This window comes from Megalobrama amblycephala, linkage group LG22 (genome assembly GCF_018812025.1).
Source record: "Megalobrama amblycephala isolate DHTTF-2021 linkage group LG22, ASM1881202v1, whole genome shotgun sequence".
NCBI classification, from domain to species: Eukaryota; Metazoa; Chordata; class Actinopteri; order Cypriniformes; family Xenocyprididae; genus Megalobrama; species Megalobrama amblycephala.
In genome coordinates this window covers 2,331,266-2,403,354 of record NC_063065.1, presented here as the reverse complement: position 1 = coordinate 2,403,354, position 72,089 = coordinate 2,331,266, and the positions used below count along the sequence as shown (strand labels likewise).

The window sequence follows — 72,089 nt, the reverse complement described above, 5'->3', positions numbered from 1 at the left end:
CCATGTGATCAGCCTTGTACAACGAAGACTAAGCCGAAGTTTCATCAAAATCAATTAATGTATGCAGAAGTTATAACACTTTGTTTCCCTTTTCTTGCCATAAATTCGTTGCCTCGCCACGGCCAAACCGTTTGAGATATCCAAAATCCGTTTGCAATTAAACAACTTCAATGTGTTAGCAACAAGTTAAAAAAAGCTTGGTGTAAATTGGATAAACCCTGTAGGAGTAGTAGTATAAAATTCATAGCCTGTTTTTTCAAAAAATTAACATTCAAACCAAAATAGCTGACTTCCTGTTGGTCGGAGCTAATGAATGTAAATTAGAAAATTGTCCGGCTTGATGAGAACAATATGTGTACCAAGTTTGGTGACTGTAGGAAAAACAAACCCCCCCACTTTTGTCAAAAGGTGGCGCTACTGAGCCCCTCCACCACGCCCATTTCTATGGCTTTGTCCATGTCTACTGGTTGACAATATTGATGTGTGTGTCGAGTTTCATGCAATTTGAAGCATGTTAAGAGCCTCAAAAACACTCAAGAATATTATTACAGTTTGACCTGTTGCCATGGCAACAATATTTCAAATATCAAAAATCCTGTCATAGGTCTACATCTGCTGTGTATTGACATTACACTGATGAAGTTTGAAGCAAATCAGGTAAAAATAAGAGGGTGATCTCAAAACATTTCAAAAAGTGATACACTTCCTGCTGCCAGTTGGTGGCGCTATAACTTTGACTCACAATAGTCACATACATGTGATCAGACTCCTATAACGAACACACTTGTGAAGTTTCATAAAGATCAATATATGTATGCAGACGTTATAACACATTTCCTGTTTCCTTTTTCTCGCCATAAATTCGTTGCCTCGCCACGGACAAACCGTTCGAGATATCAAAAATCCCCTGGCAATTTTTAATCATCAGTGTCTTGACTTCATGCTGACCGAGTTTGGTGGCGATCGGATTAATCGTCTAGGAGGAGTATATCAAATTCCAGAGCATGCGTTTTTCAAACAACCCTTAATAGCTGACTTCCTGTTGGCGTGACGTTTAACTTAGAGCACGAAAGTTGTTCGGCCCGATGAGGTCTATATGTGTACCGAGTTTCAGACTAATACGTGCAAGCGTGTTTAATATATGGACCAAATTTTCAGACCTTTTTCAAGGGGGCGCTGTTGAGCCCCCCTGCCACGCCCGGGTACCAGCTTCTGCCCGGCCCTGTTGGCCGCGGATTCCAATGTGTGTGCCAATTTTCAAGAGTTTTTGAGCATGTTAAGGCCCCCAAAAAGCCCCGGAAGACGGAAAAAAAAAAAAAAAAAAAAAAAAAAAAAAAAAAAAAAAAAATAATAATCCTTAGAAAAACAAGAGGGCCCTGCGCGAATTTTCGCTTGGGCCCTAATAATATATTCCAATATCCAAAGATCGTGACACATCCCTAATCTGTGATGGTCTGTTTAAAGGAGTCATATGTAAGATTGTGGCCAGAACTGATACTACAATCATGTTTAATTGAGCAATATCAGGGTTTTTCCTTGGCCAAAAAAGGAGAGTGGCGGTAACCCCTCGCGGAGCACGCGGCATGGTGCGATCATAGCTACAACGGTGGGGGGGTGCTAGCGTAACTGTAAGATCCAGAAATAGCATGGGTCGCGCAGAATAAGAAAAACCAGCGCACCCGACAGACAGCGCTTGAAGTATTTATTTTTGGATTTCCTCATCGTGAGGCGGTGGCGGCAAGAAATAACGTGGTGGCGGCCGCCACCGAAATCTCTATGGAGGAAAAACCCTTCGTGTAAGAAATTGATAAAAATGGGCAAAATGGGTTAAATAAAATATCCACCCAAATTCTGAATACTTTAGAGCCCTCCTCTCCCTGATTGGGAACTTTCATCAAATATCAAATGTAACATCAGTTGTGGGCTGCACCTCTGCTTTTGAAATGAGAATATCCTGGTTAAACTACTGTGATATAAGTCATAAGCATTTGAAATTAACATAATTTGTCAACGTCTTGTAACATATCAGGAGCATTTAAAGGAAACTTTAAGGTCGATGTATGGAAACTTACGCCATATTTATGAACAACAGGGTACACCTCCTCCTGTCTGGCTGGCTCCTGTCTGGTTGGCTCCTGTCTTCTGGCTGGCAAGACCTTAATGAAATTAGACAAAAATTGAGCAAATCAGTGTTCAACAGGAGCTTTCAATAAAAAGATAAGTAACCATTTAACATCAAATAACCAGCTTACATGACACTAAGTGTGTGTGTGTGCGTGTGTCTGTGTGCATGTGTATGCGTGCAGAGCACACAGGGACATTAGTGTGTGCAAGCGTCCACGATAAGCAAGGCTCACGTGTCACTCAGCAATATGCGTATTATTCAAATGCGTATATTCAAACCCATGCCCACTTGGCCCATAAAATTTCTATGCAGGACCCATATGTGCATTCCCAGTTCAAATCCATGTCAACTTGGCCCATAAATATGCCATTCAAGACCCATATATGTGTTCCCAGATCAAACCCATGCCCACTTGGCCCATAAAAATTATATGCAGGACCCATATGTGCATTCCCAGTTCAAACCCATGTCCATTTGGCCCATAAATATGCCATGCAAGACCCATATATGTGTTCCCAGATCAAACCCATGCCCACTTGGCCCATAAAAATTATATGCAGGACCCATATGTGCATTCCCAGTTCAAACCCATGCCCATTTGGCCCATAAATATGCCATTCAAGACCCATATATGTGTTCCCAGATCAAACCCATGCCCACTTGGCCCATAGAAATTCTATGCAGGACCCATATGTGCATTCCCAGTTCAAACCCATGCCCATTTGGCCCATAAATATGCCATGCAAGACCCATATATGTGTTCCCAGATCAAACCCATGCCCACTTGGCCCATGCCTGTCCCTTATGGGGCCCATGTAATCAGCTCATATGGGCTTCCTATGTGGGACTCATACTACAAAACCTACATGGGACCCGCTGATTTCACCCAGCCAAAGCCCATGCCCACACAGTACCCATGGAACCCGTAGTTAACCCATCTGGGCCCCACGTGTCATTGCTGGCTGGGTGAAGAGCTCTGAGCTGATCTTTCTCTGAAGTGGACTTCATTGTTTTGTAAATGTAACTAATAATACTTTCCTCAAATGGCACAATTATAGAATATATCCTAAAATCTGTTCCTCTGATGCTGCTGATAAATTCATCCATGGTTCCCAAACCTGTCCTGGAGGACCCTCACTACTGCACATTTTGTATGTCGCCCTTATCTGACACACCTACTTCAGGTCTTGCAGTCTCTACTAATGAGCTGATGAGTTGAATCAGGTGTGTTAGACATCCAAAATGTGCAGTGCTGGGGGTCCTCCAGGACAGGTTTTGGAACCACTGAATTCATGTATCTCTGAGTTTTTCTCCTCGATCATTTTCTCATAGTCTTCTATCTCTTCACTGATGTGAAGAAGTTTGTTCCAGACCATCAATAATCTTCTGAAGTTCCTTCATCTCACTGGTTTGTTGCTGCTTCTTCTCAGTCTCTTTCTTTTCAGTGATGATGTCACTGTTCATGTCGCATACATCATTGTATGGATACAGTTGAATTAATTTTTGTTTCATGTGAACTTTTGATCATTACCATTAAATGAACAAGGGTGAGCAGGACATTTTACAGAATTTATTTCCAAAACTGTAGAAAAACACAGGGTTAAATAATTTGTGATGTCCACTTTAGTGAATTGATGCCACTGGTTATACACAACACAAGCACTCAGAAATCACTCCCTCGTGCCGTTCCAACACCCGTAAGACTTTCGTTCATCTTCAGAATATAAATTAAGATATTTTTGATGAAATCTGAGAGGTTTCTGATCTCCCATTATACACAGCAATGTCAATCCAAATTTCAAGTTTCAAATGTCACGCCAGAGACGCTCAATTCTCTGGTTGTGTACGCTTCTGCCAGTGATAAAACTGGTATTTTCTAGAAAAAAAAAAAAAATACAATTACTACATTACAAACATACATTACCAGCCAGCGAGGTGACAACAAATGAAGGCAAACAGAAGGATGGAATCAACACAAGACTTCAATGGTGTTTCTTCAATAGAACACAACTACAGAACATGGGTAAAACATGGTATTGTTGAGGTAAATTGAGCAGGTATGTGACGTCAATTAGCTGACGTGATATAGTAAATAGTCCAGTGTATCTGGGACTCTGCATGCAGCAGAGTAGTCAGAGGTTAATGCCCTTGGTTGAGAGAGACCTTTTGTCCCAGGTGGTATATTATTGTCTACTCTACTGACGTCAGCCTGGCTCTTGTGCTTCCTAAGAGCCCTCTGCAGATGGAGATGATCAGAGTCCCAGACCTTCTTGCTCTGCTTGAACCAGTGGTCTACAGCTGGAACATCTAAAGGCTCTTCTGACCAAGGAAACAGGGGCAATTGTAAACGGAGCACGTTTTGGAATGGTTATAAACCAGACCAATATAGGGTAGCAGACATAACTGATACTATAGTGTGTTTTAATAATGATATGTGTGGTTGAATTTGGACTGCACCAGATGTCTTGGAGATGAGCATTTTTCACACAGTAGATGGATAGGTGGTTCTTAATGCCCTTCTGTCTCTCTGAGGGTGATAGTGAAAAATGTGTCCACTTGCAATGGTTAGGTGCTGGAGGAGAGGCAACCTGGGCTACTGGTGGGGAATGCAAGGACAAGACATTCTGTTTGCAAGCACAATATTTTGATATGTGGATTAAACATTGGATGAGGTTACCAGACCGTTGATGACATCTGAGATGGAGAACTGCAACCACAGCGGGGGTGAGAGACCTAGGCGATATGCAGCGATTAGAACTGCAACCAGAGTGTGAAACTGCAAAGATTTTCAGTTATAAAAGACTTTCCTTGATGTAGCCTAGTAATGTATAGACAGATCACTAGCAGACTGGCCAAATGGCACCTTAAAATGGTTGAAGAAAGTATCCTGCAATCTTGTGATCGAACCAGGTTGATCACAAATAGATTTTGCCGATTGCAGCACATGGCCGGTGAGCAGCGAGATGATGTACACTATCTTGGCACTATCAGTTGGAAACCGCTGAAGCTACATCTTGAAGAGCAGACATCATTGTAATGAGAAGCTGCTGCAATCCTACGCCGCACAAGAGAAAGTCGCTGGGTGGGCCATGGGACTTGCACATGGTAGTGCAGTGGAAGTGATGAAAATCCTTAATTAGTGCAACGGGTGCAGGTGATTAGAATGCAGGTTTGTTAAGCCAATGTGCACACTTTTGAGAAAGTTCAGCCAGTTAGTGAATTCAATTCACATGTATTATTTTACCAATGTCCTTGCTATGTTTCTGGACCTTGATCATTTAAGGATCCATGCTGTCTATGGAGGGTCAGAAAGCTCTTAGACTCCATCAAAAATATATTAATTTGTGTTCCTAAGATGAATGAAGGTCTTACAAGTTTGGAATGACATGAGGGTGATTAATTAAGGACAGAATTTTCATTTTGGGGTGAACTATCGCTTTATATGATTTTGGCTTCTGGTAAGCAACAACCAAGTAATTAATAATATTACTAATATTAGGAATAATATTATAAAAAGAAAATCGTAAGATAAAAATTGATCTAAAACAACACATCCACTTATGATCTATTCTTCATAATTACCTGGTCCACGAAGAGGGTGTTCCAGCATAAACCGGGCAACCTCAACATTCTCTCCACCCTTGTCGCTTCTTACCCTCACAGGTAAACCAAAATTTTCAACAGCAGCAAGAAAGCAACTCAACACAGTTGTTGCCCGATTGTTGTTGCTGGCTCTGAGAAACATTATTTTGCGGCTGTACCCATCAATACCACCATGAATTACAATTCGCCAACTGTACAAGAACAGATAAAAAATATATGCCTTCAAGTGTAATGTGTAAGTTTGCTAGAAACTTTTTATGGCCAAGTTTGATATACTACATAAAAAGCTGTGGTACAAATAATACTACAAATTTGTAAGAACACCTATAAACAGAGTCTCACTTGATCAGTTTGTGATTTCCATCAATGTGCCACAGTGCCAATGGTGCTCCTACACAATATGATCTTCTTTGTATGATGTTGAGCTGAACCCCTCGTAGAGCTGTCCCAAGTGGATCCACTGCTTTAAGCATTGCCAACAGCCGTGATCGTTGTACTCTAGAGATAATGAAAGTGTTTTGAAATAAGTAAAGCATACATAAAAGATAATCTGTTGTAGAGTACACCTGACATGCAATTAGAGTACAATTAGAAGCTTCAATTGGTATGAGAAGTAAACAAATATTAATAAATATTTTGAAAAGCAATCATTACTTTAAAGATTTTTATGAAAACATGAATGTGGTGTCTGTATTTGGTGACAGGATCATTAAATCCCTTCCAGCTGTAATGATTGCTTTGCATCTGTTAATAACACTATATAGAAACAAACATTGCTCATAAGCGCTTACCTAACACCACGTGCTCGCAAAAAACCACTAGCAACTCTGTAGCCAGAGTTTGGGAATTGTGTAATGAAGTCTTCAAGATGTTTCTTGAGGTCCTCGTCAGAGATAACACTGTAGGCCTGCCTAACAGACAGACTGTACTCCCTGAGTCTTCTCTTGACAGTCGATTTACTCACACCCAGTAATCTGGCCATGTCTGGAACTGAGAAATGCAGCTCAAGCAGAAACTCCAGCTGGTCATAGGTGACTATTAAAGTTGGGCGTCCTCTTTCACCAGAACATAGCGCTGGAATTCTAAATCGTGTAGTTGCATCATTCATGTTAGCTTGTAAAAGACCACAAGCTCTGGATATTTTCTCAATTGCCTGGTCAATACACTCAAGAGGCAAATCAACACATTGCAGTAAAAATTCCATAATGTTTTCTGCCTGGCGGAGAATAATTTCAGTTTGTTCTGGCAAATTTTTTTCAAGATTTTCACTGAGGAGGCTTAGGAACCCCCCCAGCAATTGTTTGATGTCATCAGGAAGTCTATAAAAAAATAATCAGAGAGAGAAAGTAAGAGAAAGCACCCAACATCATGGTTATATAGTAGTGAGGTAGATCTACTTACGAAATGGTTTGGTGTAACTCCTGCCTGACTTAATAAACTATCAGTTCTGTGTTTTTTTTAGGTTTAGAACATGCCTAATTATTCAGTATATGTGCTCATTTATCTGGTACACTTTACAGGCACAAAACTTATTAATCGCACTTAATATTTTGACTTGGACTAGTCTGGCCACCAGAACCTGGAATTTGCAGATAAAGCAAGATTCAGTCTCAAAACATTACAATAACAATTATAGATCCTATAAACTTTACTGTTTCCAAACTTGCTTTGACTAATTATTTACATTTCTGAATTAACGTTTTCCATTATCACAAACAAAAATGTCAGTGTATAATTTGCAACACCTGACAACATGTGACATTTTTAATCATAATATTTTTTACGTTAAACGAAAAAAACTAGAACAAAATACTTGTCAAGACATTATGAATGAAGTTCAGTATGAAGGTCTGAACCAGTAGGTGGCAGTCTAGCTTGAAATTTCTAGAAATAGATAACGTTAGACATTTTAATTTAATAATTACAATAACCTTAAATAACATTGCTGTTTGTTGGTTCTCAAGCAACATCGGGAGAGTTGTTTTAAGTTCTCTAAACCTAAGCACCCTGCTGAAAAAACCAGCTTAAACCAGCCTAAGCTGGTTGGCTGGTTTTAGCTGGTTTAAGCTGGTTTAAGCTGGAAATAGCTGGAAATAGCTGGTTTTAGCTGGTCTCCCAGCCTGGCCAGACTGGTTTTGGCTGGTTAGTCAGCTGGCCTTCCAGCCTGGCCAGGCTGGTCAAGCTGGTCTCCGAACCTGGCCAAGCTGGTGTCTATGGCTGCCTTTACACTTGGCATTAACATGTGATCACCGGGATCTGATAAAGCAGATCAGATCATCAGTCAATCAGAACACAGCACGTTTACACTTGGCAACATCAACTGAATTTTCTATCTAGGTAACCGATCGGATTGGTCTTTCCTGCACAATATTTAAATAAGTCTGCAGAGAATGGCCCGGTGCAATGTCAACCTGAAATAATGGGTTTTCTTTTGAAAAGCATTTTCAGTCGAGGGACAATTTACAAATCAAAGATAAGGGTAGAAGTCTCAATAGTCTCCATACGGTGGTTCTCCGTCTTTTTTTCTGACCGTTCGCGAGAGAGGGTGCGACCTGCGAATGCAGACACGATGGCTGGATTGCGTTTACATTACACTGAAATTCGATCACAATGCGTCCTCAACTACCTCTGGACCAGGACACACTGATCGGATAACATTCCAATCAGACGTGCATTTACACTTGTCTTTTCAATGTGTATGTGGACAACATCCATATACAGGTTGCATGTTAATGCCAAGTGTAAACGCAGCCTATTTTACCAAATTACAAATTAATCAGATTGTTCCACTTACTGACAAGGTTCAATTCAAGGGTAGTTTAGTATCACTGTCAAGCAGGCTAGATGGTACAGCTTAAATTATTCTAGTTGCTAATGATATAATATATCTGAGAGGAGTCTAAAACAAAATGATAAAACTGGTTTCACAAATAAATTATAGCATAAAATAAAGCATGAATCTGTAGCATGCTCTGACTAAAATGAGATAAAATTATTGTCTGAAGAAATACATTCACCATAGTTGTATGACCATATATAATCAACTTTCATTTTTAACAAGTGTTTGGGTTATGAATAGACTTAAATACAAATAAAACAAACACCAGATTTCTATAATAAATAATTTTAATGTCATCAGTAATGAAAAAATACTAGAAAAAAAATCAAAATATCTTAATAATCTGATACACAAGTTTATATTCATTTAATTCCCATTCAGAAAAGTTACACATACATAAATATAACTTCTGGAATGTTTGAGTCATTGAGCACTGATTGATGTCATTTAGTATGTACAGATTATGATTTTATTTGCTTTCTTTAACACTTTGTACTATTTTACATATACTTCAGTTGTTTCCAAGGATGGAATTCTTTTAAAACTATAAACACAAGCACCAAAGCTACAAAATTAATAATGTGATGCTGGAGTTTGGAAAATAATTAAACACTACTTGTTATAGAGAATGTAAACTTACATTTGTTTTTCATTAACATCTTTTATCGGTTCTGACAATTTTACAGTTAAGGCAAGACATGCTGTTGTCGACTCCTGGCAAATTTCCAGGCTAAAGTAATCACAAGTCAACTACCTAAATTGCTCAAAACTCGGTTTCCCACTTACTGTTAAATACAATTCTCAAAAGCATGGGTGACTATAGGCAAGATCTGAAAGTGTAGCTTTTTTGTGTTGGAGTAGGGGTTGTGGGTGACTGAGGGGACAGAACAGATTGACAGTCGCACAGAAACACAGCATCACTATATGAAAAGAGCTGCACTGTGACACACCTACATCTCCTACGACTCCTACACACCCCCCCTTCCTCAATGACACCCCCTCACCCAAACCTCCCACAGCCATACACCTACATCCCACAAACCCACTCTTGCCACCACACTTTCCTCACCCAAACCACACCCATACACCCTCTACAAGAATGGACAATATGTATGCCATTGGAGTAGTAAAACAAGAAATAGTTTTTTAAAATCTAATGTTTTCCTAATAGAAAAAAAAAGTTCATAGTTGTCTGCTTTTGTTGTTGGTGGCTATAAGACTCAAATGATGTAGGCTTTGTGATGTCATTTAAAGGAACAGTGCATTATTTATAGATAAAACAAGTTAGTGTGACGGGGTGGTAAGTCAAACTGAGGGACGTGCACAAATCATAAAATATTTACAAAAAAATAAGGTTTATTGTGAATAAATATATTTTGTTTAAACAGGGACACAGATATAATCCTGAAAATAGTATATGTTTGAAAATGGTATATGTTTTATTTGGTGATATTTTAGATGCAAATGTCATGTTGGTTAACACGGACATGTGAAATTGGCTATGTAATAATGAAAAATTATTTAAAATAGTATGCTAATCTTCAAAAAAACCATTTGATCATATATTATGTCAAAAAGAACACCTTCAGTTATTTGTTGATATAGCTATTCTAACAAATATTTACAAGATTATAGGAATGATTAAAATGCTAAAAAAAAAACTATGTTTTTTAAGTGCCTGCCAGATTAAATAAAAAAAAATGTTAAAGTGGTTGTGCTTGTGGTCCTGCAGATTATTTAAAGTAAAATTGGAATGATTTAAATTGTCACAACACTCACTGACAGGAAAACTGGGTCAAACACAATCCCAGCAGGCAAATGACCGACCTTCAATGTTGAAATGTGGTTGAAATAAGGTCAGTTGATGTTTCAACGGTGAAACAACGTTGATACAACGTTGAATGCTAAATGGTTGAAGCCCAGTCAACACCGAAATTCAATGTTGAAATATGGTTGAAGTAACGTCAGTTGATGTTTCAGTGAAACAATTATTAAATGTAAAATGGTTGATATAGGTTAAGAAAATCACTTATAAATAAATGCTGAAATAAGCTCATATACTAAAAAAAAAACAAGTGTTTAATAATAATAATAATAATAAAAAAGGTTAACAATATAATGTATATGAAATAAAAATGTGCCCTATTAGGCCTATTTTGCCACTTCTGTGTCAGTTTGTTGGTACGTCAATATTTCAGAAAATAGAAATTATATGCTCATTTTCATTTTTTGCGGTCTGAAGAGATATCGCGAGATTACACGAGACTATAAGATATCAAACACCAGAGCCTAGAGCGGATCTGAGTTACCATGGAAACGGGGAAACGTCAGGCAGCAAGACCCCGTCTTGCTGTTGTTTTCACTGATTTTAGGTATGTTTAGTCCATAAAATCACACAAATAATATATATAACTGTTCCTGATACCTTTCTTACGTGTAGTCGACACACTTCTGTTGAATATTTACTTCAAAGAAATGATTTAGTGTCTTTGAAAAAGTCCGTTAGCATCTCAACCGTTTTCAGAGGCAGTTGGCTAACTAACTATATTTTGAGCTCTTGTTTAATTAAAGTTTGGCTTTTAATCGCATCTTTATGTGTAGATGAGATGTTATAATAGTTTTGTAAAGGTTTTGCTGGCAAATTGTTAATGGATGATAGTAAACTAATTTATTTAACCTAAAAGTTGCTGTACCGTTAATCGGTGACGTCACTTGCATGAGTGCGAAAATGAACTGTAACTATTTCAAACATCTTTTGATCTCTAATGGTAAACAGATATGGATAAATAATGTCCTGCAATTTCAGGGTCGACAGAAAACCCCCTCTACAACAAATGGGAAGCTGACAGAGGAGGAGGAAACACAGGTGAACTGAGAAAGCTCACTAAATACATAAAAAAATTTCTTAAAAGTTTTCTTTTGCAAAATTATTATTATATTTTTAATTTATTAGTTAAGAAGTCTTTCGCATCCAAATGTAAGTGACACTACATGTACAATACTGAATTCTAAATCTAAAAATATACATTTTGTTATCGTAAGTAATATATTTTTTTTTTAATATGTATATTATTCTTTCCACCTCTGCTCTAGCTTGGTTCCTTGTAATAAACCTGGCATTTTATACTAAATATTGTTGGCTCTGTGACAAATTGCATGTTATGTTCGTAGATCCTTCCATGCTGATGGCCTCCTGCATCCCAGCAGAGCTGAGTGACCTCCTGTCAAAGGCCATGAACCAGATGAACCTCAATCATTCAGCACACTACTGTTGAAAAGTTGTGGGTCTGTAAGATTTTTACATGTTTTTGAAAGAAGTCTCACATTTTAAAATCATTAACCCCGGGTTGTTTTAGTGAGATTGTCCTTGAAAGGCCTGTAGGCTAAATAATCATCTAAATGAGGTAACATAGGTGACAAGTATAATGTTATAATGCTTGTAGTTATAATCATTTATTTAACTATTATAATAACAGGATATCATGGTCATTAATCTATTTTATTGTATTTCTCTATGTCTGTTTGTAGTTATGTTTGCCAGTGAACAGATACCATACTGTTCCACTAAAAGGTATTTATTTATTTGTTTGTACACATGTATGTATTTTTATTTTTATTTTTAACTTAAATACTTTTTACTTATAAAGGCTGACTGTGGTTCAGGGGGTCGACAACTTTAAGCATGCAAGTTATTTTCGACAGAAATTTGGCCAGCTTACTCATTGCTCATACTCTGTGCCTCTAATATGTTTGAATTATATCACCAGGGTAAAGATATCGTTAGAGTTCTTACAGTTATGTTTACTTTTGTTACCAGATGAGATGTAATCTCTAGCGTTTGGTGCTGAGATTCTTCAGGACAACGCCTTGATGCCATTCACACTCAGTACATGAAGAAGGTGAGTTTCACAATAGCTGCCACAGCCACAAATCTGAAAAGGCGCCAAAGCAACTGTGTGCGCAACTGCGCATGCGCAAGCAACCAACTTAATTTTTTTTAACTGACTTTAATGAATTTACACAGCTTGGTTCAAAACACTTGTAATTCCCATAAAACCAATTAAATTTAACTAAATTTAAAAACTAAATTCAAAAACTAAATTTAAATGATTTAAACAAGCAAAATGTAATTATGCTTAATTTAAGCATGGCCAAAATAATTTTTTTCAGTGAATATGATTTCCTGTAGCAGCTATGGGAGTGACGGTAAATCGGTTATCAATCTCTCTCTATTTTTTTTCATCTTTTTGAAAGTTGTTTCTTTTACTATTTGAGAAAATGGGAATACAAAAAATATATTTAATTTATTCTCTCATTCACTGCCATAGACATAGACCCAACTATGACGACTTCCGCTTCTGAGAAACCCAAAAATACGAATAGGTCTGTAGTAAAAATTAAATTCCTCATTTTAAGGACTTTTCAGTGAACCATTTCTTTCCTTTTTGTAGATTCACCAAACATCTGGCTGATTACTGGCAATTTGGTAAGAGATTGTTGTCTATATCACTGTCACTTCTTTTTCTAGTTGATTTATTAACATTTTGTGATTTTCGATTACTTAATTGAATATAAATGCACTTAGGTTGATTTTAATTTATTTACAAAGTATAGATAGGATTCTGTTGTGTAATGTTTCTCCATATAATTAGTAATATATCGAGCCCCCAGGGGAAACAATATAAGTATTAAGATTAATAGAAGTATTAAATGATAATGTTTGTTTGTTTTTAATATACACAGCAGTAATGACAGTGGACAAGTGAAGAGAGTGGAGGGGAGGGCATCAGAAAGGACCTTGAGCTGCTGCGACTGTCTTGGATAACCCAAAGCACAACTACACTGTGTGTCCAAGTACTAAACAAGGCTTTTCTCCTTACATATTATATGTATTTAATTTAAGGCAGGGTTTTTTTTTTTCCTGCATAGTGAATTACTAGGTGGCTCCCTGTCAAATTTGATGCTGTCTCCAGCTATTAACAAAACTCAGACAGGCAGTCACATGGTCCGATTCCCCTTTTCCACCAACACGGTTCTGTTGCAGGATCCTAGCCTGTGTCCATTCTCAAACTGTTCCACGAACCTCCACTGCACAAAAGGCAGTTCCAGGACAGAAATATCGGTACCCTCACTCTTCACCAGTCATCACATTCACAACCACCACAGTCAACGAAGTCAAGGTCCCTGGTCCACAGCATCAACCATCTTTGTAGGAAGATGATTACTGCATTTCTTTAAAATTGACAGATTTCTTATGGAGTGCAATCCCTCTCTAGATGGACTGAGGCCTATCGGTCTTACAAAATACTGTCAGACACTGCATATGATGTTCTCAAAATAATAAATTAATTAATAAAATACTTAAGAATTTTTTTTTTGTTTGTTTGTTTTTATCTAGTTGAAGGTATAGTACACATGAATGTTCTGCGTCATTTTGAGCTAGAAAAGCCTTGATTTAAGGTTTGTGCTGTAATTGTAGAAAAAAAACCTTGCATTTTCATAATATGAAATTATTATTACACATATATATTACACATTATTACACATATTATTGTATGCTACAGGTTTTTAATATTACCTCTAAACATTGCAAAGTTGAGATGTTTTGTTTTATAAAGTGTTTTTAGTGCATGTACAGTAATTATGTAGTATTGTCATGTTCGTACAAACACAAACTAGATTGAAATTTAATGTAAAATAGTGTATTTATCCGTGTTGAGGGTAACAGGGTGAAACAACGTCACAATATTAACGTTGATCCAATTTGCAAAACCGAAAGGTAATCCAACGTTGATCCAACCATGGTACCTGACGTTGTTTCAACGTTGAAATGCCGGCTGGGATGTGATCAATCAAATCAAACAGTCAATCAAAATCAATCAATTTGAACAGCTAAAACCAGCCAGCCTGGCCAGCTAAAATCAGCCTGACCAGCTAAAACCAGCTAAGACCAGCCTGACCAGCTAAAACCAGCTAAGACCAGCCATACTGACCAGCTAAAACCAGCTAAGACCAGCCTGACCAGCTAAGACCAGCTAAAACCAGCCTGACCAGCTAAAAAAGTGGTCAAAACCCCTCTTAAACCAGCATGAGAAACCAGCTATGACCAGGCTGGGAGACCAGCTAAAACCAGCTTGACCAGCTTAAGCTGGTTTTAGCTGGTTTTTTCAGCAGGGCAACGACGACGATTTAGTAGGTGGGCTTACGTGACCCTGGTAGCTAAAAAATTATAACAACAAATTAACTGAAACATTTCAAAAAACTTTTTTATAGTGTAATGTTACAGAAAATATGTGTAAAGATACTTACGTGAAACCTTCATCCATTCCTGCAACTGACCATCAAGGGCGGTTTAAGGAAGTTACGTATTTTTTCCTTGGACGTTTCCGGTTTGGATTCGGATTGGCATATTTATTTAATCCTGCTTTATAGACCTTATTTTCCAGAGAAACATGCGCGCTGCCATCTTTAGAATATTGTCTTTGAACTTCCAGTTTTGCTGTAGCCCTGTATATTTCTATGGCATCGCTGTTGAAGAATAATTAGCTGGTGAAGTGGATTTACGTGTTGTAGGGTTAATGAAAGTTATCATGAGCATTGTTTTTTTTTTAAAGCAGATGTCTTAACAAATAGACCGGTAAGATTTTAAAATGAGCAGTTCATTCATAAATACATAAGATCGCTGTGGAAATACAAGCCGGAAGTCAAAAGACAAACGAGCGCAGCGCTGAAAAGGGGCGGGGCTACATAAGGTCTATTCAATGTCAAAATGAAAGGAGGATTTAAAAAGTTATCACCGAAGAGCTTGCTAAATGGTAATTTTACAGTGACTAAAGCATTATAAGAATAAACTAAAGCAATCTAGTTTAATTAGAACAAAATAGATGTCTTTTTTGTACTTGTATTAATTCCTGCTCGTTGTTGTTTTTCCCTCATTGTTGCTGTTATTGTTGTGAGTATAATTATTATGTTGATTATTTGTATTAGTTATATTGGATGTGCCTTATGTTCCTTGTCTTGTTGCGTACAATTTCCAATAAAAAAGTATCCTATTTTAATTTGGACATTTTCCTCCTCTTCCCCCTGTGTGTTTTTTTTAAAGTTGCATTCTGTGTGCATCGCCACCTAATGTGTTGTTATCACAGAAAAACATGCATGCATTTTCTTTTCTTTTTTTAATTCTTCTTTTTTGGCTTTAACACTAGAACCGCCAGAGGTCGCTGTATTCCTAAAACTGCCAGCGGGTAAATTTTACATTACAACTATATTTATATGGCCAAATAACATATTATTTCACTGTATTATGCCACTGTCTTCACAAAGAAGTTTATTTATGTTATAAATGCTTGGAAATAATATTTAACGTTTTCAATCAAGTCCATTCATTATTTGTAGCATGCAAGCCACCCATGCAGCTTTGTTACTACAAAGTGCCTACTTTCAATTTTATGATAAAATATATAGGCCTAGAATAAAAGTGTTTTTACGCTCTTTAATTTGAGACAATTCGCCAGGATGAATCAATGACGTTTTCTTCTAATATTTTCAGCAAAAAATAAACATGAATATCTGAATGCATGTTAAAAAAAATCAGAACAATTTAATACGAACCACTGTCTCATGCAATTGATCAGTCACTTTCAAAAAACGTGGCACTAATGCTGCTGTGTGATATTTGTACTGAATGAAAACAAGGGGATATTTGAATTATTTGTTAATAAACTAGTGTTTTCTGATTGTCACAAAGATGAATTTGACGATCTTGACTCATCTCCTCAACTGGACGTCCTTTAGATAAAAATGCTTCTTTACGGATTACATAGGCTAGGCTAATAAGAGTTTGTTTTCGATTTGAATTATTTCGTTTTAAAGTAGTAATTTAGAGCATTTATTTTTATCATCTATGAGGCAACTATTCGCTTAGTCTCGGTTCATTTTTGTGAAGACTTCCTTCTTAAGCCAGAGACGCGAAATGCGCATTCTGTTTGTTTTTTTTTATATTTATTTATTTATTTATTTTAATCAGTAGTGCACATTTATCTAGGGTAATTTTTTTTTTAATTAGTATGGTAAAATGCATGACATGTTTTTTTTTTTCCTTTTTTCTTTTTCTCATCCATAAATATTATTTTATGCAAGTCGTGTTGATTTGTGAAGAAGGCTAAATTGATCAAACATATGCTCATTGCGCTTCCTGCGGCTGGCCGCTCGGTTGTTCCTTAAAAAAAAAACCTTGATTTTAACAAACATAGAATGTTCCCAAAATATTTCTAAATTAACTAAAGAAACGAAAAGAAATTGACCACCTTGCCATTAAAAACAAAACTGAAATATTGTAATGGCTGCACATCAGCTGTGTTTGGGAAAGAGAGAGAGAAAGACAGACTCAGCTAAAATATAGTCTGATTATGGTTATGGCTAAAAATCCCAGAAAATATCGAGATATCATTTTTGTCTCTATCGCACACCTTTATATAGCCTATTCAATTAATCTTTTCTTGTTTGGTACACAATCCACTGATCATAAAGCTTAAAAAAACGTATCTTTTCTCAACGATATCTGGTTGTCCTGCATCTTCAATAAACAAGTTAAAGTTAGTCCATAATGCAGCTGCTAGAATTCTTTCCAGTAGTTTTTACTTCTATTCATGACTTCTTTGTTAACTTATCTGTTTTCTTTTCTTCTTGTGGCTACTGAAACTATTTATTTATTTACATACTTGTATGAGCACCCAATCATTTATTTCTGTTGTCGGATAAAATGAATTAAACATGGGCCAACGACGCCATCTATTGGTGAGCGAGTGCCAGCGTCGTTGTTTAGCTCTATTTTCATTTCACGCAACGATAAGGATCGAGGACACGACAAATAAATAAATAAACAAACAAATAAAATTGGTGAATCATTTATATAAGGTTTTATTTATTTATATATTGAAGAGGCGGGGTCTGGTTTATAGTGTTATTATAATATTGTTACAATTTAAAATAATGGTTTTCTATTTTAATATACTTTATATTTATTTCTGAGATGCAAAGCTGAGTTCTCAGCATCATACTCCAGTCGTCTTTGACGCATGATCCTTCAATGTCAACGTCGGAAAAAATCGTGCTGCTTAATATTTTTCTGTGATATTTTTACAGGATTGATTGATGAATACTGGCAGATTATTATTCAAAATATAGAAATCTTATCAATTTAACATTATTGCTGAATAAAAGCTAACATTTTCTTTTTAAAAAAGAAAGGAAAACATGATAAAATAATATTAGAATCCTAATTTATATTTTAAATGTAAAATATAAGAAGAGAGGTGCTTGAAAAACTGAACATTAATCAGGCATAATGCATTTTTCCATGTATTTTATTATTATTTACAGCAACAGTCTCAGATCTAGCAGCTGATTGCGATCGATGGGTTGGCCATCAAGCATGTAGGCTATATTAAAAATGTAAAAAGATAAAAAAAACAATAACCCCCAAATGTAAAAAATTTCAAAACGGATTTCATTAAACTAAACGACATGAGTATACCTAAGAGCAACACAAACTTCGCTGTTAGGCTTTATACTTTTTATGTTATCTTTATACTTTTACAATTTAAAAAAGTAAAAAAAAAAAAAAAAAGTCTAAATTGTTATATATTAATATATGTATATTTAATATGCACGTAATTAATGTATATTGAGTTTGCCGGGGAAAAGTTGCACTAAAAACTGACAAAAAAAATTTAAAAAAAGTCAGACGCAGACGTCACGTTACAATTCAGACTGAGATGTCACGTCCATTGAGAGCAGTGAATGAAGTGCAGGTAAATACTGCATTGGCTCACACACTGCACTGAGCCGTGTGAGGACCGTGTTCTGATACGTGTTAGCGAAAAAATAAATAAATAACTTCACTGCTACACGTGAATCACGCGTGAACGTCTGACTCGACACTTCACTGCCACACGTGATTTACGTGACGTCTGCGTGACGTCTACGCCTCGTCTGCGTCTTAAAATGAATGGATTTAATAGCAAAAAATTAAGACGTCAGTGAGACGTTCAGTGAGACGAGTGCAAGTTGCAACGTCATATTTTTGACCTCGTCCGAACGCCATACGCGGCGGCGATGGCGGCGACGTAGTTGAGAAAGTATATTTTTTTTACTTTGCGTCTGGATAACGTACGTGTGGACTAACGTCTGGATTTGTATGTGTGGATAACACTAATGATATTTTAGCTTTATTCCTATTTTGCCCAAAGGAAGCTTTAAGGTGTAAATGTTCATAAGTTGGAGGAAGCATTACAAATCTGTCTCCCTGATTGAAGCTTGGCCATTCCTCCGGCCACCTCTGTTGAGCAAGCACCGAATTAACAGCTGACTTTTCTCCGTTTAAAGGACACACCGGCCATTCCAGCTGAACTAAGGCCTTCACCTCTTAATATGGAAAATAATAATAACAAGCCCAGAAATGCATATAAGTGGCCATGGTAACACTGCAAGTGCGCGCTTGGCTTGAAGCAGCTAAACAAATAAAACACAACAGAGTCGAGCTCGACGGTCAAACGTGTTTATTTTTTAATTTTTTTTAAGCGCATGTTTACTTAGAAAAATAATGGAAAAGTGCTGCAATGGCATAAACAACCTTAAGGTTAGAACAACGAAATAAACAAATATATTGCATGGTTATACACGCTCGTTTGAGATGTGTTGCATTAATTATTATTAGAAGACTTATTTATTTGTTCTCATGTGCTTGTATTCGATTTGTCTAATAAATTGAATTACTAAGCTTTAGTTATATTTTAGGTGATGTTGCTGGGCAAGTGAATTAAGAACAGTGCTCAGTCATAAAAAAATAATGTGTGTGCGTGTGAGGCGCCGGCGCGATCACTTATATTTTCTTATAAAAGCGGGAAAAAAATAAAATACTCAGACATTTATGGTCACCTTTATGTAACACATTTCGAATCTGTGAAGGGTTAAATAGGCCTATTATTTTTGTACACTCACAATAAAAATAAAAAATTGCCTGTAAAACAAAGAATATAAAAATAATTATATTTTGTTAATATGTTTATTAGGTAAAATAAATTTGCGCATAGGTTATTTATTCCTTTAGGATTTAATCCTGTTTTTCTCCATTCAGAAGCGCTGCAGGTGCCTGAAGATGATGATGATGATGATGATGATGATGATGATGATGATGATGAATCCTCACATTCTGTTGTTTATTCTGCTATTTCTTCATGTATGCTAAAACGAATTAAACCCCTGGGATTTTATTAATAGGTCACAGACACGTATCCATTGTAATTTCGTTGAATTCTAATTTTATTTTACTTTGTCGGTTAATGAAAAGATAATGATCTCGTCGGTTGAAAGTCAGAGGGGAAAAACGAAATGACATCCACAAGGCAACATTTCTAGTTTTCGTTTAGTTTAAGTTTGTTTTACTAATATATATATATATTTTTTTCTTATATTCAGGTTTATTTCGATTAGCATAAATGTTTTAATAGTTTTAGTTTTTGTTAGTTTATAACCCTGCCTGGGAAAAAACATCCACAGAACTGCAGTCAATTTTCCAGCTGTTTAAGCCATGAATATTTACAAATATTCACGAACTAATTATTGCCGTCTGGGACACAATCTCAGGCCGGGAGTCTCAGACTTGTCGAAGCCAAATACAGTTATTGATGCTTGGGAAGCTAACCGCAATTTCTTAACGATCAGCATTTTATCTGAAAGAGGTTCACCTGAAAATGTTGTCCAGTAGAGGGAGCCACAGGATAAGGAATATTTTAAGCTTATATTCCTTATTTTTAAGCTTATTTGTTTCCATACTTTTGAATGTATAACCATTAAATTTCTTTAACCATGTTCTGACAATATAGTTTTACTGTACATTTAAATATGTGAAATGCTTATCCCATGAATAATTATTTTTATTTATTCTAATATGCTGCCTTAACTAATATGACAGTTTGTTCTGCATGTGTATTTATTTTTTCCAGTATTATATAGGCTATAGCTTAAATTAAAACTTCTATTAAAATATTACATGATTGAAGTGTTTGATAATAGGCCATAGCTTGCTCTCTGAATTAATCTTTTAATTTCGAATTTGGTCTTTTAATTTAACTGTCTTTAATGCTTCATGCATTTTTTTTTTATAAAGGATTTCTATGGGGGACAAAACTCTGAAACAACATGTTTTACTTAGATAATGCAGTAATGTCATTATCTTAGCAGTAGTGTTTATGACAGGAGAAATGTGTTGATTAGTTGTCTCTGGTTGTCATTGACATTAAGCGCAGGCATTTTCAAGTTAAGCAATAGCACATCTTTTAATGTCAGTTATTGATTGGCTAATAGTGTCGGTCATGTTTTCGTCAACATATCTAAACAAAATTAGGAATGGAGAAATATTCAGTGATTTTGAGGTGCTTAAATGTTAAATGTGTTTTTTTTCTTTTTTCTCAAAACAAACCAAATAATTTACAGAACTTCAGACAATTTACAAAATAACAACTGGCAAAAGTTACTTCAGACGTCACGGCGCAGACGTCACGTAGCTTCTCACGCGGCTTCTCAGGCGAGAAAGGGGGCGACGAAAGTGTCACGTTCCTTATCACACGTCATTGGTCGCGGCTTCTGCTCACGGCAAGGTACGCGACGATCGACACGACTGATTGCTTAGTTAGCATCGTAAATAGCAAAACGACACCTTATAGAATGGAACATTTGGAGCGCCATAATATCTGGGCGCCGCGGACAGGCGCCGAATGTCGCCGCCGGTGTGCGTACACTCATAGAAAACAATGCGTTCGAATTTTAAAGACGTATGTATGGTGGCGCTGCGCGGCGCTGATCTTCGCGTCCGGTGTGCGAGCCCCAAGCGGCAGCATTGGTTTTCAGCGTGAATGTCGCGAAAAACACACAAAACACATCCAAACCGGAAAAGAGCTTTGTGACTGACTGAACAAGCTTTGACACAAAATCTGAGGTATATATTTAAAAACTGCAGAAAGCAACAGGGAAAGAAGCAAATGGATCACTGCAATTCACAGAAACAACTCGACTCCAGCAGAGAAACATGGATTTGCAGTTATCATTTTGTGTCAAATTGTTGGATTTTGAGGTAAAATCATACCGTATATATTGTTTTGTTATATATTATGTTGACAACTCATCAATTAAATATTTTCCATCTTATATTCTTCTGCATAATTTGGTGTTTTTCAATAAACAACACTGACAAAAACTATAAAACAAGGGCTGGACAATATGACGATATAACATTGATATAAGTGATTACGCGGATTTAAACCTACCGATATTGTAGTTATATTAAATATTCACAGGCAGATTTGCTTTATGTATTTCCCCGCCATCGAAATCAGGCATATAAATGTCAGGAAACATATGGAGTCAATATAATGCCGCATATATACGCAAAAAAAAAACAAACAAACAAAAAAAAAAATGCTTAAAAGCAGAAGAAAAAAAAAATCTTACTAGGCTAAAAGGGAAATCATACTAAATACCAAAACTGTATATTATATACTATTACTGTATTTAATTTCTCCCGTTTTTGTCTCCTTTTATCTTGCTTTCAATACAAGCACAAGGGGATTCAGATCCTGAAGACTCCATGCAATGTCGCTGTACCCTCACCACCAATCTCTGCTCCTTGGATTTTGCAAGCTTTTCCTTGCTCCTTATTTTTAATAAACCTTTAATAAACATAAAGGTTCCCAGTGTTGGTTTTTGTGAAAAAGGGCAGATACACCTGTATATGATTAACACACAATTTAGCACACAAACTTTAGTTCTAGATTGTTCCTGCTGACTTGAACATAACTTTCTCCTTTCCATGTCAGTGGGGAAACCATGCATTCATACTGCTTTCTCTGAGCGACTGGATCAACCTCATGCAGCACTGCAAACCATAGCGTAGACTACAAGAACATGTAGGAAAGGACAGACGAAATGCTTGACATGCAGTTTATTAGAAATGTATAAATCCATTGTACTAAATCAGTGCAAAAGTCAATGTTTGTGTGTATAATCATGTTTTGTTTTAGAATTGAATATACTGTGTATGAATTTATATAGTAATAAGTGCATAATAACTGTAAACATTAAGTTTAATTAAATTTCACTTAATTAAATTTTACATTTCACTTGTTTGCAATGGGTTTTTTAAGGCAATCACCTGTCACCTGCAGGTCTCATGTGAAACCATAGTGAATATGACATGATTGCCCTTCACTAACATACAAGTTTAAAAACATAAAAAAACTTGAAAACAACTGCAACACGATCTTTAACCAAGGTAATGTTAGCCAGAAATATGTTAACAAGGCAGGCAACGCTGGTTGACAACACTAATCCTTAAATATTAGCAGGTTTTTATCTTTTAAAAACATTGCTGTAACTACAAACACATACTACATTCACATGTCAGAGTATTACATAAATATTGTAAACCAATGCATTTATTGACTACAAATTACCAAAAATCACGGTTCTGTCTCTCTAACCCTACACTCAAAAAAATGATTCTAGCTGCTTGTTCAGTTTATTTAAATAAAATAAGCTGAACCAACACAAATCTTTAGTTTTTTACTTAATTGGCATTTGCACTCAATTGTATTATGTTAAATGAAATTAAATTTGCAAAATGTTAGGTTAACCTAAACCATTTGTGTTGGGACGACATGAATCATTTATGTTGCATTGATTGAAACTGGGCAGTGGATTTCTAGTTCCCAGCATGCTTTGCGTAGGGAAAGATCAGGACAGTAAATGATGAACTTAAGTGCTGTTTAATGTGTTTTTAGTAAAGGGAAATACCTTTTAAAGTTTGATGTTCAGTTATATTTGACATTTAAAAGAGTTTGTTATGTCGATTTTTTTGAGGTTACCATTATGCTGAAGTGTAGACCTTGTGGTTAGGCTATGGGTGGCTGCATGAAATAAATCTATGTTGTTCTCAACAAGCTTTAACTGTGCTAAAGCCAGTGATGAGAAGTTCTTTACCTGATCATTACTTGCATGCTATAAATGTTACTTAGCATATGAAAAAGTGATATTTTAGTTTAGTTTTTATAGAAATATAAATAAATTAGTTTGAGGACCAGCACATAATTTACACAGTCTACATATGGTCATCAGCTTTATCCCTCTCAATGGTCATGAAACATGTATGTCTGTGTACAACAGCTATTCACAACCTAAGCACAAGCGCACATCTTCACCATGATGGTAACAAAAAATGTTTTATATATATACGCTACAAACTCTTTTAAATGTTCAAAATAACTAAACATTAAACACTTAAACACTAACAGGTCTTTCCATTTCCTTAAAAGTGCAGAAAACTTGAGCAACACTGCACAAGGGCACCAGTCTGAATTGCAATAGCACTGGTTGGATCAACAAGAATGAATTATGTTCAGGAAACATTCACAGAATATGTCAAATGAAACTGGTGTGATCTCATTCAATTAGCATGAATTTTACTCATCAGTACAATTAACCTATCTTAAGTTCAAATAAATCAGTTCAACTGTGTGGAAATAGGTGTCATAATTGAATTAAGTTAGACCAACAAGTTATTTTTTTGAGTGTATCATTTTGAATTGCCGCTGAAGCACTTCCTGAAAGTATCTGAAAGCTACGCGAATCACGCGTTTTGAACTTCCGTTGTTGCAACTCTCTCTCTCTATGGCTCTGGCTACACCGTAGCTATGGACCTAATAAATCTAATTATATTGTTAACCAAATTTCACATTCATAAGTGCAAATTTACCAATAAGAAGCCAAACATTATGATTTTATTGACTGAAATATCTATGTATATATATATATATTGACAGTATCAGAGACTCTTTAAACAAGAAAGCTTTAAGAACTTTGAAAACTTGTGAACTTCATAATAGCCTACATTTATTTGATTTGTATTGATTTGAACTTTTATATCTCCCCCTGGCACCCTGTTTTATTTGTTGTAATTTGTTCTTTTCCTTTTTTCTTTCTTTTCTTTTCTTCCTTTTAATATTGTTTCATGACATACTGTATGTTATTGTTCTTTGAATTAAAAAAAAAAACAAACAAAAAAAACACCATAGCTATGGTGTACACTTGACCCGGAAGTATAAATCGGCCTTAAGTTGGTAAAAAAATTGTGTTGAAACAGCCAATAATAAAATGTGACATTCTGTACTTCTGCTTCATATTAATCTTTTAATCACCAATTGTATTGCATAGCACTGTTTCAAGTCGAACCTACTGATTCACTCATTATGACAGTCACTAGCCACCCCCTACTGGCAGTTTAATTTAAAAGTATTGTTATGTTTTTTTATTTGTATATGTACAGATGCATGTTACCTCACTTTACCTCAAGTGTAATCCTTTACAATGTGTTATGAACTTTTACATTGTATAAAATTTGGAAGCTACCTTTGAATCTTGTGTTATTTAGTACTTAAATAGCCTACCCTAAATAATTTAGGGGTTAACTTTTATGGAGTAGCCACACTGTTACACACTGTCTTTAGCCTTTGAGAGGGTGGGCTAGTCTTTGTTTAGTAGGATGTGTGTTGTTTTAATGAAGTGTTTCTTGATTGTACAGCACTTTGGTCTGCAGGTGCAGTTGTAAAGTGCTCTATAAATAAAGTGAATGAATGTATGTTATTATTAAATGCTTATGAAATAATAAATAACCATTAGTAACATCAGTCAATCTGTTCACTTTACAGATGGAGCATGAAGAGACTGGACCTGCTAGTTTGGCAAACCCGCCCCCACCCCTCAGACACCCCACACACACACATTCTTACTGATTAAGCTTCATTTATATATGAACAAGTTTCTTAAGTGTGCAGTTATATAATTACCTTTTTTAATTCACATTGGGTTCTTGGAATGGTTGTACCTTGTGTTAATAAAAAAATAACATTGAAAGAAACGTTTTTAGAACATTTCAAATAATGTTCCCACAACCAAAAGAGAACGTTTGGAAAATGTTCGGTACGTATTTTTAAAATTCCACTGTTGATTCGAATAGCAAACATCTCTTACTGCACACTCCACAACAGATGTTTAACAATGGTGGTTGAAATAAAATGCTGTTTGGAGTCAACCAATCAGCATATTCAAAATTTTTACCCAGAACTTCATTTAGACCCTGGTTTGAGTATCACCCCAAAGTCCCTAGTTCCTGGGGAATGTTACTGTGGTGTAGGACAGACAGCTTTTGGTTTTATATTCTGTAGTTTCTCTTTCACACTCTCGTACTCTTTCTGCCACTCTTCTTTAGACAGAGATGAAGGACTGATCTCCAGAAATCTGTAGGCTTCATTTGCCTGAACACTGAAGATGTTGTTGGCCTTCAAGCAGCTGATGCCAAACTTTGTCCATTCCTGTTCAAATTAAATTAGACATCAGAGGTTTGAACAACAGCAGAACTTTAGAAACATCATTATCATCATGTTTACCTCTTTAGCAGCATCTATGGACTCCAGGAACTCTTCCTTCAGATCGTCAAGCTCCTCAATCCAAATATCCCCAGCAAGGGTGCTTTCCTTCAGAGTGTCCAGCAAATAACCCACTTTCTCCCAGAACTTCTGAAGCCGAACCAGGATGTTCTGGATTTGAGACAGATGCATTTGGACCTCATAAAGGCTTCTGATGCTTGACAACTGACCTGTGATGTCAGATACAGAAGTAAACAGATGAGCAAACCTAAAATCCACATGAATATATATATATATATAAGATTATTTATTAAATATAAGACAACACTGAAGTGTCTCACCATTTTCAGTTTGTAATTTGTCCAGCTTCAGCTGATTGTCCAGCACCTTCTTCTGGATGTCCCACTCTTCTTCTTTCAGTCTTTTCTGTGCTGCTTCAATGGTCTTGGATAAATCAGCATGAAGAGCTCTGAGCTGAACTTTCTCTGAAGTAGACTCCAAAATGTGACTAATAATACTTTCCACATATGGCGCAATCATAGAATATATAAAATCTGTTCCTGTAATTCTGCTGATCATTGTATGTATGTCTGAGTTTTCCTCGTCTTTTTTTTTCTCATAGTCATCTATCTTTTTACTGATGTGAAGAAGTTTTTCTTCCAGACCATCAATAATCTTCTGAAGTGCCTTCATCTCACTGGTTTGTTGCTGATGCTTCTCGGTCTCTACCTTTTCAGTGATGATGTCACTGGTCGTTGCGGCTACATCACGGTTATGTTTCTCATACCTGGATTTTATTCATCAGCTGGTTTTTGTACATTATGCAAGTATTTAATTTGATAATGTTTTCCAATTCATATTCTTACCTCTTCACAATTTCTTTAACAGCCATTATGATGTCACTGATCCATTCTTTTGCTTTTTCTAGGAATTTCAGTGCTAATTCTGGTTTGTTTTTCTCTGCAGCCACCTTCAGATTGGGCAGCAGCAATTTGACAAAGTTGTCACTGGTTCCTTCACACTGTAAAGAGAGAAATAAGAGAGAAGACAGGACATTTCACTGTTTGTATCATGAACCAAAGACAGGATTTAATAAAGCTGCTGGAAATTGAACATGGATGAACACCTTCAGCAGAAGAGCTTTAGAGGATCCGAACAGCAGTTGTGTTTCAACAGCTCTCTTTCTGATCAGACGCTCCATCTCTGGGAAGTTTCCCAAACACAGGTAAGAGAGATGATAGAGGAGAGCCGTTCGCTCCGCAGATGGGAGAAGCTCTTTGATGAACTCTGGACATGATGTGGAGTCACTGGAAACAAACTCTGGGATTCAAAACAAAACTAGTTAGTGCTTTAGGTTAGCAACACTAAACAAGTAAAAGTAGTTTTTTTGGTATTTACTTCAGGACATTAAACAGAATAATGTTACGATTATGCTCAAACTGGAAATGCACTCTGAGAAGAAATGTGTAGAAAAATAACATATTATGTGTAGCAATATTGCATAAAAATATGTTGGAAGAATTCAATTATTTTACACATATTATGTGTAGTTTTAAAATGAACACAATCTGTGTATTTGTTCACAGCATCAACACAATCTGTGCAGCCAAGAACAGCTGTAATGTGTTAATATTACACATTTACACATCTTTGTGTTCATTTCAGAGGTGAAGATCAGACCTCCAAAACCAAGACCATTCAAGACCAGAGGTGTGAACGAGACCAGACCTTCCATGACCAAAACAAGACCATTCAATCAAGATAATTCATTAATCGTGTGACTATTGAACATTAATGATGAGCACCTGCTGTCAATAAGCAGAATCACCAAAGGAGAAAATCACAATTTAAAGTCACCATCGTGGAGATGAGTGTTTGCTCTAGTTGAGCTCTTGACCCTTGACTTTGTAATGTTAGGTTTTGTGTGGGCTGTTGTAATTTTAATTATAATTGCCAGAAAAGCAAAGTTACAAGATGATCAGGTGGTGTTGGTTATGTTTTCACATAATCATTATTTGATCTGAATCATTGAACTCATTTAGAGCCCAATCTCTGAGTTAGATTTACATTATTGATTACAGCAGAACTGTGATTCTACAGCACAAGATCAGCTCTATCAATATAATCTGAAGGATTTCTCAAAAGGTGATCTGATCAAAAAAAAAACATATGTTTCAACTAGGGCAGGACTGGGCAAACTCAGTCCTGGAGGGCCACCGTCCCTGCAGAGTTTAACTACAACCCTGTTAAAACTTACCTGCATGTAATCCTGAAGACCTTGATTAGCTGGTTCAGGTGTGTTTGATTAGGGTTGGAGCAAAACTCTGCAGGGACAGCGGTCCTCCAGGACCGAGTTTGCCCAGCCCTGAATTAGAGACTCCGACATCAAAAATCAGTCTGTGAATCTCATCAACGGTGACAAGCAACATATTCTGATCAACAGATCAACTCTGAACATTAGAAAACAAGCTACTAAAAAGTCACAGAAAAACAGAAAAATTTAAATAGTGAGAATAAAGAAAATTACTAAGACAATTCAGCTCATAATTTATTCATGCAGCAATGCATTATGGGAGCCATGGATGAATTTTGATTGGTGACACCCAGAATGCACTGCATCATGCTTTATGATGGCCACCACTGTTGAGATTCACAGACTGATTCTTGATGTCTGTGTCTCTAAATGAATGGTTTTTTTTTTTGTTTGTTTGTTTTTTTTTTTTTTTAAATCAGAACACCTTTTGAGAAATCCTTTGGATTATATGGAAAAAGCTGATTTTCAATAATGTAAATCTAACTCAGAGATTGGGCTCTAAATGAGTTTTTCTTATCTTTTCTCTTTGTTTGTCTGGTTGTTATAATTAAAATCACAACAGCCCAAACAAAATCTAATATTAAAAAGTCAAGAGCCCAATTAAAGCAAACTTGTGATTTTCTCTTTGGTGATTCTGCTTGTTAACAGATCACCTTCCTGACACATTTATTGTGTTTACTGTGTGTTTAAATCAACACACAATGAATGTGTCAAAACACAAGCTCTGATGTGTAAGACTTTTTTTTGACTGTACTTGACAAAGAGACCAAATTTGGTCTTCATGATCAGAAGTAGCACGTTTTTTATTTTGTTGTTGTTTTCCTCTTTCCTTCAGTGATTCTGCCTGTTAACAGCAGGTGTTCATCACTAGTGCTTGATTAATGACTTAATTATCTCATTATCTTCCCTCTTGAATGGTCTTGGTCTCGCTCTTGGAGGGTTTGGTCTTGACTACACATTCACTGTGTTAAAATCATTGACTCAGTGAATGTGTCAGAATTATAACACAATGCGCATGCGCACGCTGCGACCGGCAGTGGGAGTGAGAGTGAGAGTGTGTGAAAGTTTGGCGTGGAAGTTTTAGAGCATTTGTGTTTGTGTTCTCTTTTATTTTATTGGAAAAGTTCTTACGGGTCCGGTTTATAGCGTTGTTTATGTATGCGCGTATACACAATGGACATTAGAACTCTTTCTGTCCTTTGGACGCTCTTCCTTGGATTAATTATCTTCGACTTCGTTAAAGGAGCTGTTAGCCATGGAAAGTTACAGTACGCCAGAACCACACTGCTGCAATTGAACTGTGGGAGAATGTGTGGGACAGACACCATGCTACAACTGCCTGATTGTATCCTAAAAAACCCAGGGGGGAAAACAGCGGCAACAAAGAGAAAGCGAGGCAAGCGGGGAGGCGTCAGGCAACGCTTCCGAAAACAGCGGCTTTCTCGCATTCCTCTACCCTCCATGATCCTAGGGAACGTCCAGTCCCTGAGGAATAAAATGGATGAGCTCCAGGGGAACGTCAGTTTTCTGAAGGACTTCAGAGAGTGTTGTGTCCTGGCTTTCACAGAGACCTGGTTGACGGAGAATGATCAGGACACCGACTTATCAATTGATGGATTCGGGGGACCTTATCGACTTGATCGGGAGAGAGAGGCAACGGGGAAATCTCAAGGTGGCGGGGTATGTTTATATTTTAACAAACGATACTGTACTTCTGTGACTGATCAGATGTCGAACTTTTATCAGTATCACTACGACCTTTCTACCTACCCCGTGAATTTCCACAAGTTTTTATTACGACAGTCTATATTCACCCAAGGGCGAACGACGTGTCAGCCTCTAACACCATCTTCGAAACTGTGCAGAAATTACAATCACTCTCACCTGAGGCGCCAAACTTTATACTGGGTGATTTTAATCATGTATGTCTTAAGAAAACACTTACAAACTTTTATCAGTATGTTTCCTGTCCTACTAGACGGGATAAAACCCTGGACCTTTGCTATGGATCTATAAAAGACGCTTACAAATCGCTGCCTTTACCGCCGCTGGGTTCAGCGGACCACAACTGTGTGCATTTGTTGCCAACATATAAAACTGTCCTAAAAAGATATAAAGCTCAAGTTAGAGTAATTAAAGACTGGACTGATGAATCAATACTATGCTTACAAGATTGTTTTGATTGTACAGACTGGGAAATGTTTAAAAAGTCTTGTGGGGATGACCTAAATGAATGGACTGATGTGACATGTTCATATATTGCCTTTTGTAGGGACATGATTGTCCCATATAAACAGGTGAAAATTTATCCTAATAACAAACCATGGATAACTAAAACTGTTAAAGATAGTTTACGGAAAAAACAGTCATGTTTTAAGGGGGGTGACATTGCTGAATTACAAATAGCAAAAAAGGATTTAAAAATAGGAATTCTCAAAGCAAAACGAGACTATAAATATAAACTGGAGAACCAGATGGCAACAAACAATCTTGGATCAGCCTGGGACAGTATGAAAACCATAGCAGGCCTCCATAATCTAAAAAGCAGCAGCCCAGTCACCTTGGATGGCTTCAGCTCAGATACTGAGCTGGCCAGTGCTCTTATTCAATTTTACAATCGTTTTAATATTTTTGATTTTAGCGATGAGATCGATAATTTGAGTAAACAGCTTGTAGACACTCAACATTTTAATATAACACAAACAGAAGTGCACAAAGCATTCCTCTCTATAAGAGTTAATAAAAGTCATGGTCCAGATAATATCTGTGGGCGCACACTCAAAACCTGTGCAAAGCAATTGAGTACTCCCTTCCACTACATTTTTAATAAATCTTTAGAGGCACAATTAGTACCTGAGGTCTGGAAAGATGCTGTAGTTATCCCTGTCCCCAAATCTAACAACACTAAAAATCTTAATGATTTCAGACCAGTGGCACTCACATCGATAGTAATGAAAGTTTTTGAAAAATTAGTGAGGTCTGAAATATTGAGGAAAACGGAGCATTCACTTGACCCTCTGCAATTCGCTTATAGACCCCGTAGGGGAGTGGAAGACGCCACAGTCACCTTACTTAATTTACTCTTTAAGCATTTAGATAATAATGGCTCTCATGCCAGACTTTTATTTATTGATTTCTCATCGGCTTTTAATACAATTCAACCTCATATTTTAATTACAAGGCTGCTGGAACAGTTTGATCTAAGTAATAATCTGGTCGGTTGGATCCTTAACTTTTTAACGGACAGGACACAAAGAGTGAGAGTGAATGGCAGTCTCTCAGAACAAGTCTGTTCATCAACAGGCTCCCCACAAGGATGCGTACTCTCACCTCTTCTTTTCATCCTGTACACAAATATGTGCCAGAGCAGGTGGGAAAACAGGACTATAATTAAATATGCAGATGACTCAGTAATTGTTAGCCTGCTCCAAGATAGTGAAACAGGTCACGGTCCAGTCATCAATGACTTTGTTGAATGGTGTGAGGCGTCTCACCTTCAACTAAATGTAGTTAAAACAAAGGACATGCTTATAGACTTTAGGAAAAAAACAATCCAAACACAAGAAATTACATCAATCAAAGGTCAAACTGTTGAATGTGTCGAATCATATAAATACCTGGGGATGGTAATAGACTCTAAACTTACATTTGGAACGAACTGTGAACAAGTCTGTAAAAAAGGGCATCAGCGCTTGTTTTGTTTGAGGAAACTGAATCAATTTCATATTGATAAATCCATCATGATTCTTTTTTATCACGCTTTTATTGAGTCAATCTTATCATTTGCGCTAGCAGCCTGGTTTGGGAACCTCACTTTGAAAAATAAAAACTCGCTTAATAAAATAGTAAAGTGGTCCAGCAGGCTGATAGGTGACCCGCAGCTTAATGTGGAGACCTTGTATACAAAACAGTTACAGCGCATAACTAGTTCGATTTTAAATGACAGTTCACATTCTTTGCACACAGAATTCCAGCTTCTACCGTCAAGGCGCAGGTTTAGAATCCCCAGGTGTAGAACAAAAAGATACAAAAATAGTTTTGTTCCAGCAGCCATTACTTGGAGGAATGAGTTATAGCTTATTGTGTATTTGGTTTTTATGCATTTTACTTTTTATTTGTAGTCATGTATGTATTATTTATTGTGGACCAACAAGAACTTTTTGACGTTGTAGTTTTTTATGTGCTCTGTTTCATATGTGTGTATGAGGACTCTACTGCAAACAAAATCTACCTTCGGGTATAAATAAAGTAACTTGAACTTGAACTTGAACTTGAACAAAGTGTTGTCCCTAAACTCACCCATTGATGTGTAAGAATTTAACACAGTTTGAATCAGTTTTAACGCATCCTTTCTAAGAGTGTGCATTCAATTAATGATGCATATTTGATATTGTACATTCACACTAATGTGTAGCTTCAGAAATTATGTCAATTATAAATATATATATTATATCATATAAGTGCTAATACAACGATATGTAAATGTAGGCTTACATCATTGTAGCATTTACTAAAATAGGGTTACATGACTCTAGAACTTTGTTCTGTCATGTTCGACACTTACAATTGAAACTTCATATAAGAACTGTTATTTCAAGCAAAATCCAGAATTAATACATTTATAAGGAGTTTCAATTTTAAACTCTCACCTTTGTCATCAGGCATTGTATTACAAGACTGGTGAAGCCATCTAGAGTCTCTAGAAGCACAAAAGAAAGACAACATATTGCTTATGATGACATGTGTCACAGCACATGCAGTGGTCTTACAAGTCCAGTTCACATTGTACATGTAATCTGAAGTCTTTGACCATTAGTTTTGCATGTTCACCGACAATATTGCAATCAAATTTTAGTCAGATTGTACTCACATTTCTGCTGCAGCGTGAATTCTCATAGGATGACTGTCAAATTGGTTTCGTTTTTCAAGAAAAACCATGATCATTAGGCATAGCTTAAGCAGCCATTTAATCCCACATGTAATGTAGTTTAGTATTCCCCAAAGTGTCATTATTGATTATCTAAAACTATGGACAAGTTTTCTTGCATGCATCCGTTATTAAATCATGAAACCCCCTCTTTCAGCTCAGGTCTACCTTACAAACTTAAATAACGTGGATTGCTGTGAGAAGAAGGATGTGGTAAAAGAGAGGAAGAGGGCGAGTAACTGTCATCTCTCAGTGGCCCATGTGACTCACTAAAAATCAGGGGTAGTATAATATGAGGAAATGCAAGATTTTTTATAGCTGGCAAAGTTAAAGTCAAGTGAAATACAGCGACAACCGTTTATGTTGTCCTTTTATAAGTAATTTAATGCCCTGCTACATATGTTGAAGCGTACAATATCAATGTACAGTGTGATTGGAACATTCAGTGCATCAGTTGCTGAATTCACATGTGCTTTTGCGCTTTGGCTGGAGCTGAGCCAGAGACGGACACACTCAGTGCTTGTCATAGTCAGAATCAGAAGAATCAGAATCAGAAAGAGCTTTATTGCCAGGTATGTTGTTTACACATACTAGGAATTTGTTTTAGTGACAGAAGCTCCACAGTGCAACAGAGTAACAGCGACAAGACAAGACACATAATAAAAAGAATAAAATAATATACAAATTTACAAGATAGACAAAGTGCAAAAAAAAGCAAAAAACAATATATATTATAGACAATTGTATGTACAATTATGTGTGCAAATTGAGATATAAATAAGTGTTTTAAGTAAATAACGTGTAATAGTGTTGTGTGTTTCGTGTTTGTCAAGTGTTCATGAGATGGATTGCTTGAGGGAAGAAACTGTTCCTATGTCTGGTCGTTCTGGTGTTCAGGGCTCTGTAGCGTCGACCGGATGGCAACAGTTCAAAGTGGGAGTGTGCTGGATGTGAGGGGTCCAGAGTGATCTTCTTTGCCCTTTTTCTCACTCTGGATAAGTACAGTTCTTGGAGAGTGGGGAGGGTTGTACCAACAATTCGCTCAGCAGACCGGACTACCCACATTGGCACCATGCTCTGAAGGTACAGAATAGGTTTTGAGATAGCGCCTCCTTGCGGTCAAATTTTATAATGAAATTTTCAAAAAATGCTAATAGCTTTATATAAATGTGGCCTATTTTAATAAGACTGATCTTATTAGATTCCGTGGGTCATGCTGAGAACATTGATGCCAATTTTGCCATAGTCTGCCCAACTTCCTGTCAGTCATTTTGATTTTCTTTAAAAACATACTTTTCGAACTACTCCTAGACCGATTTTCACCAAAATGGAATCGTATCATCTTCCGACGATGCTGGTAAAATGTTATGGATTTCGTTTTGATAGACGAAACTGTATTCACATTTCAAAGCAATGAATTAGAGGCTTGATGCCAAAATGACTTTTGAAGCTGTATCTCTGCAATGCTTACATATATTGACACCAAACTTTGCGAGTGTCATCGTCACCTCACTCTGACCATACCTCATTAATTTAATCACAGCGCCACCTATTGGTCGAAAGTGATGAACCAGTAAATCTTTATTATTGACTGTATTTGTGATTTTTCAGCTCTTTTGCCTAAAATGATCTTAATAGGTCTTTAATTGGTCACTGGTGCTGTTGGTCTGATGCTCACAGCTGTGTTGGCTGGCTTATTGTGCTTGGCCCCGTAATTGCTGCTTGCAGCTATATTTTTGTCATTATGATTGTTCGTTGTTAAAGATACAACCATGTTTTTTTTTCCTGACCTTCTTTGTAACAAATGCAGCCAATGTGAATACATCTCAATTTACAGTCAAGCAATGAATTAATACAATAATAATAAAATAATTATATTTTATTTACTGACAACAATAGGAAACATAAATAAGTAAAAAAATGAATAAAAGTAACCATCACAGTAAATAAATACATAAAGCTTTATTTAAACTTACTGTTCTAACAATCATGTATTTACATGTGGTGAACCTCATATCCTACTGCCTATTCTACAGCTTTATTTTGATGAAGCAGCTGACCACTGTGAACACCTTTGCCTGTCTTTGCCATCCATCATGTCCCTTCACTGCTGCTCTCCTCAATGGGTACATCGTTGATCCAGAGGATGAGGAAGACCATGTCGTCTGCCCCCCTGGACTCCACAACCTTGAAGCAAGAGTGGGAGAAGATGTGCGGGACAATCTGGCTGCTGCTGTGTCTGCTCCAAACATTTGTGTGCCTGCTCTTCTTCAGCACGACTACCTGTAAAGCATTTAAACAGATTAAAATGTTTTACAATTCATGTCAGCAGTCTGTTTCTTGCCATTTTTCATTTAATTACATGCTAATTTTTGTTGTAGTTTTATTGCTTTTGTGGTGTAGTGGGCTAAACCCCCAGCCAGCACAGCATGGTGGGATCCAGATGGGTGTCACCTGGGCAGCCTAACTGGGGCCCAGACATTTTTGTCCACGGTTTCCATGTAGGCCCCACATGGGTTAGCCCAGATGAACTGAACACTGCTCAGTGTGCACACTACAGCAGAGGTGGGTAATCCACGGGTCAAAGAGTAAAAGTCCTGCCATATTTTTATTCCACCCACTGAAGCATTAATGAGATAAATAAGTGATTAATTGAGTGATGATTGAGCATTATTGAAGACACCTGATGATAACAAGCAGAATCACCAAAGGAGAAAATCACAATTTTTAAGTGACCATCATCGAGGTCAGGGTGTGTTTTAGTTGAGCTCTTGATCCTTGACTTTTTAATATTAGATTTTGTTTGGGCAGTTTTAACTGCATTAAAACCAACCAGACAAGCAAAGTTAAAAGATGGTCAGGTGGTGTTGGTTATGTTTTTACATAATCATTATTTGATCTGAATCACTGAACTCATTTAGAGCCCAATCTCTGAGTTAGATTTACATTATTGATTACAGCAGCACTGCGATTCTACAGCAGATCAGCTTTATCAATAATTTTTTTTTTTTTTTAGAGTTCTGATTTAAAAAAAAACAAAAAAAGCAGAGCTCATTTAAACACACAGACATCAAGAATCATCCTGTGAATCTCAACAGTGGTGGCCATCATAAAGCATGTTGCAATGCATTCTGGGAGCCACCAATCAAAATTCATCCATGCCTCCCATCATGCATTGCTGCATGAATAAATTATGAGCTGAATTGTCTTAGTAATTTTCTTTATTCTCACTATTAAAATTTTGCTGTTTTTCTGTGACTTTTCAGTAGCTTGTTTTCTAATGTTCAGAGTTGATCTGTTGATCAGAATATGTTGCTTGTCACCGTTGATGAGATTCACGTTGAGACTTGATGTCTGTGTGTGCCTACAAAAAAGATTTTTTTTTTTTGTGATGACAACTTTATTAAAAAAAAATTCTGTATTGTATAAGCTGATCTTCTGTAGAATCACAGTTCTGCTGTAATCAACAATGTAAAACTAACTCAGAGATTGGGCTCTAAATGAGTTCAGTGATTCAGATGAATGATTATGTGAAAACATAACCAACACCTGATCATCTTTTAACTTTGCTTGTCTGGTTGGTTTTAATGCAGTTAAAACTGCCAAAATAAAATCTAATACTAAAAAGTCAAGTGTCAAGAGCTCAACTAAAGCAAACCCTGACCTCGATGATGGTAACTTAAAAATTGTGATTTTCTCCTTTGGCAATTCTGCTTGTTATCATCAGGTGTCTTCAATAATGCTCAATCATCACTCAATTAATCACTTATTTATCTCGTTAATGCTTCAGTGGGTGGAATAAAAATATGGCAGGACTTTTACTTTCTGACCCCTGGATTACCCACCTCTGCACTACAGGCTGTTAAATGTAACACAGAAACATGCTGGAGTTAATGAGATAATTAGGTGATAATGAGCAGAATCACTGAAGGACAGAGAAACAACAAGAACTACGACTTCAGCCACAGCCTTCGATGAAATCAACTGAAGATAAAAGACATTAAATCACTGAAGATCTGATTAAACATCTCCACAAACAGCATTACCAGCTTCACTTATTACTAACCAGACTGACTTTATTTCTGTCACATGTCTACAGAAGCTCTTACTGAGAATTACCAGAGGTTTAGATGTTGATGATTTGTTGAAAATATTTTGGTTTGATGTCACTGTGATCGAGGTCAGTATTTGCTTTAGTTAGGTAGTTTTACTCAACTCTTTTTTATGTTAGCTTTTCCCCAGCTGCTGTAGTTGTTAAGAATAAAATGTGTTTAGTTGCTGTAAGCTGTTTGATAATAAGAATATAATCATCATGTAGAGGTTTAATTCACTGATCTAAAGATTGAGCTTTATGTGAACAAAATGTTATTAACTTTGAGCTGGATCTCTTCTAGAATTACAACAATAAAACAGTTTTAACCAATTCAGTGTTACATTAAACAGCCTGTAGTGTGCACACTGAGCAGTGTTCAGTTCATCTGGGCTAACCCATGTGGGGCCTCCATGGAAACCATGGACAAAAATGTCTGGGCCTCACATATCTGTGCTGGCTGGGTACTGAACTAGTAAGCACAAGGTTGCTGGTTCGATCTCCGCAGCCATCACCACCAGTGTGTCCTTGAGCAAGACACTTTACTCCAGGTTGATCCATGCACTCTCAGAAAATAAAGTACATAATTGTACCTTTAGGGATACAATGGTACAAAGGTACAAATTTGTATCCTTGTGATTTGTATCTTAAGAAACCAGTTTTGTACCTTTATTTAACAGTACAAAAATTGGCTTTGACAGCGTACAATCGTTGACTATAATGAGATATATATTTTACACACAAATACTTAATTAAAATCAGAATTTATTAAATCCTTTTCATTTTCACATTTTACAACATTTAATTTTAAACACATTTTTAAACATTCCATATGAGTCCATCTTGCCGGGTGTTAAAAAGTAACACTGAAGCAGTGTTAAAGTTAATGAGATAATTGATTGATGATTGAGTGATGATTGACAATTAGTGGAGACACCTGATGATAATAAGCAGAATCACTGAAGGAACAACAAGAGAAAAAGAGAGAGACACAACAACTACAACTGACTTCCAGCCATTAAACATTATTACACTTATTATTAACCAGTTTGATTTGATTTCTGTCATACATCAACAAAAGTTCTTACTGAGAATGAACAGATGTTTAGATGTTAATGTTTTAATGAAAGTTTAGTTTGAAGTCACCATGATGGTGAAAAGCATTTCCTTTAGTTGGGCTCTTGACTCTGTTTATTAACATTAATTTATCTTTGGCTGCTCCAACTTTGTGTTTGTAGAGCACATTTGTTATGGTCAGAGAAACTATGATCTGAGCTGTGTTTCCCAAAAGTGCTGTGAACCAAAGATTATCAGTTTAGGTTTATAATGCTTTGGGAAGCACAGTCATAATGGTTGTGTTTTCTTATTGTGAAATGGCCAGATTCATTAGTAACATCCAGTATTAACTGGTGATATAGATGTTATATTATTTCTTTATAGTAAATCTGTTACCGCTTGAGATCCATCAGAGCTTTTATGATCTGAAGGGTTTGTTTGAAACACACACAGACATCAAGAATCAGCATATGACCCTCAACAATGGTGACAATCAAACAAAGTGCTTCATGTTGCAGTGCATGATGGGAGCCAATCAAAACTCATCCATGGCTCCCATCATGCATTGCTGCATGTATAAATTAAGCAGCTGAATTGTCCTGTAATTTTCGTAGATTGTTCGTGTTTGCTTTATTTTTCTGTTGTTTTGTTGTGACAGTAGCTTGTTTTGTGATGTTCAGAGTTGATCTGTTTGTCAGTATTTTGTATTTATCGTCACCGTTCTCGAGAATCATATGCTGATTCTTGATGTCTGTGTGTGTTTAAACACTGAAGCTTCAGTGCATTTTGTATTATTTTTAAATAAAAGAAAAAAAAAAAGTCATGCTATCGTTGGATCTCAAGCTGTAAAATCACAGGACTACAATCATTAATACAGAAGCTACACATCAAACGCACAGTCAGAGATTTAGACTCTAAAAGACATGATTATTATATCATCATCATCATCAAATTATATTGTGGCCGGATCATATTTTCTCTGACCATAACAAAAGTGCTTTACAAACACAAAGTTGGAGCAGCCAGAGAAAAATTAATAATAAAAGGTAAAGAGTCAAGAGCCCAACTAAAGCAAACGCTGACCTCTTTCATGGTGACTTGAACTGAAACATTCCATAAAACATTAATTAACACCTTTTTTTCTCTCTTTCCTTCAGTGATTCTGCTTATTATCATCAGGTGTCTCCACTAATTGTCAATCATCACTCAATCATCAATCAATTATCTCATTAACTTTAACACTGCTTCAGTGTTACTTTTTAACACCCGGCAAGATGGACTCATATGGAATGTTTAAAAATGTGTTTAAAATTAAATGTTGTAAAATGTGAAAATGAAAAGGATTTAATAAATTCTGATTTTAATTAAGTGTGTGTGTGTGTGTGTGTGTGTGTGTGTGTGTGTGTGTAAAATATATATATCTTATTATAACCAACGATTGTACGCTGTCAAAGCCAATTTTGTACCCTTTTTGAAGGGTCAATTTTTGTACTGTTAAATAAAGGTACAAAACTGGTCTCTTAAGGTACAAATCACAAGGACACAAATTTGTACCCTTGAGGGTACAGCCCCAGTGACAAGCCATTTTACCCCTAAAGGTACAATTATGTACTTTATTTTCTGAGAGTGTAATACAAAAGCTCTGCGGCAAATGCACAGACATCAAGAATCAGAAAATTGCTGTAATAACTCTGTTTGAAATTATAATAATTAAAATAAACAACAACTTAAGATTTAAATAGATTTTTTATTAATTTCTGTAGTCTACTCACTCAAAGCCTTTGATGGCAGCATTCCTTCATTAGCCTCTCTCCACCGAATAAACACACGTGTGCTCATCTGTCCCTGTAACATCAGACAAGATTCAAGTTTCCTTTGAGATTTGAGCTCAATATTACATTTACATGTTGAGGTAGTTGATGATGTGTTAACACTTTTTATCCAACACAAATGTTCCTTAATTTATCAACACTACTAATGGACAATTAAAATAGATAACTTATGTATAGTTACTTGTACATTTGTTTATTTACCTTACTTACATAATGTAAATGTAGGCTGTACATGTAATGTAGGCAATGAGCAGTGAATTCTACATAATAAACACACACATATCACTCAGTTGTCTATTTCATGTTGTGATGTGCTCATCATCTGCAATACTTAGATTTTCCTGTCAGATGTTAAATAAACATTTAGTAAGCGTCTTTATGATGTATACCCAGATAATAAGCAATGATAGAAATAATGTTAAATCACTGTTAATGTGTCAACGTTTGCACTCTCAGAAAATGAAACACATCTACAACAAACTTAAAGCCACACAACCTGAAATCAACTGAAAATAAAAGAAGACAATAAATCTTTCAAGATCTCAGCAGAAGTTCTTTTTGAGAATTAACAGTTTAGATGTTTAGTAAAGATGTATTTTGGCTAACACTGCTACAAAAAGCACAAACTCACACAAAAACCCAAGAGTCAAACTGCCCAACTAAAGGAAACACTGACCACCAAAATGGCGACCAAACATTTTCAATAAAACATCAACATCTAAACCTCTGTTAATTCTCCAAAAGAACTTCTGCTGAGATCTTGAGAGATTTAATGTCTTCCTTTAGAACCGTGTTTTTGGTTTTCACTACTTACATTTGAAAACACCTGCGCTGCTTTTCTCCTCCGTGTTTGATTATGATGTATCCTCTCCCATGGCCTACTGGCATAGAAAAGTATCCATTGGATGAACACTCGATAATCTGGAGGGAGCAGTAGGCCATCCGGGAACTTCTTGCCTACTCTTTTATGAATACTGAAGTTTTAGACATACTACTCCTTTCACATACTGTTTTCTCCTACTATATTGTAGGTAAGTAGGCATATTCGATCACAACCTAAGTAGATGCAAGTCCGAATCTTGCGAGAATTAGTACGTCACCTAATTTTCGCCTACCTTTTATGAATACTAAGGATTCGGACATACTTATTCGCTCGCTTACTGCTTTTCCCCTACAATATAGTATATATAGTAGGGAAGTAGGCAGTTTCAGACGCAGCAGATGATGAGCGCACTCACCTGGCTGTACCTGCTCAGACAAAGAAGAAGAAGAGGGAAAGAAAATGACCACTACTGCCTCCTAGTGGACTAAAGCCCTGGGTATACTTTGTTTTTTTACGCATACGCTAGTGTATGAGTTTACTCGAATACACAGCCTTGGAAAGTACACTGCATTTGATGTATACACTATGTATACACAGGTGTTTGTCGCATGCACAGTTTTGAGCAATCTCTTGCCATGAGTTACAAACACATGTAAACATCTTTCATCCTAGAGTTATACAAATGAGGGTACTTTCTAACCACATAAAGTGTTATCGTTGTGAAAAGTTGTATCATTGTATCGCTGGATTTCGTCCTCCGCATACAAGCTTAATAAAGCCTGAAATTCGTCATTGGTACATGGTTCGTATTTTTTAAACTCCACTGTTGATTCGAATAGCAAACATCTCTTACTGCACACTCCACAACAGATGTTTAACAATGGTGGTTGAAATAAAATGCTAAATGGAGTCAACCAATCAGCATATTCAGCACCTAAGTCCCCTGAAAGTTCTTGAACTTTGAAAAAGTACTACACTGTGATCAGGGACTTTCTGAAGGGGGGAAATTTTTACCCAGAACTTCATTTAGGTCGAGTACCACCCCAAAGTCCCTAGTTCCTGGGGAATGTTACTGTGGTGTAGGACAGACAGCTTTTGGTTTTATATTCTGTAGTTTCTCTTTCATGCTCTCATACTCTTTCTGCCACTCTTCTTTAGACAGAGATGAAGGACTGATCTCCAGAAACCTGTAGGCGTCATTCGTCTGAATGCTGAAGATGTGGTAGGCCGTCATGCAGCTGATGCCAAACTTTGTCCATTCCTGTTCAAATTAAATTAGACATCAGAGGTTTGAACAACAACAGAACTTTAGAAACATCATTATCCTCATGTTTACCCAGCTAACAGAATTTTGTTATAAGAATGTTCTCTAAATATTCAGTGTTGGTTCTGGGAACATTAAAAACATCCAGTTTTTTTGACGTTATAGGAAGGTTTTTATAAGGTGTAACGTTCCTCAAATGTTCTTTCAACTTAATTTTGATATAAAATTCAACATTTTAGGAACGTTGATTTGTAACATTCCAAAAACATAAAAATGTTCAGTTTTCTTAATGTTTGTACAATGTTATTTAAGGGTTAGTATAATGTTCCTGAAGCATTCTTTTAATCATTCAAACACCTGCTGTGAACAAACACTGAAAGAAAGAGAAATAAAAACACAAACTAACTTTCTTCAGCCACAGCCTTAGATGAACTGAAGATAAAAGACATTAAATCTCTGAAGATCTGATTAAACATCTCCACAAACAGCATTACCAGCTTCACTTATTACTAACCAGACTGACTTTATTTCTGTCACATGTCTACAGAAGATCTTACTGAGAATTAACAGAAGTTTAGATGTTTGGTTTGGGGTCATCACCATGTAGATCAGTGTTTGTTTTAGTTGAGCTCTTGACCCTTGAATTTTGTGACTTCTGTTTTAATAACAGATAAACTAAAACTGCTGTTTTGTAGCTTTGCTTATTTTTGGAGTTGAAGTGTTATATGAGGGAGAAAAAAAACAATAAGTTCAAATGATGTGATAAAATTTGTCTGCAACAATGAAGTTAAAATCGACACACTTAGACATCAGCACTCATCATACAAACCTCAACAATGGTGACAATAAAAAAAAATTCAGCTGCATAATTTATTCATGTCGCAATGCATGCTGGGAGCCATGAATGTGTTTTGTATGCTGACATGAAGCAGGTCACCATTGTTGTGTTTCATATGCCGAATGTTGATGTGAGTGTATGAATGACACAAAACTTGTTTAAAACAAAAAGTTAGCAATGACAGTGTTATTTCCACACAATCAATGTACAGCATCTGAAATGCAACAATGGTGTTACAATTTTTTTTTCACATTGGTTGAGTTTTATATTTTTATGCAACATTTTCATAAAACAGCATTTATAGAAAAAAAAAAGCTTTTTAAGCTACTTCAATACAATCATTGGTAACTGCTTTGCCAATGTCGAAATGGTTTTCATTAACACTTGCAATTGCTGAAAAAGAAACAATTTAACGAAAGTACAAAAGTCAAGGGTCAAGAGTGCAACTAAAGCTGATGGTGACCTCAAACGAAACATTTTAAACAAGACATCAACATCTAAACTTCTGTTAATTCTCAATAAGATCTTCTGTAGACATGTGACAGAAATAAAGTCAGTCTGGTTAGTAATAAGTGAAGCTGGTAATGCTGTTTGTGGAGATGTTTAATCAGATCTTCAGAGATTTAATGTCTTTTATCTTCAGATCATCTAAGGCTGTGGCTGAAGAAAGTTAGTTTGTTTTCTTATTTCTCTTTCTTTCAGTGTTTGTTCACAGCAGGTGTTTGAATGATTGAAAGAATGTTTCAGGAACATTATACTAACCTTTAAATAACATTCGACTAACATTAAGGAAACTGGACATTTTATGTTCTTGGAATGTTACAAATCAACGTTCCTACAATGTTGAATTTTAAATCAAAATTAAGTTGAAAGAACATTTGAGGAACGTTACACCTTATAAAAACCTTCCTATAACGTCAAGAAAACTGGACGTTTTTTAATGTTCCCAGAACAACACTGAATATTTAGACAACGTTCTTATGACAAAATTCTGTTAGCTGGGTACCTCTTTAGCAGCATCTATGGACTCCAGGAACTGCTCCTTCAGATCTTCAAGCTCCTCAATCCAAATATCCCCAGCAAGGGTGCTTTCCTTCAGAGTGTCCAGCAAATTACCCACTTTCTCCCAGAACTTCTGAAGCCGAACCAGGATGTTCTGGATTTGAGACAGATGCATTTGGACCTCATAAAGGCTTCTGATGCTTGACAACTGACCTGTGATGTCAGATACAGAAGTAAACAGATGAGCAAACCTAAAATCCACATGAGGATTAAATATAAGACATCACTAAAGTGTCTCACCATTTTCAAATTGTAGTTTAGCCAGCTTCAGCTGATTCTCCAGCAGCTGGTTCTGGATGTCCCACTCTTCTTCTTTCAGACTTTTCTGTGGTTCAGTGATCTCGGATAAATCCGCATAAAGAGCTCTGAGCTGATCTTTCTCTGGACTGAACCTCATTGTTTTGAAAATATTACTTTCCACAAATGGCACGATCATAGAATATATGTTCAAATCTGTTTCCGTAATGCTGCTGATCATTGTATGTATATCTGAGTTTTTCTCCTCAATCTTTTTCTCATAGTCATCTATCTTTTTACTGATGTGAAGAAGTTTTTCTTCCAGACCATCAATAATCTTCTGAAGTGCCTTCATCTCACTGGTTTGTTGCTGCTGCTTCTTCTCTACCTTTACAGTGACCATGTCACTGGTCAAGTCACATACATCACTGTTATGTTTCTCATACCTGGATGTGCATCAAGTATCAGATATATTTTAAAATATTTGATTATTCATCAGCTGGTTTTTGTACATAATGAAATTATTTTATTTGGTAATGTTTTCCAATTCATATTCTTACCTCTTCACAATTTCTTTAACAGCCATTACGATGTAACTGATCCATTCTTTTGCTTTTTCTAGGAATTTCAGTGCTAATTCTGGTTTGTTTTTCTCTGCAGCCACCTTCAGACTGGGCAGCAGCAATTTGACAAAGTTGTCACTGGTTCCTTCACACTGTAAAGAGAGAAATAAGAGATAAGACAGGACATTTCATTCCCACGTAGAATGTGACGTTCTCAGGACCTTGCGCAACGTTCCCTAAAAGTTCTCTAAAGGTGACGAAAATTCCAAACCTTTACAGAACATTAGGGACGTTCCTAAAACGTCCTCTTTTGGTAGTGAAAGTGCTGCAGCTCAAGGTTCCTTATATGACTTTAGGGGGACGTTCTCTTTTGGTTATTTTATGGTCACATAAGAACAAAGAGGACATTTGGGAAGTTAACAGAATGTCCTATAGTAATAGTCCCCTAAACATTCCCAGAACGTCCTGAATGTTCCCTGAAGGTCCACCAAATAACGTTCCCCAACCCTTAAAAGAACTCCACATTGTGACCGTCTCTGAACATTCTGGGAACGTTACTAGGTTACAGGTTACCCCGCTAGAAATTTTACGTTCCCAGAACATTCTCAGAATGTTCCCCCTGGTGTTAAGGATGTTGTTTAGTAACGTTTTTCTGTTCTTGTTGTTTCTCTTTCCTCCGTTGATTCCTTGTTAAAAGCAACTATCTTCAATAATGCTCAATCATCATTTAATTAATTACTTAATTATCTCATTAACTCCAACACTGATTCAGTGTTACATTTAACAGCCTGTAGTGTGCACTCTGAACAATGTTCATTTCATCTGGGCTAAACCATGTGGGGCCTCCATGGGTGTGCTGGCTGGGAGGCGTCCTGCCAGCAGGATCGTGACAGCTAAGGGGTGTTAATAACAAATATACACTTTTGGTCAGGAGTACAATTAGTAAAAGATTTCGCTTTATGATGATAAAACAACATCACTCAATCATTTTGTTTCTGGTTTCTTTGCAACAAATGATATGTTTTGTTAAACACTACTACATTACCATTGATTTTTAGTTGAAATTTCAACATTTTTTCAACATTAATTGCGGGTGCAAAAGTGATATTGATTCAGTGAGGTTAACATTGACACATTAACATTGATTCAACATTATTTCGATCATTGCCTGCCATCTAGGAATTTTTAAATTCATTTTTTTGACAAGGGCAGCTGGGACATTCTGAGAACATTTCCAAATAAAACATGGCTCCCTAAACATTCAGAGAACATTCTGAATGTTCCCTAAAGGTCCGCCAAATAACGTCCCCCAACCCTTTAAAGAACTCCACATCATGACCGTCTGTGAACGTACTGGGAACGTTACTAGACAGCATCCTTAACACAAGCACAGTAAAATCCACAGAGTTAAATCAACTCTGCTCAGAGAACATTTGGTCCCTCTCTGAATAGTGTTAAAGTAACACTGAAGCAGAGTTAAAGTTAATGAGATAATTAAGCAATTAATTAAGGGATGATTGAACATTAGTGATGAACACCTGCTGTTAACAAGCAGAATAACTGAAGAAAAGAGAAACACAAGAACTACAACTGACTTCAGCCAAAACCATTGAAATCAACTGAAGGTAAAAGACATTAAATCTCTCAAGATCTGATTTAATCATATTAACCATATTGACTTTATTTCTGTCACATGTCTAAATAATTTCTTATTGAGAATTAACAGAGGTTTAGATGTTGGTGTTTTATTGGTCAATAAATTATGCCACCATCGTGGTGGTCAGGGTTTGTTTTAGTTGGTCTCTTGACCTTTTCATGTTCTTAAAATAATTTGTGTTTGAGCAATTGCAATAGTGTTTCGCAGCAAACACTTGTGCATTGCTGAATCAAAAGACTAAAAGAGCAGATCCTTTCTAAGTTAGAAAGTTAGATTATATGCTGATATAATCGTTGTGAAATGGCCTGATTGTGTCCGAAGCAACTGATTATACGTTTAGTCATTTATACATTTTGGTTTTGCATTAGCAACCCTGTGAAACTGCAGCATGAGAACAGATATACGGTTTAATTTTAAAACCATGCAGTGCATAAAAAATTGAACTACTGCATCACTTAGACACACACAGACATCAAGAATCAGCATATGAATCTCAACAATGGTGATACAAATAAGATGCTTCAAGCTGGGTATCACCATAGGACAAAACTCCCATCATGCACTGCAGTATGAATAATTATTGTCACCACTGTTGAGGATTGTATGCTATATTTTCTTGTAAAAGCCTGAGCTGTCACATTCTTATTTTTAGCACTGAAGTATTACGGTGACATTTGTTTAATATAATTTTTTTGTTTTTGTTGCAATTTTTTGATAGCTGAATCTCAGTCAAGAAACCAAAGAGAACGAGACCTCTTTGTGATGCTTATTTGAAATGGCTTTCAAGCTGCAAATTTATATTGCTGCTCCTTTAGTCTTTTGATTCATCAATGCACAAGTGTTTGCTGCGAAACACTATTGCAATTGCTCAAACACAAATTATTTAAAAAAATATAAAAGGGTCAAGAGCCCAACTAAAACAAACCCTGACCACCACGATGGTGGCATAATTTATTGTCCAATAAAACACCAACATTTAAACCTCTGTTAATCCTCAATAAGAAATTATTTAGACATGTGACAGAAATAAAGTCAATCTGGTTTGTAATAAGTAAATCAGATCTTGAGAGATTTAATGTCTTTTACCTTCAGTTGATTTCAATGAAATGGTTTTGGCTGAAGTCACTTGTAGTTCTTGTGTTTCTCTTTTCTTCAGTTATTCTGCTTGTTAACAGCAGGTGTTCATCATTAATGTTCAATCATCCCTGAATTAATAGCTTAATTATCTCATTAACTCTAACTCTGCTTCAGTGTTACTTTAACACTATTCAGAGAGGGACCAAATGTTCTCTGATCAAAGTTGATTTAACTCTGTGGATTTTACTGTAAGTGGGGACGTTCTGAGAATGTTCTGGGAACGTAAAATGTCTAGCAGGGCTGTTTGTATCATGAACCAAAGACAGGATTTAATAAAGCTGCTGGAAATTGAACATGGATGAACACCTTCAGCAGAAGAGCTTTAGAGGATCCGAACAGCAGTTGTGTTTCAACAGCTCTCTTTCTGATCAGACGCTCCATCTCTGGGAAGTTTCCCAAACACAGGTAAGAGAGATGATAGAGGAGAGCCGTTCGCTCCGCAGATGGGAGAAGCTCTTTGATGAACTCTGGACATGATGTGGAGTCACTGGAAACAAACTCTGGGATTCAAAACAAAACTAGTTAGTGTTTTAGGTTAGCAACACTAAACAAGTAAAAGTAGTTTTTTTGGTATTTACTTCAGGACATTAAACAGAATAATGTTACGATTATGCTCAAACTGGAATAATGTTACAATGTTACATGCTCAAACTGGAAATGCATTCAATTAATGATGCATATTTGATATTGTACATTCACACTAATGTATAGATTCAGAAATGCTGTCATTAAAAATATATATTATATCATACAAATGCTAATATGACACAGACCAACGATATGTAAATGTAGGCTTACATCATTGTAGCATTTACTAAAATAGGGTTACATGACTCTAGAACTTTGTTCTGTCATGTTCGACACTTACAATTAAGAACTGTTATTTCAAACAATACCCAGAATTAATACATTTTATAAGGAGTTTGAAATGTAAACTCTCTCACCTTTGCCATCAGTCGTGTTTTTACTGAGCGTACACTGCTGAAGCCATCTAGAGTCTCTAGAAGCACAAAAGAAAGACAACATATTGCTTATGATAAAATCACATGATAAAATGTCAGTTGTGTGTCTCAGCACATGCAGAGGAGACTAAATGTCAGAGTCCTTCACTGCAGGAGCAGCTGCTGCATTTCACAAAACACATTTTATTGTTAACAAACTATTCTTTCACAAACATTTTTCTCTGGCCTTGTTAAAAGTATGGATACAGTTGAATTTTTTGTTTCATGTGACCTTTTGATGTAATTCATTACCACTAAATGAACAAGGGTGAGCGGCCAGATAGCAAGCAATGATCGAAATAATGTTGAATCAATGTTAATGTGTCAACGTTAACCTCATTGAATCAATATCACTTTTGCACCCTCAATTAATGTTGAATCAATGTTGAAATCTCAACAAAAATCAATGGTAATGGCACTGAATCAACGTTTGCACTCTCAGAAAACTACAACTGACTTAAAGCCACACAGCCTGAAATCAACTGAAGATAAAAGAAGACAATAAATCTCTCAAGATCTCAGCAGAAGTTCTTTTTGAGAATTAACAGAGGTTTAGATGTTGATGTTTTATTGAAAATGTTTGGTCACCATTTTGGTGGTCAGTTTTTCTTTAGTTGGGCAGTTTGACTCTTGGCTTTTTGTGTGAGTTTGTGCTCTTTGTAACAGTGTTAGCCAAAGCATAAATGCATTGTTGTCATTTCAAGTCACCATGAAAGAGGTCAGTGTTTGCTTTAGTTGGGCTCTTGACTCTTTACCTTTTATTATTAATTGTTCTCTGACTGCTCCAGCTTTGTGTTTGTAAAACACATTTGTTATGGTCAGAGAAAATATGATCCGGTCACAATATATTTTGATGATGATGTAATAATCATGTGATGGCCTGATGTCTCTTAGAGTCTAAATCTCTGACCATATGTTTGATGTGTAGCTTTAGTATTAATTATTGTAGTCCTGTGATTTTACAGCTTGAGATCCAACATTAATGACTTTTTAAGAATAATACATTATGCACTGAAGCTTCAGTGTTTAAACACACACAGACATCAAGAATCAGCATCTGATTCTCAAGAATGGTGACGATAAATAAATACAACATACTGACAAACAGATCAACTCTGAACATCACAAAACAAGCTACTGTCACAACAAAACAACAGAGAAATAAAGTAAACATGAACAATCTACGAAAATTACAGGACAATTCAGCTGCATAATTTATTACTTTGTTTGATTGTCACCATTGTTGAGGGTCATATGCTGATTCTTGATGTCTGTGTGTGTTTCAAAAAAACTGCTTCAGATTATAAAAGCTCCGCTGGATCTCAAGCGGTAACAGAGATTTACTATGAAGAAATAATATAACATCTATATTACCAGTTAATACTGGATGTCACCAATGAATCTGGCCATTTCACAATGAGAAATAGAGTTGTGACGTTCGCGAACGAACCGATTCTTTTGAACGGCTCATAAACATGAACGATGTGAGCCGAGTCGCGGCTGGAGGGGAGCTGTTCTTTCTGTCGTTCTTTTTTCCTATGCATGTTTCACACAGATGCACACAAATGAGCTCCTCCGCGAGACAGAACAGTTATAGGGGGAGGGGCGCACCCAGCGCAGGCCAACCCTTTATAGCGTGATGATATTAGTTATTAGTTGTGCACGCATCCTTCACGTGAGTACTCCAGTGGGAAAAAAATTATCAGGAAAAAAAAATGTATTGAAATTTTTCACTAAAAGCTGTTTTGCACAGACATTCATTGCAGCCCACTTTGTTATTGTTCATTGACTTGAAGGGGCTGATGTCCTATTTGCAAAGTTTACAGTAGTAATAGTATGTACTACATACATACTGTAGTAAAAGCTGTACTACATACTATGTAGTATGTAGACATTTCCATTTTATTTATTCAAATTTTATCTACTTTAAATATTTTTTGTTTTCTATCAAAATGTTCTTGTGTGATAACAATGTTCTTGTGTGGAAGTGTTTGTAGTAAAAGCTGTTTTGCACAGAAATTCATTGCAGCCGGCTTTGTTTTTGATGTTTATTTGTGAGTAGGTATTGTATGAATAACATAAGTCAACGTAGCTTTACACACACACACACACACACACACACACACACTTTGTACTAAAGGTAAATCCAAAATAGTGATGTCACTGTCTAAGCAGAGGGATTTGTGCAACCCTATGGAATATAGTCCACACATGACAAATGAGGTAATAATCAATATTTCAGAATAATTCAAACTCAGATATTGGTGTGTGATATCCAAGTTTTAATTATTTGACTACAAATCTCACCTCATCATTCCTCCCAGTGATTATTTCCAGGATAAACTGAGATGCCCACAAGCTGGCTTCTTAAAACTGACTAAATATTTAAAAAGAGCCGTTCTTTTGAACGGCTCTTTGAAAGGAACGGATCGCGAAGATCCGGATCCTCTCAAAGAGCCATAAATCCCATCACTAAGGAGAAAACACAACCATTATGACTGTGCTTCCCAAAGCATTATAAACCTAAACTGATAATCTTTGGCTCACAGCACTTTTGGGAAACACAGCTCAGATCATAGTTTCTCTGACCCTAACAAATGTGCTCTACAAACACAAAGTTGGAGCAGCCAGAGATAAATTAATGTTAATAAAGAGAGTCAAGAGCCCAACTAAAGGAAATGCTTTTCACCATCATGGTGACTTCAAACTAAACTTTCATTAAAACATTAACATCTAAACATCTGTTCATTCTCAGTAAGAACTTTTGTTGATGTATGACAGAAATCAAATCAAACTGGTTAATAATAAGTGTAATAACGTTTAATGGCTGGAAGTCAGTTGTAGTTGTTGTGTCTCTCTCTTTTTCTCTTGTTGTTTCTTCAGTGATTCTGCTTATTATCATCAGGTGTCTCCACTAATTGTCAATCATCACTCAATCATCAATCAATTATCTCATTAACTTTAACACTGCTTCAGTGTTACTTTTTAACACCCGGCAAGATGGACTCATATGTTCACTTTGGGTGTTAATTTAACACTGGGCATTTTACTGTGTACCTTAATTATTTATGGTAGATAAATAACTTACCACTATATTTGAGTAGCCTTGAAATAAAGGAAATAAAAGTTTTGTAAAGTCAATTTCAAATCAAGTACATCTTTAACATAGACACCATGTGGATCCTTTGTGGAAAAATGTTGATTCCTTTGTCCTATGATCGTCACTTTCATGCATGCAGTGTCAAGGTTGATAAAGAATGGACTTTACTGAAACCAGGAGATGAAATGGACTTTCAGGCAAATGACACTTACTCAGTTGATGATCGTTTGTCACAGTTAGACATTGTGTTTAAAATGAAATGTTGTAAAATGTGAAAATGAAAAGGATTTAATAAATTCTGATTTTAATTCAGCATGTGTGTGTGTGTAAAATATATATATTTCATTATAGTCAACGATTGTACGCTGTCAAATCCAATTTTGTACCTTTTTTGAAGGGTCAATTTTTGTACTGTTAAATAAAGGTACAAAATTGTCACCAAAGGTACAAAACTGATCTCTTAAGGTACAAATCACAAGGATACAAATTTGTACCCTTGAGGGTACAGCCCCAGTGACAAGCCATTGTACCCCTAAAGGTACAATTATGTACTTTATTTTCTGAGAGTGTAATATGTGGTAGAGGGACTCTAGCTTCGACCTGTCAATACAGAAGACAAACCAATGGGCTGCTGTCCTGCTCTTAGCAAAGAAACAAAAATCTGACAGAGACCAGCGCAATGTGAATAACTCATTACCTCGAGAAAAGTACGTTGTTCTCTCAACATATATATTTCCATTTAAAGCCAGGTTAACCGTATACAATTTTACATTTTGCTGTACACACACATTTTGGCCATGATTTGTCCGTCTGAAACAAATTTAGCAAATCCTAAAAGTCCTCTGATTCTTGGCTAAAATCTGAAGTCTTTGACCGCTAGTTTGACATGTTCACCGACAGCCGATGAATGATTATTGGATCAAATTTTACCTCAGACAAAAATCTGGCAGTCAGAAGATTGTACTCACAGTTCTGCGGCGTCCCTTTGATGATCATCAAGTTGGTTGTGTTTTACACTGATTAAAACAATGATTACAAAAATACTGATCAAAATTAACATTAGGCATAATTTAAGCAGCCTTTTCCTCTCGCATGTAAAGCAGGTCACATTCTCACAAAGTGTCATTATTGATGATATAAAATTAAACCCCCTCTTTCAGCTCAGGTCTACCTCACAGTCTTTTTGAAAAATGCAACTTAAATGCCGTGGATTGCTGTGAGAAGAAGGATGTGGGCAGGAGAGGAAGAGAGAAAGAGTAACTGTCATTTCTCAGTGACACGTGTGACTCACTAAAAATCAGGGGTAGTATAATATGAGGAAAGTTAAAGGTGCTAAAGAGGATGTTTTGTTTTATACATTTTTGCAATATTACTTGAAGCTGTCTTTACTAACTGATAAAAGACTATTTATTAGATGCACTGAAAGGAATAATATTAACACTGAGGTCTAAAAACGCGCCGGCGCGTTTTGCAGGTTTTTTTTCACATTGCAGCAAAACAGACTTAAAATACTCTGTCATTTTTTGTCATAGAGACATAAGTAATACATCAATTGAAACTATAGAATATCTCCTTTTATTTGTATACACTCAGAGTAAAAACAAAATGTTGTGCTTTTTGTAAAATAAAGAAAACTAACATGATGCGTGATCTCTCATCTCCCTCTGAACGAAGTCCAATCTGATAGTTCTCAGAAAATGAAGTGTAACTTAGTGAATACTAATCACAAAAAATTCATACTTATGTCTAACAAAACGTTGAAATGTCAGGTTTTAAATCGTGCAAGTCAAAACAAACATTCTGTGTTTATGTAATCTGTATGAAAAGAGAGCCATGTCAGAAGTCCGTGATTCAGCTCATTACCCACTAATGCGGCCACGCCCACGGAGCCAGCGCTATTCAGAGGCAAATTCAGAGACAACACATGCATTCATCATCTCAATCGTGTATTTATTGCCTTGAAAAGTGTTTATCTGGATGAAAAAGCCATGGTTAGCGATCTCTGGAAGACATTCAGTAAATTCCTGTTTGTTTTCTTCTATTGATAAGTTTTAAGTGAGTTTTTGTTTCTTTAGCGCCCTCCGGCTGTAGTATGAATTGGTAAACACCATTCATGGAATATCGTCTTCTTCTTAGGTGAATTTGTGGACTAAAATGCACAGAGCGCCCTCCGGCTGCAGTATGAATTGCAAACACCAGCGCTCATAGAGATAACAATGAATATTAAATAAAAAATAACTCCTCTGTATAGAAAATTGACATAAACATATGAGAATCCTATATTTCTCCAAATGTGCATGCTTTTAAACTAAAAGCCTATATTCAGACTCTTTGCATCACAGAAATACATTATATTTTAAAGTATAATATAAAACCATTATTTTATATTGTAATAAAATTTTTCTGTATGTTTCATATACCATGATGAGCTTGAGACATCACAGAAGTTTTTTTTCACAGCCTACCTGACTGAAATGCCTCATTAATATGCAAGTCTTTTCAGGTCATTACTATTCAATTCTTTTGTCTTCACAGGTGAGAATGAGCCATTATTCATGGAGATTCACGCCTCCTCGCATACCGTGTTTCTTGGCAAAAAGTGTCTTACAAAAACTAAATCAGTATATTGTTATAAATGAAAGAGTAGTCAGCATAATTTTTACATAATTTTGAAGCAAAAACTCTAGTCTACAACCTTCAATACCCAAAAGTCTTGTGAACACAGATTTAATATACTTTTATTGGCCTTATATCAGTGACTTAAGTTTTTTGTTTTTTCAGTAACCACGCATAAACATTATTCCTTCAAAAACACAAACATGTACATACATGTTCCTCACATATTATTGTAGCCTAGTTTGTGCTGAATACAGTGTAATGACACTTGTGTCATTAATATGTTTATGAACAACTGAAAAAAGCACAAATGTCAGGGCATGTCAAAACTTCTCCAGGCCCCAAATCAGCCTCAGACTCCAGAGGGTTAATATACATCATCTGTGCACGAGCCCAGCCAGCACAGCATGGTGGGGTCCAGATGGGTGTCACCTGGGCAGCCTAACTGGGGCCCAGCCGATTTTGTCCACGGTTTCCATGTAGGCCCATCATGGGTTATCCCAGATGAACTGAACACTGCTCAGTGTGCACACTACAGGCTGTTAAATGTAACACAGACACATGCTGGAGTTAATGAGATAATTAGGTGATATATTTTATTTTGAATATATACAAATGTCATTTACATATTTCAGTTTGTCAAGAGATTTTTAGCACCGTTTTTGAAGAGTGCACATGTGCTCTAGTACGTCAGAACGAGCCTATGATTGAATCTGAAAATAAAGCAAAATAACTGAGAAAAATGAGAATTAGTCATCAGATGCCATGTCTGTAATTTATAGCAAAAATTGTAGCATTAATTTGATCTTAAACGGATTAATTTAAAGAAGTTATTACTCCATCACCTGTGACATCATTCACCAATGTGGCTGAACGACAGGTTTGTCACACTAAGGTTTCAGGAAACAGTCGCTAGTTGATTTTTTTCAATGATGCATCATACTGTGGTAGTGATAGTGAAGCAGCGAGTTACGTCATTGTAGGGGAAACACACCCATAATAATAGTTCTCTGCTGCTACAGCTATACAGATTCTTAACGCATTTCTTGCAACTACATTTCTTCTCTTTCTCATCTAACACACAATCAGGGGTGTGTTTCCCATACAATGACTTCTTTTGTCATTTTCCAACAATGTGACTGTCAGCCATATTGAAGCAAGTGAAGTTTTTTCACTACTCCTCCTACACAGTTTGCCTAATTTTGCTGAAAATCGGCTCAGATGATCTTTGGAATGAGATGCACAGAAATGACTGACCAGATTTTTGATATTCACTACTGTTCCTTATGCTAGTTAGCTTAGCATACTAACCAATTGCCACTCTTCCTAATGTGGCTCTTCAGCTATCGGGGTAACCAAAACTGATTTGGCATTAAGTAACTTTGCATGCTGATCAAATTAAGCATTGCATGCTTGTATTAAATATACTTGTTTGTGCTAAAGTGGAACTATTCCAAGTATACTTAAGTACACTTTAAATATACTCTTGTATTTAAGTTTTGAAATGCAGAATTCACTCAGCATAAACTTTAAATGTATTTTGCTGACATTAGAATTGCAATTCAGTTACATTGTAAGAGTGTTGAACATACATTAATATTATACTGATTACAAACTTTTAGTGATTTTAAAACACATTGCAATGGCATTCAAAATTAACTTGTAGTGTGTTAAAGGTGATAGAGAGGATTTTTTTCGTCGACTGAGAATCCAAAGACTGTTAGTGAGTTTTTCAAATGAGCGCATGCGTAAGAACAGCCCCCCTCCTTCACAGCTCATTTCAAAGGAACGCCTCCCAAAACTCGTAAACACTCGTATTGGAACACGAGTGTTTACCACCGGCATTCTCTGTGTCGTGTTTTTTGGATTCATTATGTCGGACTCACCGCAGGTAACTCATAATCTGCAGTTGTTACTCCTGTCTCCTGACAAAAACATTGCATGCGGCGCCTGTGGAGTGTGGAAAGTTACCGGAGAGCGCAGCCACGCTCATCTCTCACAAGTTACGTCATGGCAGTGATTGACAAGCCAGAGGACCAATCGTTTAAGCGATGATCGCGTAAACGATTGGCTGATGTTTTTAAGGCCCTACCTCGTGCACAGATGATGTCAGAGGTGGACATTCCAGGGGTCAGAAAGTAAAAGTCCTGCCATATTTTTATCTTATCCACTGAAGCATTAATGAGATAATTAAGTGATAAATTGAGTGATGATTGAGCATTATTGAAGACACCTGATGATAACAAGCAGAATCACCAAAGGAGAAAATCACAATTTTTAAGTTACCATCATCGAGGTCAGGGTTTGTTTTAGTTGAGCTCTTGACCCTTGCCTTTTTAGTATTAGATTTTGTTTGGGCAGTTTTAACTGCATTAAAACCAACCAGACAAGTAAAGTTAAAAGATGATCAGGTGTGTTTGGTTATGTTTTCTCAAAATCATTATTTGATCTGAATCACTGAACTCATTTAGAGCCCAATCTCTGAGTTAGATTTACATTATTGATTACAGCAGTACTGCGATTCTACAGCACAAGACCAGCTTATACAATACAGAATTATTATTTTTTTTTTTAAAGTTGTCCTTATCACAAAAAAAAAAAAATTATTTTAGGCACACACAGACATCAAGAATCAGCCTGTGAATCTCAACAACGGTGACAAGCAACATATTCTGATCAACAGATCAACTCTGAACATTAGAAAACAAGCTACTAAAAAGTCACAGAAAAACAGCAAAATTTTAATAGTGAGAATAAATGAAATTACTAAGAGAGTTTAGCTCATAATTTATTCATACAGCAATGCATGATGGGAGCCATGGATGAATTTTGATTGGTGGCTCCCAGAATGCACTGCAACATGCTTTATGATGGCCACCACTGTTGAGATTCACAGGATGATTCTTGATGTTTGTGTGTATAAATGAGCACTTTTTAAAAAAAATCAGAACTCTAAAAAAAAAAAAAAAAAAATTGTATTGCAAAAGCTGATCTTGTGCTGTAGAATCACAGTTCTGCTGTAATCAATAATGTAAATCTAACTCAGAGATTGAGCTCTAAATGAGTTCAGTGATTCAGGTCAAATAATGATTATGTAAAAACATAACCAACACCTGATCATCTTTTAACTTTGCTTGTCTGTTTGGTTTTAATGCAGTTAAAACTACCCAAACAAAATCTAACACTAAAAAGGCAAGGGTCAAGAGCTCAACTAAAACAAACCCTGACCTCGATGATGGTAACTTAAAAATTGTGATTTTCTCCTTTGGTGATTCTGCTTGTTATCATCAGGTGTCTTCAATAATGCTCAATCATCACTCAATTAATCACTTAATTATCTCATTAACGCTTCAGTGGGTGGAATAAAAATATGGCAGGACTTTTACTTTCTGACCCCTGGAATGTCCACCTCTGGATGATGTATATTAATATTATTACTTTCAGTGCACCCAATAAATAGTCTTTTATCCGTTAGTAAATACAGTTTCAAGTAATATTGCAAAAATGTATAAAACAAAACATCCTCTTTAGCACCTTTAATGGCATCATTATAGTGTGCTTCAAACAGACTACAATAAAGTAATCTTTATAAATCAAGTTACAGCTTTAGAATATGCCTTTTACAGACAGCCCCAATATACCAGTAACTTACTTATCCAGTGAACATCAGTGAGACAATGGGAACAGATTTATATGTATATTGAATGCAGGAACCAGTACGGGCTGAAGTCGAACCCAGGTCACGTGGGCCGCTGTCGCACAAGAGCACTCAGCTTACCTGTTGCGCCACCACACATAGACTACACTAAACTGGGTTTACTTTGTGTTCTCTCTATACTGTTACAAGTACAGCTATAAGCGCGCAGACATTATTAATGACAACTATTAATGACAGCACAAATTATATGGATTAAAAGACTGTGAATCGCCAACAAAATTATTAATATAGACACAGTAAGTGGTACGTGAAAATAAACGTGAAACGGCCTGTTGCTATACAACACAAACGTGCATTAAACTTTGAGCTGTTGAAGAAATAAAACCATTAGACGCAACATTAAATATCAAGAATGTTTAGCTTCCATTTTACCTGACACAGCAAAAGGACTCCGTGGCAGATCGGCCGCGGAGGTATCGCGCAGAGGAGTATAGTCCAGGGCTCAGAAAGTAAAAGTCCTGCCATATTTTTATTCCACCCACTGAAGCATTAATGAGATAAATAAGTGATTAATTGAGTGATGATTGAGCATTATTGAAGACACCTGATGATAACAAGCAGAATCACCAAAGGAGAAAATCACAATTTTTAAGTTACCATCATCGAGGTCAGGGTTTGTTTTAGTTGAGCTCATGACCCTTGCCTTTTTAGTATTAGATTTTATTTGGGCAGTTTTAACTGCATTAAAACCAACCAGACAAGCAAAGTTACAGCAGAAGATCCAGTTTTTTTTTTTTTCAAAATAATTCAAAAGTTTCATTAAAAGTTGTTCTTAAAAATAAAAAAAAGCACTCATTTAAACGAAGACATCATCAGTCTGTGAATCTCAACAGTGGTGGCCATCATAAAGCATGATGCAGTGCATTCTGGGTGCCACCAATCAAAATTCATCCATGGCTCCCATCATGCATTGCTGCATGAATAAATTATGAGCTGAATTGTCTTAGTAATTTCCTTTATTCTCACTATTTTATTTTTTTCTGTTTTTATGTGACTTTTTAGTAGCTTGTTTTTTAATGTTCACAGTTGATCTGTTGATCAGAATATTTGTTGCTTGTCACCGTCATTGAGATTCACAGGCTGATTCTTGATGTCTGTGTGTGACTAAAAAAAGGATTTTTTTTTTGTGATGACAACTTTTTTTTTTTAAATTCTGTATTGATAAAGCTGATCTTGTGCTGTAGAGTCTCTGAGTTAGTCAACTAACTCAGAGATTGGGCTCTAAATGAGTTCAGTGATTCAGATGAAATAATTATTATATGAAAACATAACCAACACCACCTGATCATCTTTTAACTTTGCTTGTCTGGCTGGTTTTAAAGCAGTTAAAACTCTCCAAATAAAATCTAATATTAAAAAGTCAAGGGTCAAGAGCTCAACTAAAGCAAACCCTGACCTCGATGATGGTAACTTAAAAATTGTGATTTTCTCCTTTGGTGATTCTGCTTGTTATCATCAGGTGTCTTCAATAATGCTCAATCATCACTCAATTAATCACTTATTTATCTCATTAATGCTTCAGTGGGTGGAATAAAAATATGGCAGGACTTTTACTCTTTGACCCCTGGAATCTCCACCTCTGTTCACAAGAACTGAATACTAGTACACAAAAACAGATTGCAAAAGCGTGCACGGATTATGAATTTGTGGGTATGGTTTACAAATCTGGGCGTATCTGACTTTTTCCCCGGTATTCGCGTAGGCTATTTAATATTTTGTTCCAGTTATCAGCTCTATCAAGGTCATGCTGCAATGTCAGTCGTTTTCCCAAGAACGAGCGATGCACTTTCCGCTTTTTAATGTTTTATTAAATAATCAACACAACTCACATATTTTCACGTGTACCTGCTGTTGGTATTTATCATGGATTTGTGTGTATGACTAACATGATTCTTCTCTGCCAGTGTAAACTTATTAAACATATTATTTCGACTCGAATCACAATTACAATAGCCAATGCATATATTTAAAAATGTTAAAAATGGTCTTAAACACATGAGTCATTCATTTAGAATGAGAAAACGCAAAAATTATACTCAAATGTAGCTTAAAATATAGGCTACTACAACTTAAAGATATTGGTAACACTTTACAATCAGGTTCATTAGTTAACATGAACTAATAATGAACTGAACTTCAACAGAATTTATTAATCTTTGTTGATGTTCATTTCAACATTTACTAATACATTATTAATATCTTGTTAACATCATTAGTTAATGCACTGTGAACTAACATGAATAAATGATGAACAATTGTATTTTCATAAACTAACGTTAACGAAGATTAGTAAATACAGTAACAAATGTAGTGTTCATGGTTAGTTCATGTTATATATTAACTTATGTTTAACTAATGAACATTATTGTAAAGTGTTACCATTAAAATTTACTTTCAGTGCACTGTTACAATAATTTTGAGCATGTTAGTATATCAGTGAAGAATTTTCAGACAGCAGTATTCTCACATGGCCCCTAGGTGTCAGTGTTTCCTAATTCAATTCAACAATCCCTGGCTGTTTGTGAAAGTGAAACTAAAATGAATATGTGTGTAGTTTGTGAAATGTGTCACTTTTCTAGAATTGTCTGTAATACAAAATATTAAAGTGTTGTTGACCCTGCACACTGTCATTATGGTAAATGAGTGTGTTTAGAGAGAAATCCATCAGACCCTCACAAACAGAAGTTGTTGTTTTGTAAGGATTCAGGCTGTTGTCATGGTGAATTTGAAGAGGTGTTGATGTTTTATCAAAATTTATAAATGTCACCATTACGGAGATAAGGGCTTCCTTTAGTTGGGCTCCTGACCCCTTGATATTTTGACTTTTTTTTTTCTAATTGTTGTAACTGTGTGTTTCTAAAGCATTTGTTTTAAACAAAAGTTGTGAGAAATAAAAAAAAATATCAAATGGATTTGATTGCTCATTCTTGTCATACAGATTGATTTTATTGTCATACAGTGGCCTTATTCACTGATCTCTGAATATTGTATTTTCTATCATGTTGTCCTCTGACTAAAATTGGTCCATGTACCTTCGTATAATTTGTTTTTTCGTTTTTGTCTTCTAAACAGAAAAACGAAGAAAGCATTCATTTATCACATATTCGACCCTCCTCATGAGCATAAATAAACAAATCTCGAGTCGTTTTTTCATATTTTTATTTTCGTTTTAATCACACTTTGTTCTAATCCACCAAATGGAAAAACAATAAAACCAAAATGGATAAACGGCTTGAATATTCGATTTCTACATGGGCGGGAATAAAACGCCCCTTTCCGCTGATTGGTCAACCAAAGATCAAGCCGCGCCATCAGTTCTCAGCTCCAGAATCAGCTCCGCGCAACAGTAGACTATATATCCAATACATTTGAACGCATTATTGCAGAGTTTATTGCAACTACATTTAATCTAGTTCTCATCAAACAGCCAGACTAATAAATAGCTCGACACAAGCTATTTATTGAAGACCTGTTGAACTTCCGGTTCAACGCTGCTCAACGCTGCTGCCTGCCTGCTGTCTGACCTACGCTCGAAGCTTCGTGGAGTTTATCCTAAATCCTTCTCTTTATTCCTATTCACATAATATAACTTTCTTATTTTTCACTAGATTACTTAACCTATTGCATAGTATTACTAAACGGAACGATTTATTACTAGCAATCCACCAGCGTAATCACCTAGTGTTAGCCATAGCCTGCTAGCTACCGTCTACTTTCTTTTTTCCTCTAAACCAACCTTCCTTGTCAATTTCATGGCGGATTTATCAGATGTATGTTATTCTGATCTGTCCTCGCCAGATCGGGAAGCTGTGGAGACGTTGCTGCCCGGCATTCATCGATCCACCGCGAGGTACAGCGTCCCGCACATCACCCTTGCCCCAGGCACCGGCAAGCGACCGAGACATCCAGCCAGCGAGTCCCGTGTGCGTTGCAGTTTTTCGGACGGCGTTCATCAAACACACGGTCAGTCATGTCCGACGATTATCATGTGTATTAAATGTAACATGTACAGCTTAGCTCTTTCTGTCAGCAGTGAGACTTACACATGTGATAAATGCAGGGATATTGTCAGGCTGACAGAGAGAATCTCAGAATTAGAGACACGCATCCAAACTTTAATTGAGGATAGTGAGAATGAAAGGGCCTTAGATACTGCTTTGGATGCGACTAGCCTAGTAAACACTGCACATTCGGTTCCGGTTGTAGAAGCCACACAGCAGGCTAACTGGGTGACTGTGAGGCGGCATAGTGGCAAGAACAAACACCACTCTTCCGTTCCGATTAGAACATCAAACAGGTTCTCCCCACTCAGTGACGCACCCACTGAAAATCCTGTTGAAAGTGCCCTAGTTATTGGCGATTCTATTACACGGAACGTGAAAATAGAGACACCAGCCACCATAGTCACATGTTTGCCGGGGCCAGAGCACCTGACATCAAAGCAAATTTAAAAGTGCTGGCTAATGCTAAACGTAAATATTCTAAAATCATTATCCACGTCGGCACAAATGATGTTCGACTTCGCCAGTCGGAGATCACTAAAATTAACATTAAAGAGGTGTGTGAACTCGCAAATTCAATGTCAGCAGAAGTAATTTGTTCTGGCCCTCTTCCTGTTCGTCGGAGTGATGAGATAGTTAGCAGGTTATCATCACTCAATGGCTGGCTGTCTAAGTGGTGTCCGCAGAATAATATAGGTTTCATAGACAATTGGAAAAGCTTTTGGGGCAGACCTGATCTGTTGAAAAGAGATGGTATTCATCCCTCCCGGGATGGTGCTGCTCTTCTATCTAGAAATTTGGCAAATAGTCTTAGAGCTGAAACATGACAAACCAGGGTCCAGATCAGGACGCAGACAAACTGGCTAAACCGACCGTCTGCTAGCCGCCTCACGTCACAGAACTCAAATAATTCACAGCACATAGAAACTCTTTCACCTAGATATTATCACATAGAGACTGTGTCTGTACCTCGAACTAGTAAATACAAAAAACTTCAGAAACCTTTTAAGGGTAAAAATTTAATTGATGTTCAAAAAATGAAAATCACAGATAAATCAGATAAACAAATGATAAAGCTTGGGTTACTGAATATTAGATCTATTTCTTCAAAAGCACTTATTGTAAATGAAATTATCACAGACAATAAACTAGACTTGCTGTGTTTGACAGAAACCTGGCTAAAACCAGACGATTACATTATTTTAAATGAGTCTAGTCCTCAAGGTTATGATTATCGACACAATCCTCGACAGAAAGGCAAAGGGGGAGGTGTTGCTGTAATTTATAGTAATATATTCAGAATCATTCAAAAGAATTTCAAATATAATTCCTTTGAAGTGATGGTGCTTTATGTAACATTATGTAAGTTGACATTTGTGCTGGCTACTGTATACAGGCCACCAGGGCACCATAATGACTTTATCAAAGAATTTGCTGATTTTCTATCAGAGTTAGTACTGGCTGCGGATAAAGTCCTTGTTGTTGGTGATTTTAATATCCATGTAGATAATAATAAAGACGCATTTGGATTGGCATTTGCAGACATTTTAAACTCTATTGGAGTTAGACAACACGTGTCAGGACCCACTCATTGTCGTAATCATACCTTAGATCTAATACTGTCGCATGGAATTGATATTGATGCTGTTGAAATTCTACAGCAGAGCGATGATATATCAGATCATTATTTAGTCTCGTGTATAATACAATTAGCCAAGGCTACAAAACCACCACCCAGCCATAAATATGGTAGAACCATCACGTCTACCACTAAAGATTGCTTTATAAATAATCTCCCCGAGCAGTTTCATCGCCTTAGTATACCTGACAACTTAGAAGAACTCGATGCTGCAACAGAAACTATTGGCTCTCTCTTTTCCAGCACATTAGATGCAGTCGCTCCTTTACGTCTAAAGAAGATTAAGGAAACTAATCCAACGCCGTGGTATGATGAGCACACTCGGGCTCTAAAACGAGCTGTTAGAAAAGCTGAACGTAGTTGGAAGAAAACAAAACTAGAAGTTTTTCGCCTTTCGTGGAAAGAAAAAATGATTGAGTACAGAACGGCTATAAGAAATGCTAGATCTACTTATTTTTCAAATCTCTTAATAGAAAACGAACATAATCCTAGGTATTTATTTGACACAGTGGCTAAATTAACTAGAAACAGAGATTCAACTGCTGACGTTTCCATAGAGCACAGCAGTAATGACTTTATGAACTTCTTTACTTGCAAGATTGATAATATTAGAGAGAAAATTAAAAACATGCAACCGTCCACAGTTTCGCTTCAGACAGTGCACTGTAGTGTCCCTGAGGTAAAACTAGAATCATTCGCCGCTATAGGAGAGGAAGAATTATCTAAACTTATCAAATCATCAAAATCAACGACATGTATGTTAGACCCAATGCCGACTAAACTACTGAAAGAAATGCTTCCAGAGGTCGTAGGTCCACTTCTTGATATAATTAATTCATCCTTAACACTAGGATACGTGCCAAAAACCTTTAAGCAGGCTATTATTAAACCTCTTATTAAAAAACCTCAACTAGATCCGAGAGATTTAGTAAATTACAGGCCAATCTCGAATCTACCTTTTCTGTCAAAGATACTAGAAAAGGCAGTTTCAACACAACTGTGCTCCTTTTTAGAAAGAAATGGAATCTGTGAGGATTTCCAGTCAGGATTTAGACCATACCATAGTACTGGGACTGCTCTCGTTAGAGTTACAAACGATCTACTCTTATCATCCGATCGTGGCTGTATTTCTCTATTAGTGTTATTAGATCTCAGTGCTGCTTTTGACACTATCGATCACAACATTCTTTTAAAAAGACTTGAAAACTATGTTGGCATTAGTGGAATTGCTTTGGCATGGTTCAAATCATACTTATCTGACCGTTATCAGTCTGTAGTAGTTAATGAAGAGATGTCGTATCGATCACAAGTTCAATATGGAGTACCACAAGGCTCAGTACTAGGAGCGTTGCTTTTCACTCTGTACATGCTGCCCTTAGGAGAGATAATTAGGAAGCATGGTGTTAGTTTTCACTGCTACGCTGATGATACTCAGCTCTATATTTCCTCGCGCCCTGACGAAACCTACAAATTCACAAAACTAACAGAATGCATAGCTGACATTAAAAACTGGATGACAAGAAATTTCTTATTATTAAATTCAGAAAAAACTGATATCCTAATCTTTGGACCAAAAACTTCCTCACGAAAAAACCTTGAATACTCTCTAACACTTGACGGGTGCTCCATTAAACCTTCGTCCTCAGTTAGGAACCTGGGTGTGCTCTTCGATACCAATCTTTCATTTGAAAGTCATGTTTCTAGTATCTGTAAAACCGCCTTCTTCCATCTAAAAAATATATCTAAATTACGACATATGCTCTCAATGACAAATGCGGAACAGTTGGTTCATGCATTCATGACCTCAAGACTAGATTATTGTAACGCTCTACTGGGTGGTTGTTCTGCTCGGCTTTTAAACAGACTACAGTTGGTCCAAAATGCGGCAGCTAGAGTTCTTACTAGAACCAGAAAGTATGACCATATTAGCCCAGTTCTGTCAACATTACATTGGCTCCCTATTAAACATCGTATAGATTTTAAAATCTTGCTACTTACTTATAAAGCTCTAAATGGTTTAGCTCCCCAATATCTAAGTGAGCTCTTAATGCATTATAGTCCTTCACGTCTATTGCGATCTCAGAATTCAGGCCAGTTGATAATACCCAGAATATCAAAATCAACTGAAGGCGGCAGATCCTTTTCCTATTTAGCACCTAAACTCTGGAACAATCTTCCTAGCATTGTTCGGGAAGCAGACACATTGTATTACTGCTGCTGTTTATTTGTGATTCATTACAAAGTGTATTTTATTTCCTTAGTCTGTTGTTATCTTTTGGGATATGCTTCAAGACTTATTTTATTATTTTTGTTAAAAGCTTGTATAAACCGTGTTATGCAGATTTAGACACTTTTCTTGCTGAACCCCAGTTGTTGTGAAACTGTTGAACTGTATTTTTATTTTATTTGGAGATTGTATGTTTTTCTCCTGTTTAAAGTAGAGAGGGAGTCGGGGAACTATGTTTATTTCCTTTTCTTTCCTTGAGGTAAGTGTAGATTGGCTCCTTATAGTTAACAGGTATTTTGTTTGGTTTTTGTTTTTGGATTTTCCCACTCTTGAAGTTATTTTACACATTTATTACACCAATAAACCTTGTTTTACCACATGTATCATGTATCTTTTGGAGACAAACTTTTCTTTTATATTAATGCTTTAGTTATCGTTAACTTAAATATTGCTTCCCTGACTGGAAGGAACGTAACACTCGTATAAGCGCGGTGTGAAAAGTCCTTTTGTGTCTAATAGCAAGGTCTTGTAATCTCAATGTTGTCTGCAGCGACCCGCTTCATGTTAAATGAAAGCTTTCATTAGACCACTGATATGACTGAGGCTTCATCTCATGAGATGTGAACATCATTTTAAACAGATTTCTAAAGTACTATTCATTTATTTAGCCTATGTGTAAAATTTCTGGATGATGAAAGAAATGACTGAGTCAAGTCAAGTCAAGTCAAGTCAAATTTATTTATATAGCGCTTTTACAATTGGTAATTGTTTCAAAGCAGCTTTACATATTAGAAGCACAGAAAAAAGGGAAGTGGTTAAAAATAAGCTGTACAAACAAGCGTGGTAATATGTAACATATACAAGATGGTGCTACATTAAGCCAATGTCGGCTGACTCCCAGGGGTGGAAAAAACCCCCTAGGAGAAAAACCCAGCGTGCTAACACTGGGAAAAAACCCCTTGGAAGATATATATAATATATGTAAATGGATATGGAGATCAAAATCTGAATTATACATTTTTATTATAGAGATTAAAAATAGATTATATATAAATATATGTAAGCGGATACGGGGATTAAAAATCTGAATTATAGATGCAGCCAGAACTGGATCTGTAGGCCCATTGTCTCCTGGGCTACGTTGTAGTCAGGTCCAGACACAGGTTCTCCATCTGATCTGGATACGGCCTGGATCCAGCACCCGGCAAACCTCAGGATAAGCAGAGAGACTGATATTAGCGTAGATGCCATTCTTATTCTGATGTACAGGTATATCTAGTGTTATAGGAAATGTTCTCGGTTCCGGCCGACCTAATTATTGCAGCGTAACAATCCTTTAACGGATTTGAAAAATGTTAATGTATTGATAATGTGTTATGTGACATGTAGCCTTACAGTGATACATTTATATATATTATATCCATCAAAAGTTTGAAATAATTAAGACTTTATAAAATGTTTTTGAAAGAGTCTCTTCTGCTCACCAAACCTGAATTTATTTGATCAAAAATACAGGAAAAATTGAAAGTCGAAAGTATTATTTAAAAAGTCATAATTATTAAAAAGCTGAAATTATGACTTGAAAGTCAAAATTATGACATATTCAGTCGGAAGTATGATTTAATGTCATGATTATGACTTTTTAAAAATGTTAAATTCTGACTTAAAAGTCCAAATTATTACATTAAATAGTCAAAATCATGACGTAACTCAAAATTCTGACAAAAAGTCAAAATTTTACATAAAAATTCAAATTAATGACTTAAAAATTCAAAATGATGACATAAAGTTACAATTACGACACACTTAGTCGAAAGTATGACTTAAAATATAAATTATTACATTAAAAAGTCAAAATTATGACAAAAAGTCAAAATTATGACATACTCAGTTGAAAGTATGACTTTAAAAATGTTACATTCTGACTTAAAAAGTCCTAATTATTACAATAAAAAGTCAAAATTATGACACTTAAGTCATAAGTATGACTTAAAATGTCAATTATTACATTAAAAAGTCAAAATTCTGATGGTGAAAGTGACCACAGAAGGCAAAAATTATTATGTAAAAAGTCAAAATTATGACATAGTTGAAAGTGTGACTTAAAAAGTCCTAATTATTACAATAAAAAGCCAAAAATTCTGACGTAACTTGAAATTCTAACAAAAAGTCAAAATTCTATCTGACCTAAAAAGTCAAAATTATGACAGAAAATTTGAAAATATTACATAAAAATTCAAATTTATGACTTAAAAATTCAAAATGATGACAAAGTTACAATTACAACACACTTAGTCAAAAGTATGACTTAAAATATCAATTATTACATTAAAAAGTCAAAATTATGACAAAAAGTCAAAATTATGACATACTCAGTTGAAAGTATGACTTTAAAAATGTTACATTCTGACTTAAAAAGTCCTAATTATTACAATAAAAAGTCAAAATTATGACACTTAAGTCATAAGTATGACTTAAAATGTCAATTATTACATTAAAAAGTCAAAATTCTGACGGTGAAAGTGATCACAGAAGGCAAAAATTATTATGTAAAAAGTCAAAATTATGACATAGTTGAAAGTATGACTTAAAAAGTCCTAATTATTACAATAACAAGCCAAAAATTCTGATGTAACTTGAAATTCTGACAAAAAGTCAAAATTCTATCTGACCTAAAAAGTCAAAATGATGACATAAAATTTTAAAATATTACATAAAAATTCAAATTTATGACTTAAAAATTCAAAATGATGACATAAAGTTACAATTACGACACACTTAGTCAAAAGTATGACTTAAAATATCAATTATTACATTAAAAAGTCAAAATTATGACAAAAAGTCAAACTTATGACATACTCAGTTGAAAGTATGACTTTAAAAATGTTACATTCTGACTTAAAAAGTCCAAATTATTACAATAAAAAGTCAAAATTATGACACTTAAGTCATAAGTATGACTTAAAATGTCAATTATTACATTAAAAAGTCAAAATTCTGACGGTGAAAGTGATGACAGAAGGCAAAAATTATTATGTAAAAAGTCAAAATTATGACATAGTTGAAAGTGTGACTTAAAAAGTCCTAATTATTACAATAAAAAAAGCCAAAAATTCTGACGTAACTTGAAATTCTGACAAAAAGTCAAAATTCTATCTGACCTAAAAAGTCAAAATTATGACATAAAATTTGAAAATATTACATAAAAATTCAAATGAATGACTTAAAAATTCAAAATGATGACATAAAGTTACAATTACGACACACTTAGTCAAAAGTATGACTTAAAATATCAATTATTACATTAAAAAGTCAAAATTATGACAAAAAGTCAAACTTATGACATACTCAGTTGAAAGTATGACTTTAAAAATGTTACATTCTGACTTAAAAAGTCCTAATTATTACAATAAAAAGTCAAAATTATGACACTTAAGTCATAAGTATGACTTAAAATGTCAATTATTACATTAAAAAGTCAAAATTCTGACGGTGAAAGTGATGACAGAAGGCAAAAATTATTATGTAAAAAGTCAAAATTATGACATAGTTGAAAGTGTGACTTAAAGTCCTAATTATTACAATAAAAAAAGCCAAAAATTCTGACGTAACTTGAAATTCTGACAAAAAGTCAAAATTCTATCTGACCTAAAAAGTCAAAATTATGACAGAAAATTTGAAAATATTACATAAAAATTCAAATGAATGACTTAAAAATTCAAAATGATGACATAAAGTTACAATTACGACACACTTAGTCGAAAGTATGACTTAAAATATCAATTATTACATTAAAAAGTCAAAATTCTGACAAAAAGTCAAACTTATGACATACTCAGTTGAAAGTATGACTTTAAAAATGTTACATTCTGACTTAAAAAGTCCAAATTATTACAATAAAAAGTCAAAATTATGACACTTAAGTCATAAGTATGACTTAAAATATCAATTATTACATTAAAAAGTCAAAATTATGACATACTCAGTTGAGAGTATGACTTTAAAAATGTTACATTCTGACCTAAAAAGTCCAAATTATTACAATAAAAAGTCAAAATTATGACACTTAAGTCATAAGTATGACTTAAAATGTCAATTATTACATTAAAAAGTCAAAATTCTGACGGTGAAAGTGATCACAGAAGGCAAAAATTATTATGTAAAAAGTCAAAATTATGACATAGTTGAAAGTGTGACTTAAAAAGTCCTAATTATTACAATAAAAAGCCAAAAATTCTGACGTAACTTGAAATTCTGACAAAAAGTCAAAATTCTGACATAAGTAATAATTAGGACATACAAAGTTGAAGTAATGGCAAAAAAGTTACATTTTTATCTCATAATTTCTACTTTTTAATCTCATAACTATGACTTATGTAATAATTATAACTTAGTTTAGGTGTTAGTAAATTATGACTGTTTTGTCATAATTATAATTCATATGTGGTGGAAATCAGTGAAGGAACAGAGCAGAAGCTGGACATGCAGAGAGCAGGACACAACCACAGCTGATGAAGACCAGAGTTAAACCCCTCATGATGAAGATGATGATGATGAGCAGGAACCCTCTTATAGTTACATGTTTCATGGTTTTGACATGAGGTCTTTTATTTTGTAGTGTTTTGTTCCCATTGTTTCTGTCTTCCTATGTTTAGCTCCTGTTTCCTTACAGGGAATGTTCTCAGAAGTGCTCTGGCAAGGTTCTCTCAAAGTTATGAACAAATGTTCTTCCAGTAACGTTAATAGAACATTCCTTCAATGTTATCTGGTCTTTAATAATGTTCTCCAAACGTTAGCAAAAAAACATTGTTTATACATCATTCATGGAACTGTTCTGAAATGCATTAGTGCATCTAACGTTTATTTAAATGTTACATTTACAGTGTTTTTAAATGTTACATGTTTCACAATTCAAAAGTAACACTCCCATAATGTTTACAAAATGATAAAATGGAATATTTAATTGTGAAATTAGAAAATAATGATCATCATCATCACTGACGCAATACAGTGATTAAAGTCATAAAGCGATGAAGACGGGGTTTGTTCCTCTCTCAGATCTTCAGCATGAAGAGTTTTCATTAGCTTCCTCAGATGTGGCCGTCATCGTTTTACAACTTAAACTAATAATATTTTACACAAATGGCTCACAAGAAAACAACTTTTCTTCTTTGTTTTATGTACAGTATGTGCTTGTTTTTGATAACAGAGAAAGATTTCCTTTCTATAATATTGTGATGATAAATGTGTGATCAATATAAATATAGATTGAATATAGTACTGTTATTGATATATTTTTCATAAATTAAAAAGTAAATAATATATTGTGGATTTTTTCGTATTCTCCCCCTTCTATCTTTTTTTTTTAAATAAACTAAAAATTGAATTGAAAAATTAAAATGAAAAAATAAAATATGATTGCTGATGTTTTCTGTAGCCAAAGTATGGCAAAGTATGTCTTAGAAAATATATTTTTAACACTAACTGTAAATTAAAGATATACAGTAATAATAAAGCCTCATATAAAACAAACTTGGTTATTCTTTAGTAAGTTAATTAGTTTGTCAAAATGTAATGTTAAATCTGTGAACGCTGTTTCACTCCTGTAGAAAGAAACTATTGAAACTCTCTGTGATTCAGTCTTTGAACATTTATAATCTGCCTTTATCAGTTTATTAGTGTGTGTGTTCAGAGTCATCTCAGGTGAAGCTCTGAGTCTAAATCACGTGATTTCACAGAGACCATCGCTGAGAAGTAGGTGAAAATGACCTCAAACCACGTGATTTAAAGACTGAATCGCACACTATATATACTGTGACCGCTGCAGGACAGAAACTGAAACACATGTAAGTACATCAACTTTTCTAACCAATGTTCATAATAAAAAATATAAAACTTGTTTCTCTTAAAATGTGATATGATCTTGCATGTTCACTGAAAAGA

General features: G+C 35.7%; 2 protein-coding genes and 1 long non-coding RNA gene across 8 annotated transcripts; 1 reads left to right on the top strand and 2 right to left on the bottom strand.

The window, feature by feature from the left end:
• Positions 1-3,654: 3,654 nt before the first annotated feature.
• On the bottom strand, positions 3,655-15,113 carry LOC125258082. Its single transcript, XM_048174917.1, has 4 exons — positions 14,877-15,113; positions 6,520-7,047; positions 6,071-6,226; positions 3,655-5,919 (listed from the first exon to the last, which is right to left on the bottom strand). Exons 1-4 carry the CDS (start codon positions 14,891-14,893, stop codon positions 5,691-5,693), a joined length of 930 nt encoding a protein of 309 aa, XP_048030874.1. The 5' UTR covers positions 14,894-15,113; the 3' UTR covers positions 3,655-5,690.
• LOC125258087 lies at positions 10,879-13,937 on the top strand. 4 transcript variants are annotated; one of them, XR_007182526.1, is made up of 7 exons: positions 10,885-10,939; positions 11,374-11,433; positions 11,521-11,544; positions 11,739-12,138; positions 12,385-12,466; positions 13,019-13,053; positions 13,311-13,937. It is a non-coding gene; the product is annotated as an uncharacterized LOC125258087 (long non-coding RNA). The 4 variants fall into 4 exon arrangements; XR_007182525.1 differs by lacking the exon at positions 11,521-11,544 and having other exon boundaries at positions 10,879-10,939; XR_007182528.1 differs by lacking the exons at positions 10,885-10,939; positions 11,374-11,433; positions 11,521-11,544 and having other exon boundaries at positions 11,583-12,138; positions 13,311-13,421; positions 13,612-13,937.
• A 19,114-nt stretch (positions 15,114-34,227) lies between the features above and the next one.
• Positions 34,228-53,274, bottom strand: LOC125258065 (thyroid receptor-interacting protein 11-like). 3 transcript variants are annotated; one of them, XM_048174887.1, is made up of 9 exons: positions 52,914-53,274; positions 48,789-48,844; positions 48,151-48,344; positions 45,048-45,202; positions 44,491-44,933; positions 44,195-44,403; positions 40,204-42,347; positions 35,358-35,568; positions 34,228-34,362 (listed from the first exon to the last, which is right to left on the bottom strand). In XM_048174887.1, the coding sequence occupies exons 1-7, from the start codon at positions 53,069-53,071 to the stop codon at positions 42,156-42,158; spliced, it is 1,407 nt and encodes a 468-aa protein (XP_048030844.1). In that variant the 5' UTR covers positions 53,072-53,274; the 3' UTR covers positions 34,228-34,362; positions 35,358-35,568; positions 40,204-42,155. The 3 variants fall into 3 exon arrangements, with proteins under 3 accessions (XP_048030844.1, XP_048030842.1, XP_048030843.1); XM_048174886.1 differs by lacking the exon at positions 34,228-34,362 and having other exon boundaries at positions 35,014-35,568; positions 40,204-40,276; positions 41,078-42,347; XM_048174885.1 differs by lacking the exon at positions 34,228-34,362 and having other exon boundaries at positions 35,005-35,568.
• Between the last annotated feature and the right edge of the window lie 18,815 nt (positions 53,275-72,089).

Excerpts from the sequence above, each read along its gene's own strand:
- LOC125258065 (XM_048174887.1), bottom strand. The coding sequence starts at position 53,071 with ATGACACTTTGTGAGAATGTGACCTGCTTTACATGCGAGAGGAAAAGG. Across the intron at positions 48,345-48,788 it reads AAACACGACTGATGGCAAAG|AGTTTGTTTCCAGTGACTCC; the intron begins GTGAGAGAGTTT and ends TTTGAATCCCAG. Across the intron at positions 44,404-44,490 it reads TAAACTACAATTTGAAAATG|GTCAGTTGTCAAGCATCAGA; the intron begins GTGAGACACTTT and ends CTGACATCACAG.
- LOC125258082 (XM_048174917.1), bottom strand. Across the intron at positions 6,227-6,519 it reads TTGCGAGCACGTGGTGTTAG|AGTACAACGATCACGGCTGT; the intron begins GTAAGCGCTTAT and ends CATTATCTCTAG. Across the intron at positions 5,920-6,070 it reads GGAAATCACAAACTGATCAA|TTGGCGAATTGTAATTCATG; the intron begins GTGAGACTCTGT and ends GTTCTTGTACAG.